The sequence below is a fragment of the Symsagittifera roscoffensis genome, chromosome 8 (assembly GCF_963678635.1).
Source record: "Symsagittifera roscoffensis chromosome 8, txSymRosc1.1, whole genome shotgun sequence".
Classification (NCBI taxonomy): domain Eukaryota; kingdom Metazoa; phylum Xenacoelomorpha; order Acoela; family Convolutidae; genus Symsagittifera; species Symsagittifera roscoffensis.
In genome coordinates, this window is record NC_087069.1 from 28,273,212 (window position 1) to 28,345,300 (window position 72,089).

The window sequence follows — 72,089 nt, forward strand, 5'->3', positions numbered from 1 at the left end:
TCAGAATTTAGATATTTAGGACTTAACTAGTGGACATTTCAGGATTGGGATGTTTAATGGATATTAGACTTAGATTTTTAGTGGATAGTGGATATTTCAGGATTTAGATAGTATATAATTCAGGATTGGATTATTTAGAACTGGGATAGTGGTTGTTTCAAGTTTGAGGTGTTTAGGACTAGGAAAGTTGATATTCCAGGATTGAGATATTTAGGACTAGGACAGTGGATATTTCAGAATTGAGTTATTTAAAACTGTGATATTGGATATTTCGGGATTGATTTATTTAGGACTGTGATACTGGATATTTCAGGATTGATTTTTTTAAGACTGTGATAGTGGATATTTCAGGACTGAGGTATTTGGGACTAAAATAGTGGATTTATCAGGATTTAGATATTTAGGCCTTAGATAGTGGATATTTCAGAATTTAGATATGTAGGACTTAACTAGTGGATATTTCAGGATTTAGAAGTTTAATTGATATTAGACTTAGATGTTTAGTGGATAGTGGATATTTCAGGATTTAGAAAGTATATATTTCAGGATTGAATTCTTTAGGACTGGGATGGTTGATATTTCAGGATTGAGGTATTTAGGACTGTGATAGTGGATATTTCAGGATTGAGGTATTTAGGACTGGGATGTGGATGTTTCAAGACTGAGGTATTTAGGACTGAAATAGTGGATTTTTCAGGACATAGATATTTAGGCCTTAGATAGTGGATATTTCAGAATTTAGATATGTAGGACTTAACTAGTGGATATTTCAGGATTTAGAAGTTTAATTGATATTAGACTTAGATGTTTAGTGGATAGTGGATATTTCAGGATTGAATTCTTTAGGACTGGGATGGTGGATGTTTCAGGTTTGAGGTTTTTAGGACTAACATAGTTGATACTCCAGGATTGAGATATTTATGACTGGGACAGTGTAGATTTCAGGATTTAGATATTTAGGACTTAGATAGTGGGTATTTCAGGATTTAGATATTTAGGACTGTGATAGTGGATATTTCAGAATTGAGTTATTTAGGACTGTGATAGTGGATGTTTCAGGATTGAGGCATTTAGGACTGGGATTTGGATGTTTCAGGACTGAGGTATTTAGGACTGAAATAGTGGTATTTTCAGGATTTAGATATTTAGGCCTTAGATAGTGGATATTTCAGAATTTAGATATGTAGGACTTAACTAGTGGATATTTCAGGATTTAGAAGTTTAATTGATATTAGACTTAGATTTTTAGTGGATAGTGGATATTTCAGGATTTAAAAAGTATATATTTCAGGATTGAATTCTTTAGGACTGGGATGGTGGATGTTTCAGGTTTGAGTTATTTAGGACTAGGATAGTTGATATTCCAGGATTGAGATATTTAGGACTGGGACAGTCGATATTTCAGAATTTAGTTATTTAGGACTTAGATAGTGGGTATTTCAGGATTTAGATATTTGGGACTTAGATAGTGGATATTTCAGGATTTAGATATTTAGGACTTAGATAGTGGATATTTCAGAATTTAGATATTTAGGACTTAACTAGTGGAGATTTCAGGATTTATATGTTTAATGGATATTAGACTTAGATTTTTAGTGGATAGTGGATATTTCAGGATTTAGATAGTATATAACTCAGGATTGAATTATTTAGAACTGGGATAGTGGTTGTTTCAAGTTTGAGGTGTTTAGGACTAGGAAAGTTGATATTCCAGGATTGAGTTATTTAGAACTGTGATAGTGGATATTTCAGGATTGATTTATTTAGGACTGTGATAGTGGATATTTCAGGATTGATTTTTTCTAGGACTGTGATAGTGGATATTTCAGGATTGAGGTATTTAGGACTGTGATAGTGGATATTTCAGAATTGATTTATTTAGGACTGAGATAGTGGATATTTTAGGATTGAGTTATTTAGGACTGGGATGTGGATATTTCAGGATTGAGGTATTTAGGAATGAAATAGTGGATTTTTCAGGATTGCTTTTTTTAGAATTCGGATAGTGGACATTTCAGGATTGAGAAGTTTAGGGATGAGATAGTCGATATTTCAGGATTGAGATGTTTAGTATTGGTATAGTGAATATTTCAGAATTGAGTTATTTAGGACTGTGATAGTGGATATTTCAGGATTGAATTGAGGTATTTAGGACTGAGATAGTGGATATTTCAGGATTGAGGTATTTAGGACTGGGATGTGGATGTTTCAGGACTGAGGTATTTAGTATTGGTATAGTGGATATTTCAGAATTGAGTTATTTAGGACTGTGATAGTGGATATTTCAGGATTGAATTGAGTTATTTAGGACTGTGATAGTCGATATTTCAAGATTGAGTTATTTAGGACTGTGATAGTGGATATTTCAGGATTGAGGTATTTAGGACTGGGATGTGGATGTTTCAGGACTGAGGTATTTAGTATTGGTATAGTGGATATTTCAGAATTGAGTTATTTAGGACTGTGATAGTGGATATTTCAGGATTGAGGTATTTAGGACTGGGATGTGGATGTTTCAGGATTGAGATATTTAGTATTGGTATAGTGGATATTTCAGAATTGAGTTATTTAGGACTGTGATAGTGGATATTTCAGGATTGAGGTATTTAGGACTGGGATGTGGATGTTTCAGGATTGAGATATTTAGTAATGGTATAGTGGATATTTCAGAATTGAGTTATTTAGGACTGTGATAGTCGATATTTCAGGATTGAGTTATTTAGGACTGTGATAGTGGATATTTCAGGATTGAGGTATTTAGGACTGGGATGTGGATGTTTCAGGACTGAGGTATTTAGGACTGAAATAGTAGATTTTTCAGGATTGAGATATTCAGGACTGGGATAGTAGATTTTTCAGGTAAATTTCCCATGAACCCGCTTAAGGGCAACCATGAACCCGCTTATCCGAATCAGATAACACAACCAAAACGTCGACTGGGGCGATCTATCAAAAAGCGATATAGGCAAAAACAAGTCTAAAAACCGCGTAAAAAAGAAAAAAAGTGTTTTAAAAGGATGAATTGACATCTTTGAACACTACATTGCTTCACCATGGAATATATAAATTTTTTGGATTATCGCAAGACTCAATTGAAAACTTTAACCCGGAAGCGTTGAAGTGCACCAAATTACAACTGCTAAAACTCCAAATTGCAGGACAAGCAACGGTTATCTCTGAACCACCGGCTTGTACCACCGGCGAGGTTATTCGTTTGTCATCTATGTATATGGAAAAAAATTGATTTTTTGCTGGTTGAATTGTAATATAAACTCACTAAGAACTGGTGGCATTGAAAAAATATTTACGACTAATTAAAGTTTATGTAAAATTTATGAATTTTATTAAAAATTGATCATATGGTTATCGAAAAAACTACCATGAGGCTTTAAGTTAACTAAATTGGTTTTTCCTTGGCTTAATTTTTGTGCAGCTGCAACCAATATTTTTTCCTTGATTAAATTTGCCAACAAAACTCTGAAACAATTTAGAGCAGCCCAGAAAAGCTCAGCTGACAATATTTAGACTTCTCATCAATAAAAAAAGGTAAATAACCTTTGGCTCTTTTTTGTAATTTTTTGGACATGCATTTTTCCCGGAAGCGTTTTTTTTTCAGGTTTGCAGATTTTTAGGTTTTCATTTTTCCAGTTTTTCTTTGGCGTGTTTGAAAATGAGGAAACCGTCAGAAATCAAAATCGAAGATCAATTATTATTCCCGGAAGCTCCGGTAAAGCACCGCCGCACGTTTATCCGTTTATTGCGTACCGCATCTGCTAAACCAAAGCAAAATATCGTAAAAAGTAAGCAGCGTAACATTTGGTATCACAAATATCACGAGAACCATAACAAAAACCATGTTTTATTGTTAATTCTCGTTTTGTATATTTGTTAAATTAATATATTCCTAAACTGAATAATTTATTCTCTAAGTTTTTCCTAAAATAACTTTTCCGAAATAAACATTAGTTGACAATGCGTTTAATGGTTTCGTTTGTTTGCAACGTCTTAACTATGAGCAGGCTACTGAAAGCAGCCTCAAAACGATTAATAATTTAAAATATTTAAGGGATCAAGAAATTTGTTAAGATCAACATCCTCTAGCTTTGTTTTCTATTTATTAAAGCAGAATGCCTATCAAAGTATCCCACACAAAACCAAGGTATGCCTAAAGTTTCTTTGATAAAATTTAGAGACCATTTGTTTATTTCCGCTATCCGCTGCCAAGATAACCTTTTAACTGAAACAAACTTACTCTGATTACTGTTGATAATTACTGTTCTTAAAAAACGCGTTTTTCTTATTGTTTTTCTTATTTTGCCGTATACCCAAAATAAAGTCAGCAAAAAAACGGCAAATTGTTTATATTTTTCTCGGAAAAATATCTTAACTGCTTGCACCTCTAATTCCTTGTCAGAGAAAGTCGTTTTTGATCAATTAAACACTTTCGAGAAAGTAAGCGGGTGCACTTAAACTTAAAGCTACCCAAAAAAAAATCTTTTTTCCTTTCTTTTTTTACACTTTAGTGCACAGTTTTTTTCAGCACTCGATCGGCCGAGAGAGAAGTCGACGAAATCATCAGACGCTTGGAATATTCCCGAAACAGCGGAACTCTCAAAGACAGTGAGAACATCTCATTACGTAACTCATCATTACGTAACACACGGCAAACGTCAAAAGGTCTAACACCCTTCGACTTTTCTACACAAGTGGGCAGTAGAAGGAGGTCAAGGTCAAACGAAAGAGACATAATGACCTCTACTGGAGTTGGATCGGAAGTTCCGCCTCTTGGAAGAACGATGGCCATGCATAAACCAGTTCCGACATTCGAAGATTCAGTCTATCAGTAAAAATATGCTCACAAAAATTGCTTATAGGAAAAAGGAACAAATAATGAAGTTTTCGAAAAAAAATTGAGTATGTTGTGATGCCTTTGATGGCTTCTTCACGCTGGTAATATTGCCAATTTTGCCCCAAAAATATTAGCTAAAAATTTTAGCTTTTTAAACGAAATTATATATTTTCTGTATTTAAATTATTTAATAATCTAATAATCTTCATTTAAAAAGCACAGTGTATTTTTCAGTAACGATTTCAAGAACATCGATGCTCAAGTTCTCAAAGACATCGCACTTAAGAACTCCAGATACATGTCAAACTACGGTGGATGTTTCAACGTCACCGACCGTCGAAATCACCCGGGAGGTGGTCTCGTCAAAAACGTGACGAACGTTCACGGGAAACAAACGAGTTACATCACGACTTACCCGCCGGCGCCTGTACCTCGTGAACGAATCCGAGAAGAACTCGTTCGCTACTCGGCTCCAACGTTCACCAGTGACGTTCTAGGTCAACAGGGGGCGACTTTCATGCAGCCTGGCGAGTCAAGTTACATGACTCAGTTTCGAAATTACTCCCAAATCAAAAACTTGGACAGAGCCAAGCCCCTGTCGATTAACAAGTCAATGACTAGAAACTGCCCCGCGCCGGGTGGAACGTGTAATATATTGACTCACGACGGACAGGTGATGAGAATATTCGAGAACAAATCGCAGTCGGCTCCGTCGCACCCGTTTGACACGGTTAGTAGAATCCGTTTCATGGACTGTTTTAATATAATTTTCAGCGATCTTGTTGATTTTCAATTTTTGCGGATTTTTTTGTTTGCAGATTTAGGCTCGGCATTAACCACAATTCAGTCTCTAGGATATTAAAATAGTCAGTACTTTTTTAACTAACCAAAAGTCTACGCAGACCATCAGTTTTTGTTAATAAGCAACTTATTCCTACGTCTCACAATCAAAAGGAGGGGGCTGTTCATGTTTTTGGTTGAAAATACTGAAGGATCCAAAGCACAAAAACATAAACAAAAGCTGCATGCAGCTATAAAGAATGAGTTCATCGTCATAATTAGCTGAAGAGCAGGCAGACATTTGTTTACTGAAAAAAGTCATCTCCGTGTGAAAAACTCTGTTTTTTTTTCGCAGAGAAAATCAAATCTGGACGTACGTTGGTCTGTTCTGAACAACAGCAAAGAGGATGTGTCATCCGTGTCCAGGAAGGAAATCGAGAGATTGAACGAACTATGGCCAGTCAACAAGGTAGTATGCAAATAGTGTTTTTGGTTTATTGAGTTTTTGGTGTACCTGCACAAGTATTTCTTCAATCGTTCGTACTTCGAAGTTAGGTTTAGGGAAAGAGCCGAAAGAAAAAGGATGAATCTAAAAGTGAACAAGTAGCACAGAATGTTCCGACCTTATTCATTAGGACTACGAAGGAAAGTTCTTCAAATTAGCGTCATTTTAGGCAGTAAATTAGGCATAATGGACAACAGTTGTTTTCAAAATAAAATTGACAAACAAAAAAAACAACAAAAAAACTAACTTTTTATTCTGTTTTCTCTGTAGAATTTTTTGTAACTATTTTTTAAATTTTCTTACCAGGAAAGTGCCAAATATAGCTTTCAAATTTAATTACCGTTTGGAAAAGTCAAGCCCAGTCCAATGATTATTTGTGGTACCTGATTTTGCGTGGAAAAAATTACAACGTAGCAAATTACAAAGGTAAGGTTCCTAAAACCTGTTGCGTTGATCATTTGTCTGATAACAGATTTGGTATGACAGTGATCGAGGGAAGTCCAAAAAACGGTCAACAAATCAGATAATTGTCTTTTCCGAGATTCATAGCTTTTTTGCCGAAATTTGCGCGTAGCCGCTTATGCAGAGAGATTTATACAATTTGTAGTTTCAATTGAACCCAAGAACCCAGGTTTGGCAAGGTAGTTCTTGAAAAAAATCAAAATGTTTCAAAAACAATAAAAAACAAAACAAAAAAAAACTTTTTCAAGGGCCATAAGTGTTTGTTCCAAAAAAAAGTGTACGTAGTCGCATATGCAAAACGAAGTTTTTCACAAACCGTTCTTTGGATTGAACTCAACATCTCAGATGTGGGGTAGTATTACAAATTATATTTAAAAAAATTAACGAATTGACGTTTCTGGGGATCATAACTTGTTGTGTAGAAAAGTGTGAGTAGCCGCTAATGCAGTGGAGCTTCCAACTACCCGTTATCTCCATACTTGTGAACCCACAACATCAGGAAAAAACGCTAAAAATGCTCAAAAAAGTGACTATTCCGAGGGCCATAAATTTATCTGTAAAAAAATTTAGCCGCATATGGAGGGGAGCTTTCCAAATCCGCTGTATTCCTTGAAACAAAATTTTCAGATTGGGTCGGTCGGTTTTTGAGAAAAAAAAACAAATCAAAAATATCGGTCAAATAGTCCCACGACAAGGGTGATGGCGGTCTTCTTTTTTGAAAATCGGTAAAAGCCCTTTTGAGAAATTTGTTTTTTTTTGCAAAAGTGATAAGATTTTCCAAAGCGTGTACAAAAACAAAGAATAAGCCAATCCTGAATATTTTTTATATCTATTTTTATGGAACAAAATATCTAGGCAAAATACCAAGCAAGACACTGAAATTCAATTTAGAAACTGAAAAATTTTAAAAAGCGGAAACACGGTCGACAATCTTTTAGCAGTCACCAGTTCGAGAAGAAGCGTGTCGAAAAAATATGTATTATTTGAGGTCACAAAATATATATTTCACCAGCGGTAATTTGGCGAAAAAACTAAGATTTGAAAACTGTTTGTTTGACCAATTTGGGATAAAAAACAGCACAATTTCATTAGTTATATAGCGCATCGGTAGCAATTTAAGCCATTTTAAAAACCGTTCTAAACTAAACTGAGGCAAGCTGTTTTGCTTAAATGATCCGTTATCAGAACCGAAACGTATCATTTTGTACTTTAATGAGCGTTAAACATTCTAGGTTTCCCCGATATGAGTTGTCTTGTTGACTGAATGTTTGAACTGCAGTTATTTTTTAAAATTGGTTGTGACAGCTTCTTCTAATACGTGATGTTTATCTAAACTTAAGTAAGCTTGCATTTAAATGTTTTGTATAATGATGTTGCTAGTGATTCGACCATGTTTCTTTAAAAAATCGTTCCAAAATTTGCTAAAAACACTCTGTAACTACCACCTTGTATTTCGTAATGCCGTCAACGTTTCAAAATTTTTTGTCAAAGCGCAGCCACATTGATACAAAACTTCAGAAAATGAATTGAACTAGGTACTATATTTTGCTAATACCACAATTTGCTGATTAAATTATTTGAAATTTAGTTGGTTATAGTAGTTGAAAAAAAATCTAAAAATGAGGAGACAAAAATTATGACAAAAAATAGGTGTCAAGTACCCCAAAATATCATCGGAACGGATCAAATATTGCGTTTTAATGACACCCTTACAGTTGTAATTTGAAGGACAATTCAGTGTTGAGAAAATTTTGTTCAAATTTTTTTTATGTGAGTTCAAGTCCGGGTGGCTCACTCGTAGAGTAGTTTCAGACAAGGTACACCGTCTGTTCGCCACGCTGTCTTATATTTGGCCGGAAAGATTCATGCCACTTTTTGGTCTAATGCCAATCTTAATTTTACTCTTACATCACCTAGTCTCAATAGATTTGGTGTATACTGGCATTTGCGAGACTTGATATCAAGAAATGTTCTGAGGAAGAGCAACTGTGTGCTAAGTTAAATTCATTCTGTTCTGGCTGAAACTATAAATATTTTCAACCTTCTTGTAAATGCTAATTATTTTTTTGTAAGTGCTAATGGATCACGATTGGCTAGATATAAGTGTTTTCTGGAGATGGTTTATCAAGAATTTAATAGGATAAAATAAATACTTGTTTTGAACTGGTTCAACCCATCCGGGGCTTAGAGAGTTTTTTTTCAAGTTTTAATTTTGTTCTTGTGGAGGATGGATGAAGAAGTTTCTTGATTTTTTGGAGTAGATTCTTTCGAAGTTTCTTGATTCTTTCGAAGCAGTGAAGGAAAAGAATGAAACAGTTGCTCGTAGTTGTGGACTAGTTGTCTTCATAGAGTGAGAAGAAGTACAGTTGCTCGTAATCCAGAAATGGATTTCGTGTATCGTGATTAAGTTGAGGAATTATGTCAAGGTTGAAGATTTATACAGTGATGTGTCGATTTCGTTAAGTAGAGTGAGACTACGTGGATTGTCAACTATTCAGCGAATATTGAGATGGTGTTTAATTTCTCTGTGTGAGGAGCCAAGTGTGTAAGAGTCGTATTGAGTTGAACATCGAGTTGGCCATTGTTCTTGTTTAATGGATAATTTTGCTGCGATGTTGCTTCCATAATTTAAATCCTGTTGTGACTACGGCAACAAACCAATAAAATTGCTAATCCAGAGTCGGAATGTCATCAGGCTTCATCTCCTTTTGTTGCTCGTTCCTTTTTATCTAATAAAATGTTTTACTTTATAGATTTATATCTGCAAATTGTTAGTGGAATCAGTTGTAGTTGTGATTGTTTTAATTTTTTTGCGAAAGCGTCTTATCAGTTTCGGTAATTTTCAAGAGTGGCTCACCCTATAGCTACTATCGTCAAAAACAAGGAGCGTGTCGTAGGCGTGGTGTTTAGCGTGGTGAAGGAGACCAGCTATAGAGAAAGCTGAAGACTTCCTTTACTGGTGGATTAGGCCAGTTGTGGAAGTATATTTTTACCGTCTCTTTGACTAGAGTCTTTTTTTTTGTGTTCAACCTTATGTTCTTTTTTATCAGGTGTTTTTCTCGTTTGTTTTGGTAGTTGTGTCTTTTTTTCAAAAACAGATAATTGTAGTTTGCGTGGTTCTCTTGGTGTTTTTGCGAAAAGAATAGTTTATCCAGTTTTAATCTGGTTTTAATCTGGTTTGGGTAACATGAGAATTTCTCATACATGCGGTTGGTTTTGTCGTTTTAGTAAGCTGTGTTGGTTAAGTTAAGCTTAGTTATGATTCCTTCCAACCCGGGTTAAAGGATTTTTGAAAACGCATGAAAGTAAGGTAAAAATTATTATCAGTTAGTTTAGTTTGTAAAACTAAAAACTCATTTGCCAAACAATTCTACGTTGGCGAGATACTCATTTTGGGTAGAAAAGTTTAGTGAAAAGTGAGCAAATGAAAAAAATCAAAATTTGTAAATACGAGCAGACAAAAAGGTAATTATCTTTAATTTTTTGTGCATTATCATTTTACTACTTCGCATTGTGAACTTACAACATTGTTATTATTTTAATGCTAGGTGTTTAATTAACTTCGCTTATATAATTTATGGCATATTGTTAGAAAGTTAAATTGAAAGTTAAAATAGAGTTTGAAATTTATTTTTATCTTTAAATTATTCTTTTAGAGGAATGACTGGTAAAATCTAACAAGAAAAGGTGAAACACACATGTGAAAATGGTGAATGTTTTATTTATTAGTATCAAAATTATTATAAGTTCATACTTACGAGGGTTCCAGTTCCGAGAAAAAATCCAGGGGTGGGGAGTTAGTTTTGAAAATGAATGAGGTTATTAAAACCTTAGCAAGCATGCGGATTACGTCTTTAGTGCGCAAAAATGGGCCGAAAAAGTTCCAGTGCGCGAAAGGTATTGACTTCTTTGGTGACATCGAGGTGAAAGATGTATTCAGATTTTATGAAAAACTTCTTGGGTAGTTGTGCATTCACATTAGGGTCAATTTCGTATGGTGAGTCCTCCATATATTGGACATCTGTATGATCGTAGTGATTATAAGAATATCGGTTAGCTTTCGGTGCAATGAATCGGTTAAAGGATTGATTTAGGCCAATGTAAGCCTATGTTTCATTAAGGTGGAGTGCGATGTTTAACTGGTTAATAATGAAAACACAAAGCTCTTAATTAGGGTAGTTTTAAAGTTTTTCAAAAAACTATAAGATGAGATCAACAAAAAGGTTGGTAGCAGGGAATCTGCATCAACATATTAGGCTCCTTGGGCTCCTTGTGCTGGACTTTCTCCGTTTTAATAGGTGTTATGGGGGAAAGGTAAAATTTTCTACTAAAAATGCGGGCGAATTAGTATGGCGTGGATGATGGTGTAGGAGTTGGGATGATGAAGGGTAGTTATTTACAAATAGTGGTTTTCTTTTGGGATGTTTTCGTTTCATAGAAAGTCTTCGTGCAAGTGTTCAGGCAATATCGACAGAGGGGATGGCTGATTCGGAGATTGAGGCGGAATGGATTTGGCAAATAGTTAGTTAGTTATTGGTTTTATGAGATTGTTGCTGGTGAGTAATAACATCGTCTAGTTCATTCTCAAGCTGGTCATCTGGTTCTCAAGCTGGTCATCGTTTCATAAAAAGTCTTCGTGCAAGTGTTCGGGCAAAATGGACAGAGGGGATGGATGATTCGGAGGTTGAGGCGGAATGGATTTGGTGAATAGTTAATTAGTTATTGGTTTTATGAGTTTGTTGCTGGTGAGTAATCATATCGTCTAGTTCATTCTCAAGCTGGTCATCTGTATTGAGACTAGGTACATCGGGTGCAATATTTGAAAAGAGAGAAAAGATAGGGGTAGCGTAAGTGTGCGAGGAGGCGGAGGTAAAGTTTTCAACATGTATATAAGAGTTATAGATTGGAAGGTGTAAAGGAAAAAATAGTGGGACTGGGCTCGAAATCTAGGAATTAATCGGGTGTATCTACTGTGGAGTTATTGAAATAAGAGTTAATATTAAAAACGGTTAAAGGGAACAGTGACGTTAGAGATTAGATGGGTAGGAAAGAGAACGGTTGACGGATCCAGCTTGGCGGCTCATCGTGGGCTAAAAAGATGATAGTTTCGAGAACAAAAATTTACAGTGTTCGGTTGCTCACAATTTGTTCGTATATTTCATCGTTGGTGAGTTGTTGAATTGCTAATGAGATATAGGGCTACGTTGAAGGTTATTATTTTGTAACATACGTTCGGCAGTAGAAATTTTACATCTAAAATTTTGTGGGATTTTTGATAGAGGGTGATTATTTTGTAAACTATCTAAATGTGATGTGATGGGGCTGTAGGTGTTTTTATTCTTATTGTCCTGTGGAGTATCGTATGCGTTTGTTTTTGGGGCTAACTTTCTATTGTATTTGCTAATTTGTGCATCAAGAAGAAGTTCGTTAACAGAGGTGGAAAAAAATTCTAAAAAGTCCTGCGAAGAGAAATCTTGCTACGCTTATTTGTCTGTTGACTTGTGTGCGTATTGCGCACCTGTTTTAGTTTCCTTTAAGTAGTGAGAAGAGATAACCATAAAGTTAAACTTTGCGTATAATATAGTCAATCATTCTAAGATATAAAACAGCCATCCTAAAAACGGAAGGATTCATTTTTGATAATTAAGAAACTAAAAACATTTGTTGGTGGAATATCTTGTGGGCAATTTTTTTCTCCTTTTTGATATATAAAATCTTTATTATCCCTATAAATTCTACTGGGATTTTTTCTATAGATATCCGGAAAATGTGCCATTTCAGCTAGTTTGCGAAGGTTTTGATCAATTGATTGTCATTGAATTGCATCCGTTTTAGTGAGGAATTTTCGAAAGGTTTGGGTACGATCTGATTTCGAGTACCTGCCTATGGATTGTAAACCTATATTTGGGTCGCGAGCGATTGTGCGTATGCTATGAGCGGAGACTTTCTTTAAAAGTGGCAATAAAGTGGGTATGGAGTGAGACGATGGGATAAACGTTTGGGTTAAATTGTACTACATTATAGCTGTTTTCAGATCCAAATGAGAGAGCTGTATCCCAAAAAGTCTGCGGCGGGATAATATGACTATAAAATGTATTTTGTTTTTAACGACGACTTTCTGCTTTGTTTTTGCTTGTTTTTTTTGTTTCTTCTGAAGGACTTACATTTTCGGTTAAGAGGTCAAAAATATTTGGCGAGTAAAATTTCTTTATTAACTTAATAGGATAAACTAAATACTTGTTTTGAACTGGTTCAACCCATCCGGGGCTTAGAGAGTTTTTTTTCAAGTTTTAGATTTGTTCTTGTGGAGGATGGATGAAGAAGTTTCTTGATTTTTTGGAGTAGATTCTTTCGAAGTTTCTTGATTCTTTTGAAGCAGTGAAGGAAGAGAATGAAACAGTTGCTCGTAGTTGTGGAGTAGTTGTCTTCATAGAGTGAGAAGAAGTACAGTTGCTCGTAATCCAGAAATGGATTCCGTGTATCGTGATTAAGTTGAGGAATTATGTCAAGGTTGAAGAGTTATAGAGTGATGTGTCGATTTCGTTAAGTAGAGCGAGACTACGTGGATTGTCAACTATTCATCGAATATTGAGATGGGGTTTAATTTCTCTGTGTGAGGAGCCAAGTGTGTAAGATACGTATTGAGTTCAACATCGAGTTGGCCATTGATCTTGTTTAATGGGTAATTTTGCTGCGATTTTGCTTCCATATTTTAAATCCTTTGAGTGTTGTGACTTCGGCAACGAACCAAAAAAATTGCTAATTCAGAGTCGGAATGTCATCAGGCTTCATCTCCCTCTGTTGCTCGTTCCTTTTTATCTAATAAAATGTTTTTCTTTATAGATTTATATCTGCAAATTGTTAGTGAAATCAGTTTTAGTTGTGATTGTTTTAATTATTTTTGCGAAAACATCTTATCACTTTCGGTAATTTTCAAGAGTGGCTCACCCTATAGCTACTCTCGTAAAAAACAAGGAGCGTGTCGTAGGCGTGGTGTTTAGCGTGGTGAAGGAGAGCAGCTATAGAGAAAGCTGAAGACTTCCTTTACTGGTGGATTAGGCCAGTTGGGGAAGTATATTTTTACCGTCTCTTTGACTAGAGTCTTTTTTTGTTCGTGTTCAACCTTATGTTCTTTTTTATCAGGTGTTTTTCTCTTTGGTTTTGTAGTTGTGTCTTTTTTTCAAAAACAGATAATTGTAGTTTGCGTGGTTCTCTTGGTGTTTTTGCGTTTTATATGGTTTAAACAAAACTTTAAAGCGACTTTGAAAAGAATAGTTTATCCAGTTTTAATCTGGTTTTAATCTGGTTTGGGTAACATGAGACTTTCTCGTACATGCGGTTGGTTTTGCGGTTTTATAAAGCTGTGTTGGTTAAGTTAAGCTTAGTTATGATTCCTTCCAACCCGGGTTAAAGGAATTTTGAAAACGCATGAAAGTAAGGTAAAAATTATTATCAGTTAGTTTAGTTTGTAAAACTGAAAACTCATTTGCTAAACAATTCTACGTTGGCGAGATACTCAATTTGGGTAGAAGGGTTTAGTAAAAAGTGAGCAAATGAAAAAATCAAAATTTGTAAATACGAGCAGACAAAAAGTTAATTATCTTTAATTTTTTGTGCATTATCATTTTACTACTTCGCATTGTGAACTTACAACATTGTTATCATTTTGTTGCTACGTGTTTAATTAACTTCGCTTATATAATTTATGGCATATTGTTAGAAATTTAAATTGAAAGTTAAAATAGAGTTTGATATTTATTTTTATCTTTAAATTATTCTTTTAGAGGAATGACTAGTAAAATCTAACAAGAAAAGGTGAAACACACATGTGAAAATGGTGAAAGTTTTATTTATTAGTATCAAAATTATTATAAGTTCATACTTACGAGGGTTCCAGTTCCGAGAAAAAATCCAGGGGTGGGGAGTTAGTTTTCAAAATGAATGAGGTTATTAAAACCTTAGCAAGCATGCGGATTACGTTTTTAGTGCGCAAAAATAAGCCGAAAAAGTTCCAGTGCGCGAAAGGTATTGACTTCTTCGGTGACCGCGGAAAATTCGTGGCTAGCTAGAGTTTTGAGTGAGGTTGTATAAAATTTTGTTGAATTTAAAAATATGAATCTTCTCTAAAAGGGCAATTTCAACGGGTTTGCATATATTTTTGCATTAAAATAATGGGGCGGGAGTCTTCAAGCGGGAAGTGGTTAGTGAGGGTGCAAAAGATCTACATTTGTCTCACAGGGATCGTAGTAACGGTCGATATTTTGCAATTTGTGAAATTTAGAAAATAAAATGACGTATATTCAGAGTTAATAGACATGAAGCGCTGCTGGTGGGGATTGCGGGATGGTGACATGTGAAAATAGTGTCGCTAGATAAGTTCATAATAAGTGAAAGTGTTTTTAGGTTTAGTTTTCACCATAACTTATTGAGAACAGTTAATAACTCGTTTTTTGGGTGTTAAAAATCAAATGTTATTGCAAAGTGATCAAATTTATTGGAAATTGACTCGTAAGCGTTTGTATTCATGAGTGCGTGGTTCGATGATGTGATCAAATTTTTTATTAGTGCTATCGAGGTGAAAGATGTATTCAGGTTTTATGAAAAACTTCTTGGGTAGTTGTGCATTCACATTAGGGTCATTTTCATATGGTGAGTCCTCCATATATTGGACATCTGTATGATCGTAGTGATTATTCGAATATCGGTTAGCTTTTGGTGCAATGAATCGGTTAAAGGATTGATTTAGGCCTATGTAAGCCTATGTTTCATTTAGGTGGAGTGCGATGTTTAACTGGTTAATAATTAAAACACAAAACTCTTAATTAGGGGTAATTTTAGTGTTTTTCAAAAAACTATAAGATGAGATCAACAAAAAGGTTGGTAGCAGGGAATCTGCATCAACATATTAGGCTCCTTGGGATCCTTGGGCTGGACTTTCTCCGTTGTAATAAGTGTAATGGGGGAAAGTTAAAGTTTTCTACTTAAATTGTGGGCGAATTAGTATGTCGTGGATGATGGTGTAGGAGTTGGGATGATGAAGGGTAGTTAATTACAAATAGTGGTTTTCTCTTGGGATGTTTTCGTTTCATAAAAAGTCTTCGTGCAAGTGTTCAGGCGGTTGGGACAGAGGGGATGGATGATTCGGAGGTTGAGGCGGAATGGATTTGGTGAATAGTTAATTAATTATTGGTTTTATGAGTTTATTGCTGGTGAGTAACAACATCGTCTAGTTCATTCTCAAGCTGGTCATCTGTATTAAGACTAGGTACATCGGCGGGTGCAATTTTTGAAAGAAGAAAAAAGATATGGGTAGTGTCAGTGTGCGAGAAGGCGGAGGTAAAGTTTTCAAAATGAGTAGAAGAGTTATAAATTGGAAGGTGGCAGGGAAAAATTAGTGGGACTGGTTTCGAAATCTAGGAAATAATCGGGTGTATCTACTGTGGAGTTATTGAAATTGAAGTTAATATTAAAAACGGTTTGAGTTGAGTAGTCAAAATCCATGTGTTTTAAGTAAGAAAAAAACTGGATAGGGAATAAAAGGTGAGGTAAGAAATTGTAAAAAGGGAACCGTGACGTTGGAGATTAGATGGGTAGGAAAGAGAACGGTTGACGGATTCAGCTTGGCGGCTCATCGTGGGCTAAAAAAAAATGATTGTTTTGAGAACAAAATTTTAAAGTGTTCGGTTGCTCACAATTTGTTCGTATATTGTGCATTTACATTAGGGTCAATATCATATGGTGAGTCTTCCATATATTGGACAACTGAATGATCGTAGTGGTTATTAGAGTATCGGTTAGCTTTTGGTGCATTGAAGCGGTTAAAGGTTTGATTTAAGCCTATGTTTCATTTAGGTGGAGTGCGATGTTTAACTGGTTAATAATTAAAACACAAAGCTCTTAATTAGGGGTAATTTAGTGTTTTTCAAGGAACTATAAGATGAGATCAACAAAAAGGTCGGTAGCAGGGAATCTGCATCAACATATTAGGCTCCTTGGGCTGGACTTTCTCCGTGGTAATAGGTGTAATGGGGGAAAAGGTAAAGTTTTTCTACTAAAATTGCTGGCGAATTAGTATGGTGTGGATGATGGTGTAGAAGTTGGGATGATGAAGGGTGGTTAAATACAAATAGTGGTTTTCTCTTGGGATGTTTTCGTTTCATAAAAAGTCTTCGTGCAAGGTTTCAGGCAATATGGACAGAGGGGATGGATGATTCGGAGGTTAATGCGGAATGGATTTGGTGAATTGTTAATTAGTTATTGGTTTTATGAGTTCGTTGCTGGTGAGTAATAACATCGTCTAGTTCATTCTCAAGCTGGTCATCTGGTTCTCAAGCTGGTCATCGTTTCATAAAAAGTCTTCGTGCAAGTGTTCGGGCAAAATGGACAGAGGGGATGGATGATTCGGAGGTTGAGGCGGAATGGATTTGGTGAATAGTTAATTAGTTATTGGTTTTATGAGTTTGTTGCTGGTGAGTAATCATATCATCTAGTTCCTTCTCAAGCTGGTCTTCTGTATTGAGACTAGGCACATCGGGTGCAATATTTGAAAGAAGAGAAAGGATAGGGGTAGCGTAAGTGTGCGAGGAGGCGGTGGTAAAGTTTTCAACATGTATAGAAGAGTCATAGATTGGAAAGTGGCAGGGAAAAAATAGTGGGACTGGGCTCGAAATCTAGGAATTAATCTAGTGTATCTACTGTGGAGTTATTGAAATTAGAGTTAAAATTAAAAACGGTTTTGAGTTGAGTAGTCAAAATCTATGTGTTTTGAGTAAGAAAAAATCTGGATAGGGAAGAACAAGTGAGATCAGAAATTGTAAAAAGGGAACCGTGACATTGGAGATTAGATGGGTATGAAAGAGAACGGTTGACGGATCCAGCTTGGCGGCTCATCGTTGTCTAAAAAGATGATAGTTTTGAGAACAAAAATTTAAAGTGTTCGGTTGCTCACAAGTTGTTCGTATATTTCGTCGTTGGTGAGTTGTTGAAGTGCTAATGAATTATCGGGCTACGTTGTAGGTTATTATTTTGTAACATACATTCGGCAGTAGAAATTTTATTTGTGGGACTATTGATAGAGGGTGGTTTTTTGTAAACTATTTAAATGTAATGAGATGGTGCGGTGGGTGTTTTTATTCGTATTGTCCTGTGGAGTATCGTATGCGTTTGTTTTTGTGGCTAACTTTCTATTGTATTTGCTAATTTGTGCATCAAGAAGAATTTCGTTAACAGAGGTGGAAAAAAATTCTAAAAAGTCCTGCGAATAGAAATCTTGCTACGCTTATTTGTCTGTTGACTTGTGTGCGTATTGTGCACGTATTTTAGTTTCCTTTAAGTAGTGAGAAGAGATAACCTATAAAATTAAACTTAGCGTATAATATAGTCAATCTTTCTAAGATATAAAATAGCCATCCTAAAAATGGAAGGATTCATCTCATTTTTGATATTTAAGAATCTAAAAATATTAATTGGTGGAATATCTTGTGGGCAATTTTTTTCTCCTTTTTGATATATATAATCTTTATTATCCCTATAATTTCTACTGTGGTCTTGTCTATAGACATCTGGAAAACCTGCCATTTCAGCTAGTTTTCGAAGGTTTTGATCAATTGATTGTCTTTATTTTGTATCCGTTTTAGTGAGGAATTTTTGAAAAGTTTGTGTACGATCTGATTTCGAGTACCTGCCTATGGGTTGTAAACCTATATTTGGGTCGCGAGCGATTGTGCGTATGCTTTGAGCTGAGACTTTCTTTAAAAGTGGCATTAAAGTGGGTATGGAGTGAGACGATGAAATTTATCTTCGTTTGGGTTAAACTGTACTACATTATGGCTGTTTTCAGATCCAAATGAGAGAGCTGTATCCCAAAAAAGTCTGCGGCGGGATAATGTGACTTTAAAATGTACTTTGTTTTTATAAAAAATAGGTATGCAATGGTAGCATCTCTTATCGTCAAATACATATAGTGGTGAGAATTTTTTATTACAAGTATAATACCAGAGAATATTTGAACTGGTTCCAGATTTTCAGTCTATTCTTGAGCAAAATTAGCAAGTGAGCAGGCTTGTTACAGAAAGCTTCAGGTTAAAACTTTTTTCAAAGCCCTGGTAATTCAATTTTACTCCAATAAAAATAGTTTCCGAAGTTTCATGAGCCATTTCAGGAAAAAAAAACATCAAAAGATTTCAAAAAACTGCAAAAAAATGAAAAAAAAAAATTAGAAAAATAAAGTTGAATTTATTTTCTGTTTTTAGAAGAAAAAATTGTTGGCCATTTTAAATGCCTATTATACTGTGATTATCAATTATGCTTAGGCTTTAATCTTTTTAGTACGTTTTCAAATATACTTATACAATTTAAACCCACCAATGTTTTAATTTACAGGCACTTGCTCATGTAATGTGCTATATTTCTTAAATTTTAATTTTTTACTTTGAAAATTTTCTTTTCCCAACATTTTCAGTAATTTTTGTAATCCCTTCTAGTATTTAATTTTTCGATCTGTTGCTTAACGACGACTTTCTGCTTCGTTTTTGCTTTTTTTTTGTTTCTTCTGAAGGACTTGCATTTTCGGTTAAGAGGTCAAAAATATTTGGCGAGTAAAATTTCTTTATGAATAAATTTACAGAAAGTATATGGTTTTTGCAAAAGCAGATCACGACATCTTTCACCTTTTTTCCCATAAAGCAAACTTCTTTTATGAGCCAACTTTTATATTTTGGACTAGGCGGAATGTATAAGCTGCTTGTTATGTTAATGCCTTATTCAATCTGTCATAATAGTAACACTGGACGGCAAAAACTGGTAATTGTGAAAAAATTCCACTGCCTACCTAATTCGGTTTTTCATTTTTTAAAGCTCAAAATATGTTTTTAAAACATCTTTCAGCCGTAACTTGAATCTCCATGAACGCTTCATAGGATGGTCAAGTTTTGTGAACAAATAATATTGCCATTTTTAATTTTCTGCTTTAATCAATGCTTTAATGCTGGCGTTTTTCCAGACATTTGTAAAACTGCAAAAGTACTACCATTTTATAAAACGGGAAAACAAACAGAGCCAAACAGTTTTCGACCCATACGTTTGCTAAGTACTTTCAGCAAAAATTTTTTAAAAATAATACACATTCGCATGATTAAGTTTATATCAAAATGCAAGCTTTTGGTGCCTGAATAGTTTGGGTTCCGGCACAGATGTTCTTGTGTGCATGCAATAACTTCTGCATTCGAAATAATGCGTCACTGTATAGATGATAAAAAATCTGGATTAGCGGGTTTTGTAGATCTTAAAAAGGCTTTTGACACAATTGATCACTCCATTTTACTAACCAAATTAGATCTCTATGGGTTACGAGGTACAACAAACACTTTTCTGCAGTCTTATTTAACCAATCGTAAACAGTATCTATCTTTTTGTGGAAAAACTCTCAACTGAAAAATATTACGTTCGGAGTTCCCCAAGGATCTGTCTTAGGTCCACTGCTGTTCTTACTCTATATTAATGACATGCCTACGAAAGCAACGAAAAGCTCAATTTGTCTGTTTGCTGATGATACAACGATTCTTACTACGTGCAAAAACAATTCGATTGATAAAAATTTTATCCAGGACCTTAAATCGATAGAAAATCGGTGCACAAATAATAGACTAACCATCAATATTGATAAAACGCAAGTATCCAATTTCGGAAGGAGTTCAAAAGAATCTGAAATGTTTTTGGGGAATCAGAAACTTAATGTTGTGAACTCCTTCAAGTATCTTGGGGTTGTGGTAGGTAATAAGCTCTGATTTAAGCCACACATAGATCAAGTTTGTAAAAAGTTAGCTAAATTTAATGGAATTCTTGATAAAGCAAGAAATGTTTTTTTCTAGAACGTTTCTTCTTAAGTTCATTCAAGTTTATGCAAAACCTTTAATATCATACGGCATCTTAGTTTATGGATGTGCGTCCAAGACAAATTTAAACAAAATCCTTTTAATGCAAAAGCGAATTTTTAGAACTATTTTCTTTAGGCGAAAATTTGATCACATTACGGAAAATTTTTCAGAATATACTATTGATTCCGTTTTGAATTGTTTCTAGATACTGTTTTTGAAGAAGTTACTTATCAAATACTTGGTAAACCGCCATTAAAGTTTTTGTATTTTAATCAACTAAATAACTGTAGGCAAACATGTGCTCGTATCTTGAGAATGCTACGTTCAAAATCTGTAAGATCTAACTGCATATTACAATCGGTTAGCGTTAAAGTGCTCAAGTTTTACAAATTTTCTTCGGCTAATAATCTTTTTCCAGATAATTTTTAAGATATGTCAAAATCTCAATTGAACTCGTATGTACAAAACACTGAACGTAATTTTGTCTCAGATAATTTTGAACTCCTTCACCTGATATTTGACGAGTGATCTAATTCCTGCCTTTTCTTTCTCCTCAACTTATTCTGTAAAAGTCTACCTTATGGGACGTCTCCTTGAGGGGCCTTAGGGCCCGTGAGTCGATCCCTGTGAGTATCTTATGACTGATGCTTGTTAGTTATATGTGCTCACTAAATAATTCAAGTAAGCTTCAGTTTTTTTACCCTTCCTTAAAATACTGAGGGTTTGAGAATACTGGAATTAAATCTTATTTTTTATGCAGCGATTACTATGTTTGGATATTTCTGTGCTAAAACGCACAGACAGCAACTGGCTGTCCGTTCTCTTTCAAGACTCAGCTTAAAAGTGACGTAACTGAAAATTTCTGTTGTTCAGACTTCGTCTAAGGAGTGTTCGTACCAGGAGACAGTGACTGAGGCTGCCACTGACAAGTACAGGAGACTGCAACACAACAGTGTCAGAGACTATCAGTCCAATCGCAGTTCAGGATGGAGGTGGGCATCTGACGACAAACTGGAAAAATGAAATGGGAAGAGGAGGCGTGAAAGAAAAGGGATACTTGTGAAGAACTCTTAGTCAATGAGATCTAAAGCTTCTTTTCTTTTCCATTCCTTCCTACAGGTTTATAACTTTTTTTAAAAGATTCGCGGCTAAAAGCCCGGTTTCTTAAAAAGAAATAAAAAAAATGTGATCAGGTTGTTCTAATTGACCACCATGCCAAGTGCCTTACATTCTAAGAATTTGTCTTATATCTTTTGAAATTGTGGAGTAAACTTGCAGGGGGGACTGGAAAAGAGGTCTGCCTTCGAATCTCAAAGTGCACTAAGTGTTCATTTGCTTAAAAGACTGCATAGTCGGTTTGGTTGAAAGATGTTCTTTTTGAGCGCAAATAGAGAATATATGTTGCCGAATGACTTCTTTAAATTTGCAGAGAAACCAGGACTGTAATCATTTGGCTCAGGCACAGACTTAAAAATTTATATTGGGTAAAATAGTCTCAAGCTAGAAAAATTGATATTTTTGTTTATTGCAAAACCACTCGATGGAATTGGATGAAATTATCTTCAAAAAAAACGTTCAAAGAGTCTGTAAGAAAAACAACTACAGTTTGCTCGTTTCAAAATTTATATGCAGTAATTTTAGAGAAGTCAGTTTCTATAAGTTTCAAAAGCGAACATGTATTTTTTTCTTAATGGCACAAATTTGCTTTTTGGCGCTGCAAAAATTCACTAGGATTAATGAGGCTTCACAAGGCATAATTTAAGCAAAACATATATTCATTTTTTGCTTAATATCAAACAAAACCCAACTGCAAATCTTATTATGAATTTTTGATGAGAGCCGCACGGACATTGCAGTGGTTTTATTTTTAACCGCAGTTAAATACTCTAAGAAACGATCAGTTACAATTTTAATTAAACATGGTTAAAGTAGCACAACTCTGAGAGGTCTTATTTTTTTCAAAACAGTTCGCATAGTTAAATATTTTTTAACCATCAACGGAAAAAACTAGTCTGGTTTGCGATAGAATTTTATACTTTTTGCATGCAAATTCGGGTTGCACAAAATCAGGTTTCACGTCAGATTAGGTTGAATAGTGTTCAGTACCATTTTTGGATTTTTTGTTGGATATTCAAAGTTTCTAAGAAAAATTGTCGAAAAAAAACGATTTTGAAAATATTTCTTTTTCGTTTTATTTAGAGACAGCAAAAAAGCGAGTGCAACTAAAATATCTTAGTTTTACTCGTAGTTTTTTCACACCACGCATAAAAACAGACTTTTTTGAAAAATTGGTTTTCAGAAAGCTACCAGGGAGTACGGTGCGTTTTTTTGCGACCAAAATTTAAAGGCCCAAAGTAAAGCTCACTATAGTTCAAGCTCACTGTATCATAAGCACTACTACTTGTTATTCGAAATTTAAAAAGAAATCACTTGTCTCAGTAACAGGAAATTATGTGCTCAAAATATGTTCACTCAGCTCAGATTAGCAAGCAGATTACTGTTGTCGTTTAGCAATTACTTCAACATAGAAATAGAAATTACCCTTCAATTTTTGGTTGACCTGTCATTAATTATTTCTTGGAAAAATTAAGTATTTGCTCCCCTATTCACCACGAAAGCCAAGTGTTTGACCCTACCCTAGCCGTTATTTTTGCGGAACATTCTATGCAGACCTTTCGCACAAGCAAAGGCAGTGGGTCGGAGACTTCTGTGATACTACAACAGCAACGCATTATTCTTGTTTTTACTTTCGTTCAGCCCAACCGCCTCCAAATGCAAGTATATATACTTTCGCAGCAACTCAATTGTTAACGCATTGACATTCGACATTGAAAACCTTTTACCGAAATGATCCCCAAATCAAATCTATTTGTCAGGAAATTATTATTTGAATTTTTCGACATGGACATGATTTCACTTCGCTATTTTACGTCATTTAAATCGTGTAGCGACAAAAATGCAGCATTATTTAAACCTCTAAGTTTCAAACTTCGAGTTTTCAAGCATAGACAACAAAGATGAAAAAGAGGCAATGAATTCAACGAAACAAAAAATGCAACTGATAGTTGGGAGTCAATGAATGCAATGAAGCAGAACAAAAATTGACTTGTTTTTTGACATATCCTCAATTTTGTTTTTTTTTTTGAAAAAAAATTTGAAAGCCTTGAAGGCCTTTGAATGCTGAGTGCTCCATTTTGATAAAAATTAATTCGTTTTGAAAAAATGGGATCAATAGGCAACTTTTTAATTCGCTGAAAACTCTGAACTTTAATTCAAAAAATCGAAATCCAAGCAGCATAAATCAAATCGATGCGTGACTACTTCTTGAAAAAAAACTTACAAATATCGCTATAAGAGGATTCATTACGATCATTACTTTTGAAACCTTCCGAAAATCGAATTTCAAAGTAAAAAATATGACTTTCGAACTCAAATTTAATTGAAGAGTTTATATTTACTTTCTTGATAAAAAGAATTTTGTTAGAGAAAACTGGATGAATAGGCAATTTTTTTTCCGATGGTAACTCTGAGACTTGAAATAGACGTTCAAAACTGGTAGTCGATCACGTTTTTCGAGATTTTTACACGTTTGCAGTTGGTTAATGCGGTTTGCCTTCATTTTACAGGAAATTAACTGACCTTAAAAAAATCATCAATCAAACTGCATCAGGCTTCCTGAAAAAAATCATCTGGAACTATCTAAGAGTCTTACCACGTTCATGACTTTAAAACATACTTTAAAATTAATTAATTATTTTAATTTTGAGGCCTGGGAAACGATATCTTCAAAATGTATTATATGGCGCTCAGAAAAAATTATTCCGATAACTTTGGGCTAAAAAGTGCTGCTCCGTTTAGGAAAAATAGAAGACACAGATCAGCTCTATAAAGCTCAATGAGAAAAAGTAGAGTTCAGCCTCGCTTTAGTAAAAATTCGGCTGAGGCTCGGATTCGATCTGCGACCTACAATGAGTCTCACTAACTAACCACGGACGTTTAATTTATCTAAATAATAGCCTCAAACAAAGCAGAAAATAGATTCCATGAAATTTCGAATGCTACAGATCGTGATTACAGCAAAAGTTCCACCGAATAATGAACACTTTTTTGAGAGATAATTTAGAAAAAAAGAAGGATCGCACTAATACACTTGCTCGCAATTTAAAAGATTTTACAATTTTGCCGGTACGATTTAAGGTAAATACAAGATCAAAGAGAGCGGTCTTGTTGCGAAATCCACTTACAATTCGCAAAATAGAGTTTGGCCTCCGTAATGTTTCCACTATTAACTCAAGTTAAAACAGGAATTCAAATTTCAATTCAAGCATCGACGAAACACCGACAAAGTTCATCAACATTATGTCGACACTTCGCAATCAATCGAAAAATATTGCAGCAACATAGAAGACGTTTAAATTAATGCAATTAACGAGTTACGCTTCCGCTTGTTTTCCACAATGGTTCCAATGTCATGGGCCGCTTGAACAAAAAGAACCCCTCGGCTTTTTTTAAAAGAGACAACCAAAATGAAATGAGCTTACATGATGCTCGTTTAATCCTTGCGTGCTGTAGGAAACTTTTCCTCTTAAAATGAACAGAGCCGTAACTCAAACACAATTGAAAGAGATTTACTTTTAATAACAGTCTAGCACATCAAGGGTAGTTATAACATAACAGGGTATTTGAGTAGAGTATGATTACTAATCAATGTTTTTGAGTAACTTGAGTTATAATAAACTTATTGTTGTGATTTGTGTTCGCGATCTGATAAATTGAGGAGCTCATTCAAATTTATGCCAACAAATCTCTCTAAAGAGTCTCGGACTGATTTTCAGGAAAACTAAATTAATCTTAATGCATCTAATTGCATCAATTTAGCCAATTTGTAGTAGTTATTACGAATCGAAAACTCGGCGACCAACACGAAGATAACAGTCTGCGAGTCGAACAACAATCTAGCAGAAATTCAACAAAACCGAAAATTTCCTCGGGAAATGCCAATCGCATAAGTATTAACATAAAATAAAATTCACATAATTTACTTAGTTTTCAGTTTATAATAGCGTATCAATTTAGAGGACAACAAAGATTAAAGTCTAATTTATATAAACGTCAGTTTCAGCACAACTCAATTCACTCAAGTCTGGATTCGAATTGACTGGATTGATTGGGGTTCTTCGTTTAGAACGACTGGAACCCCGTGTATCCACTTTGGTTGCCCAGTACACTCATTTGCACCTGGGCAAAGTAGGGGTCGTATCCTGCCTGTTGCTGACCATTGCTCATTCCACGCGACATCTAAATTAAGCGACCTCCGGTTTTAGAAATGTGGAGAAGTTAACTAACCACTAACCAATGTGAACATTCATAACCGAATTGGTTCAACCAACTTCGCTAGTCCTCAACAATGGAACCAATATATATTACCTTCCTATATAATCTTCAAGGCGCGTGTTTAATAAAGCGGAAAACTTCGATATAAAAAAACGGAAAATGTACTACTTCAAAGACCTTCTGTCATTAAAACATTCAATTAATTCCAGGGATTTAGGCGAACTGGAAAATTACGCGCCAATAAAAATTTGTAATTTTTGTAAATTGGACAAAATTTGCACATTTAAACCTGTTTTTAGCGTTTTTGTTTTCGTCTACCAGGCATTCCTCAACACAACGAAGCAAAATTACATTATCGTCAATCGAACATCATCATCATTTAAGCATGTACCATTCTAGTCTTGGTGAAGGTGCCAGCCCGCCTGGGAATACCTCGTCCAGATCCGCCCCGTCCCATGCCCCCGCCTGAATTGTAACTGCCTGGTCCCCCATTGTTGAACCCCATCACTGCCGCCTGAGATACATTCTGCGAACTGTTATTGTACATCTGCTGGTTCCTATATCCACCTTGGAAGTTTCCTTGATTACCTAAAACGTAAATAGATACGAATATAGCCAGCAGACGTCTCAATGCACTCGGGGAAACTGAAAAAACTACTGGCTATTTTGAAAAAAATATATGGCCTTTTATTTCTTGGGTAATTGTTAAAATTAAAGTTCCCAATTTTCGAAAGCTGGGCAAAAATTAGTTTAAGCATAGTTGCAATTAACGATTTAATTAATGAACTGTACTACTTCAAGAACTCATGAAAACTCCTAAAAAAATTTCATTAGTTCTTTGAAGTATTGAATTAATAAACTAATTAATGAAGTAATGAAATTTGCTAAAAAAAAAAGAACTGATTGAAACGTTTTCTCGATAGGGAAAAATGAAACCCATTCATTTGTACCTCCCGGAGTGCCTTTGATAGTTTGCACCATCCTCTTCGCCACACCCGTCAGTGGGACATGGATCTGCACGTCTATCTGGGCATCCTTCAGGATCTGCTGATTCTCGGCCGCCTCCGCTGCTTCGGCCGCAGATCGGTCGTTGTAGGTGATGAAAGCGTAGTGGTTCTTCTTGTTCACTTTCTTGATGTGTCCGTACTTCTGGAATCGGGCAACCAAGTCGTCATTCGAGATTGCCTCTGTCAAGTTGTTCACGAGGATAGCGGTGCTGTTCGCTACTACTTCCTCATCAGGGTTCTCTGCATGGTAAATGGGAATTTTACAACAAACAGATACAAAACTTTAATCTATACTTTCGTATCGCTTTCTGTCTCAAACGGCAAAAAAAACCTTGAATCAACACAGCGACTAAAATTCATCAAAAGGTTAACAAAATTATACAATTATTTGAACATAAGCTTGCAATTATATTTTAGCTGTAAAAACTTAATTAAATTTGCAGAAAGTCCTTCTTAAAACTGTATGGCTATGAAGCTAATCCATTCTTGGATCCTCCCAATTTTTAATTCTTCAATCTAAGGACGTGCTCGAGAACGCTTACCAAACATACCAAAGTAACATACATGCACTGCCTATTTCTCATCCACGAGCACAGCTTAGTAAACCAGTGGTTTCTAGTTTTCACCATTCTGCTGGCAAATTTAATTACGGGAAAAGAAACGAAAGGGTAACAAGCGGGGGTTTCTCGAAAAATTCTGTTGACCTTCTTTTAAAGTCAGCCATTTCAAATGCCACGGGAAACTTTAAAATGGTCATACTTTTTCGAAAATGAGCAAATTCTCCGATCAAATAGCATGTCACAGCAACTAGATTTCTTGAGTTTAATTTCTAGCTAGCAAACGACTTACCCAAAGGAATAGCCCAGTCAACGATGAATCTGGAGAAGTTGTCCCATGAAGAAATCTTCTGTCGTCCATTCATCAGTCGCTTCCTAGCAGCAGCTGCCTCGAAGTAGGAGTCGAATTCTAAGAAGCAGAAGCCTCTGTTCTTTACATCACTGCTAGCACCAGATGGAGGATCCTGCAGAATCACACCTGCCAACCAACAAAATCATGAAGCGAAAAACGAACAGAAATTATTTATATTACAAGATTTCAACGTGTATTTAAACAGCAGAGGGACACCAAACAGAGGACAGCAAACGGACCTGGCAAGGTCTCAAAGTGCTGCCAAAAGAATTCGTCGATTGCCTTTTTAACGCTGTAAGATTTTTTTAACAACCTCTAAACATAACATGTGACCAAATTCTTGGCTATTTACCAATTTTCCAGTTCGCGTTTCTAATTTTGAGACGAGAAAAAATACCAAGCTATTCCGGTGATGATCACGGTATAATTAGCACTGATTTTGTTTAAATCATAAACGAAATGATAAACTTTTGGTGATTTTTGATTATTCGCATCAATTTTTCAAAGTAATTTCGGGAATTGCGAAAAGCAAGAGATAATATACCCATACTAGTCACCATACTTGTGTAAACTGCAACCCTATGGAAAAGTTACTGCCACTTGAAAACAGGAGTGGAAACCCTTGCGCCTTGTCCTAAAGTCTATGCTACTACTACGACTACTACTAGAATGCGACTTACATTTGAGATTCTCGACCTCCTTTGAGAATGCATTGTAGATATCGTCCTTCGATTTGCTCTTAGGCACTCCTCCGATGTAGAGTCTGTTGAACTGAACAGAGAGTTTCACTATGATCCTCCTGTTCGGCTTAATCTCGTGTCGGTTCAGTTTCTTCACAGCTTCTTTCGCTGTGTCCTTGTCACAGTAGGTCACAAAGCCATAGCCTCGATTGTACCCTTAGAAAGTCATAATTTTTACACAGAGGCAACGCGGAGCTTCGCACCACTTGCGATACAACACTAACATAACATAAAAACCAAAAGCCGAAAATGAAAATTTTTGAAAAAAAACAAGGTCATATAAACTTTCTTATGACTCGATTGAAGGTCATTCCAGGCAAACATATCATGCACTTGATCTTTAAATCAGCGACAACGGAATAAATTGTACCAAATCAAACAAAGCCGACAATCTTTGAGCAGACACAAGTTGCCCCGAAAAAAATGCTTAAAACCAAAATGTTTAAACTTAAACAACAAGGGACAACATTTGCACTTGCAACTACAAGGAAAATTGTCTACAGCACAAGCAAAATCCTTTGTGGCAATTTAGCCGACAAAACCTGAACGAATAAAGGAAAACCCAGCAATCCATTTTTCTCGGATTTATTTTTCAATTTCCTTGATACTGAAAAAAAAACAAGATCCTGCCACGACTTGAACCCCAGACTTTAGGGCACAAGGTCAATTGCTTTACCTCCAGGCCAAGTGGGAAGCAACCGACAACATGTTGAGAGAAGCTAAGAAGAGAAGAAAAGATAAGAAGAGAAGTGAAAAGCAGTGATTCAACTGATTTTGTTAAACTAGTTGTTAACCCGAAAAAAAGTCTATATTCCAGTTTGATAACGCGGCTCTTTTTCCTCCCTCCCCCCCCCCCCACCTGCAAAATTTTATCAATAAAAATTATTTTCACTTTTTTCAATTGTTATGAAAATTGAAAATTGACATACGGACTAATTAGGTTATGACAAACATATTTGGTCTTCATAATTAACCTTGTAAAACTACCCGTTACACCATAAAATTAATGTTCGTGTGAGGTGGGGGGAAGAAAAAAGAGCCGATAACGCTTGCTTATCGCAAGCTTAATGATGGTCAATGGTTGTAGACAAGTTAATAGGCTTCAACCAATCGAATAGCTGTACAATATTAAAGCGAATACAGATGTAACCGAATTTTGATATTGGCTAAAAGTATGTTTTTTTGGATGTCGAATCGAGAGATCTGCCTTTGTTTTGAGACAATAAAATCTATTGCAGTGTATGTGAATCGTAGGAGTGAGACGATAAACATTTCAAGACTGTTTGTACAAGACTAAGCAGTTAACTCAGAATAGATATTGTTATCCTTTCTGATATAATTATACATTTTTCTTACAAAAAGGAAACTAATTAAAGTGACCAAAAATAATCAAACCTTCATTATCAACAATGACTCTCAACTCGTATATCTTTCCCACAGTTTCAAACACAGGTATCAGATCGTCCTCAAAAACATCTTGAGGCACGCGTCCCAAGAATACTTCAGTTCCAGGTCCCGGCTTCGGTCCAGTCCAGTTGGGCGGAGGTCCTCCATACTTCCTCAAAGTTGTAGATACAGTATGGCTATATCCAGTTCGCGCCAGAATTTCCTTCAGCTTGGCAGCATCTGGTGCCTTTTTAGTTGGCGGCTGTCTTTTTAGAATTTGCACTTGTCCCGGCTGCATGTCTGGCGAAACTCCAGGCGCCACTACAACATCGCCGTTTTGTCCCCCAGGATAAGGATATGCGCCAATTACACCTTGCTGAGCGTCGCCACCCGCAATTTGAGCCGGTTGCGTCACACCGTGGGATCTAAATGATCTGATGACTCCGAGAAAGAAAGCGGATCGGTTTTTAACAGATGAGAGATCACTGACTCGTAACTTCTGCACAGCTTGCAATGCCACTCCTTCCGGAAGAGCTTTCAGATTGTCTATGACCTGGTCGGACAGTTGGGTATGGGCCAGAATGCCGTCTTGGCAAAGTCGGTCAACAGCCTCGGCCAGCCGAGCTGAGCATCCGAGTCCTTGAAGGAGATCGTACTGTTCTGATCGCTCAACCATTTTGTAAGATGTTTGTTAGAGAACACAAATCACTCTGAAAAAACATCAGAGATGTACTGAAGCGAAGGGGTTTGCTCTTTTCATAGTTTTGAATGCTGAGGTTTAATGGTTTAATATCTCACACTCGGTCGTATATACACCCTCCGAAGTATAAATCAGCTAAAATATAAACCAGCCGAAAACACTCAATTGTTATATAATAGTTACCTAAAATTTATGTAAGTTACGAAAGTCATGCAAATTTTTTCATATGGTATAACTTTTCGGCTGGTTTAAATGTGCGCATTTTCGGTTCATTTATACTTCGGCTAGTTTATTTACACTCCTCATACTCATAATCGACTTGTACTAAGGATTTTATATCAACATGGTAGTTTAATCAATAATTTGATTTAATAACTTCAACGGAGATTCCTCTGAGTTTCGTCATTTAAGCTGGTTAGATTTTTAAAAATCGGAATTTCTTTCTCAAAAAAGCATTGATTCAAATCTCAATTCAAGCAACCGAAGACGCGTTAGAAGAAATTTTAGGCCATAAATCAGCACACTCTTTTGCAACCGGTCCAGTTATGGCAGATCCCTTCATCTCTCCTTTGACATTGACAATAACACCAGCATTGTCTTCAAAGTAGATAAAAACTCCATCCTTCCGTCTGTATGGTTTTCGTTGGCGGATTACAACTGCAGGCATGACCTATCAATTACAAATATCTTTTTCAAATGAACTATTGTAAGTATAGATGATTGAATTTCAATTTTTTACACTATTATATTAAAAAGTTAGAACGACAAGTGTAAGCAAAAAAGAACAAAAAAATTTTTTTTTTTCGACGGCTAGCTTTTGAGGCTAAGGCGCAACCAACATCAACATTGAAATTTTTTTGAGCAAGCTTTGTTTTTTGGACATTGGCACATTCAGTCAACAATTGGATCTGAGTAACCTATAAAAAAAACTACAGCCTAGCCTACATTTGATTGAAAATGAATCATTAAGCGTATCTGAGATTAATTTAGCATTCCAAAAATTTATTCAAATATTGCGATAAATTACATATTCAACACAGAGGCCAAGCGGAGCTTCGCACTACTGGGGACATCATACACACAAAGCATTGCGAGCTAGCAGAAAAATAAAAACAAATCTAATATGTCACAAAATGTCCAAAATCAAATATTACAAAAACTTTTATCTCAAACGATTTCCAATTTGAGGAAAAAACGTGCAGCAATAAAACATGGCGTTAATTCTTCAACTTCAGTAAATTCCTCTTGAGTCGACAAAAAAAAATTAGTGTCATTTAAGCTCTAAGACTTATGAAGTATGTTTCGCATCAACGCATGAATAATTGGGTTTTTGCTCATTAAGCCGAACCCCCAATGCAAAAGAAGCCTAATCGTAAAAAAATTAAATATACAAAGTCTGGACAAGTAAATTATTAACAAACTACATGAGTAAAAATAACTTGCAACTACAATTAACATGCTTGTAGCACGTGACAATTTTGATGTGGCGACAAGCCGACAAAATAGATAGACTGAAAACAATCAGAAAAATGATAGACTCAACTTTTTCAAACTGTTTTAAAAAAATAAGTCCTACCTGGATCCGAGCCTAGGACCCTAGCCGTAGTCGTTACCTCTAAATCTTGTGGGTCGCATCTGCCAAAAATTATTTTTTCTTATGAATCAAGCAATCAATTGATTCGAAGATTCTGTTAAATTATTTGATAAACCGAAAAGTCTATACACGATTTGTTAACGCTTCCTAATCCCAAGCGTATTACTTCATTGCATAGCCCGGGTAACGATGAACCCAGAGCACAAATTTATTACTACAATTACTGAGGGAAAAAAAACGTTTTTTTTGGAAACTATTCATCGTGTACTTATTGGTTACTTCGTTATTTCAGGTGTTACGTATACTAAGACTGCTCTTTGTTCCAATCTTTAAGAGCCGAGAGAAATTTGTCTTCGAGTGTTTCTTAAACTTTTTTACGCAAAATCAAGTGCTACAAAAAATCATCGGAATGCGCTGAGTGATACATTATTTTAAAACTCTTTCAGTCGTGCAATGAATGACATTATTAAATTTCCGAAAAGTTTCCTTTATGTCCAGAAAAACCGGTTTTAGATTTTTAAGGTTTAGTTAAATTTCGAGCAAAAGCCGACCGAGCAGGCTTAGAATGAGCCGACAAGCTTACATTCATGGAGACAAAACTTAGTATTAGTTCAGTAAAAAGTTTGACGTATTTTGCGCTTTCTTGGAAATACATTTTTTCAACTGAAAAAACCTTTATTCTATGCATTTTTTGGATACAACTTTTTTCGAGTTTGTCAAAACTACCATGCCTAAACTTGAGGCCTTCGTACGGATCATATTTAAATCAATTGAAAAACAAGGAAGAGAAAGGTTAAATAAAATAAATTCGATTTGGAAAACTTTCAAAATATGGGCAATTCGAAAACACCAGATTCCGGTTTTAAAAAGAAATAGAAACACATTAACTCTACTATATTTAATATTTTTAATGAGTATCCAAGAAAGTGTCAATCAAAAAAAGAAGTATCAATCAAGCTCGTGAAAGGATAAACAAAGAAGAAAACACCTATTTTTATCAAGAGAAGGTAACCATTGCGGTTAATTACCGAGACTCTAAAGTAAATCGGAAACAGAGAGCAAATATCTAAAATTGTTATGACAACAAGATTTGGGGGCCCAAGAAATTCTGGACTGGTGCAACGCGTGAGAAATTCTTAGTCTAATTAGGATGATCGTATCAGGGCAAAGCTTCAAATAGTTCGACTGCGCATTCAGTTAACTTTAAGAAATTAAACAATAAAATTTTCAAAAGAAAATGAAAAATGTTTTCATTTTACTGAGAAAAGCCCCTGTGCAAGGCAAAGTAAAAAATTGAATATTTTGCGTTTTTTAACGCCGTTTTAATTATCATTTTTCAAATCGTCATTTTTCTTATCAAAGGTTAACGCAATTAATATACGTCTTCGATTTAAGATCAGACAAACGTAGTTTTCAGAGCAAAACTTGTCAAAAATAGCTAGTTGAACTATCAAATATTGTATAAAAAATATAGTATACCAATATAGCACAAATACTCCGTCACTTTCTTTGACGGTCGGTACAAAAACAAGAAATCGAAAAAGGGATAGGTTGGCGACCCTGGTCCTTACTTGGCCTTCAGGTGGTTCAAGGAGAATGTTATAAACATTGAGCACCATTGGATCTACAACCAACTAATTTGACATTGAATAGCTAAAGTTGTCTTAGCTTTTAATTTTCTCTCTGTTAACATTTGAATCTCAACGATCGAAAACTGAAGTTCAATTTAAAGCAAGTTTAGATTGAGTAGAGTGCTGGTTTTCGAGCGTCTCTTATTGATAAGTTTCTAAGAAGGATATTTTAGACAATCACAAAACTTTTACTCAAAATAATGAATCTTTTAGCTCAGCTGGAACAATTCCTATTAATGGAGATGCTGGAATTTGGGGGCAAACATCTGAGATTCTAAACAAAAAAATCATCTATAATAGCAAGCACATGTGAAACAATCTGACAATAAAAATGATCCAAAACCCGATTTGGATTCACAAACCGGCGATGTGATTCAAAATTTCCAAAAAAGTACGAATTTTCAGTCATCACCAATATCGTAATTGTCTAGTGTATATTTTTTTCTTTTCTTTCCAAAATTATAGTTGTTTTGTGCGGCAATTCTACTTTCATATATCGGATGGAAAACTTAGTTAAACGAAAACCCTTTTTAGGTAAAGTGAGCTCCCATCAAAAAAAATTCCCAGCTATACTGAAGTTTGAGCGGATATCAATTCGATTGATCAATTTTATCATATTTGTTCTATTACTCAGATGAAGTGTTCTATTACTCAGACAAAGTGGTGGCATAGAAACCATTCCAGGTCCCATTAAAAAAATTAAATCGTTCTATATATATATATATATATATATTGTTCAAAAATGCAAACTATCTGAAGTTTGTCCATTTAAAGTTTCAAAGTGTCAATTGAAATTGAAGAGAGTTTTGAGAAACTTCATGTTACGGGCAAAAAAATAATTTAAACGATTTCTCAAACTTAGCTTTAAAAAGAAGATGTCATATTATGGAATCTTGAACCGTATACCTAAATGATGTTTAGATATGACAGACAACCGTTGATGAAAAGGAAAGCTGGCGATACTTAATTATATATGTCATTAAAAAAACCCCTAGCGTGTAAGACGATTTATACTTGTAAATAGTTAAAAAAAGAGTCAAAATGGGTGGAAAGCACATCTAGTTTCAATGTTGCCACTAAGGAAAAAATTGAAATAATTCAGGTTTTAACTCAGACAGAATTTTTTTTGAGTTTCTCAAACAATTGACTTTAAATATCGACTCTGCCTTTTCTGCATCTAACCACAAAACTTTAATGCGTCATTATAACAAAAATTACTTGAACAAATCAAAGAAAGACCATTTAAAATCGATCATTACTACGTATCAATTGAAATTTTTAGCCCAAATGATGCAACACGAGTCAGTGCATTGGCGCGAACACTTAATGATGATCTGATGCATGAGTAAAATTGATTTGAAATGATACACTCTAAAAAAATAGACAAGTTTGAATCATTTATACCCAACAAACGTCTACTGTAAAAAAAACCGAAAATTATTTTAAAAAAGTTACCAGAAACTGAACTTTTTCAAAACTCTATTCGCTTTCTTGGTTTCAACTATATTGATGTAATAACTTAAAAAAACTAATTTCAGAACAGACAAAACTTGTGTCTGATGCTCTTCAGCAACAAGCCCCAAGCGAACAGAAAATTTTGTTCGTAGTTTTGCAGCGAAAAAGTGTATTGAAAACTGATTGTTTTGATTCAGAACAGATTGGAATGGAAACAAATATCACTTCTAGCTGATCAAAATCAAATCTAAAACGATAACTGGTAAAAACACCCACTTGGCCGCTGTCAAATTGGTTAGTGATAACGGATTTAAAAAAAAAAACAAAAGCATTCGCATTAAGGCGTTTAATTTCTCCGCACAAGCCAGCAAAAATGGATGTAATCAAACTCAAGTTTCCGGTTCCAGCAATTCCAGAATCACAGCTCTACTTTGTCAATGTGTAAATGTGTAATTGTTTCAGTATTTGTATGTGTAGTGATGGTGTGGTTTTGATTCATTCCTGTAGTTTATCCTCAGTTTTATTTTCATGGTAGCAGTGGGGAACATGTTTTCCTGCAAAATCCCACCCACGCTCGTGAGCGTTGCAAAGTCGTACACTCAGTGGACAATAGAAGTAAACGTTTGGAACGATGTTACCGATATCCCTCTTGCCAAAAGAGGCATGGTCGTGGCTTTATCCCTGCCGATATCCGACGGACTATTGACACTCAATATCCGTGAGAGAGTTTTCAACATTGAAATGGATAAATTGAAAAGCGAGGCTGGCGTTATTGAATTGATCAAGTTTTTAGACGATTTTTATAAGAAAGATGATTGGTCTGGCGCATATGACGCTTGGAGAAGTTTTGATCAATGTAAGAGGACAGGAAATCAGTCTATCGACGAATATACAACAATATGAAGAAATACAAAATTGAATTAGGGCAAGCAGTCTTAGCGTTCAAGCTGCTAGACTTTTCTGGACTGCAGAACCACGAAAAGACAATTGTCTTAACCGCCGTGGATTATAGCAAAAATGAAAAATTACTTGATCAGATGATGATATCACTGAAGAAGTTCTTTGGAACGCAGTCATTGTCGGATGACATCATATCAAGGCGCCTCAGTAAATTTGGAACCGAATTATCACACAGAAGATGCATTTTATGGAAGCTTCCGTGGTCGAGGAAAATATAGGGGACGATTCTACAATAACCAGGGAAACCAAACAGAATATCCAAAACCCAAGATAGTTGGCAAGAACCCCCTAGATTTTCATGGCAGGTATACAAAGTGCAATATCGGTCAGTCGATAAACCACTTTCAGCGTATGTGTCCGGATAAAGAGCGTAAAGATCAAAATTCCGCACTTGTCGCAGATAATGACGAAGAAGAGCGCGAAATTACTTTATTTACAATGAAATATGATATGAAAAAAGAGGCCAAACTGGAAGAGATTCTTTATTTTGGTCAAACAGAGGTGTCCGGACTGTTAGGCGCGACCCTGGGGTGTGCTGTTTTAGACAGTGCATGCTCGGTCACTGTTTGCGGAGAAGCATAGTTGACTTGCTATCTAGACGCCCTTTCGAAAGTTGAAAGATCCAAAGTTGTTGAAAAAGACACAGAAAGTACTCAAGTTTGGAAGCGGAAACAGATTGAAGTCTGCCAAACAAGTAATAATTCCTTATGAGATATCAGGAAAACGATGCAAAGTGGCTACTGAAGTCGTCGATTCAGACTTACCGCTTCTGCTGGGGAAACCCTCGCTAAAACGGGCTGGAGTGATCCTGGATCTTATAACTGATGAAGCCGTTATTTTTGGAGTTGTAACTCAATTACGGATCTCGAGGTCTGTGCATTATTTCATACCCTTGTTGCCGTCTGTATACGAAGCAGAAGTGTTAGAAGATGTGCTGATCAATATTTCAACGGAAACCTCAAAACAGACGGAAAAACTCGCTAACAAACTTCACAGACAATTTTGACACCCATCCGCTGCGAAACTGAAGGAATTATTGAAAAATGCTGGATTGAATGACGATATTTTGATGAAGACGATCGACAACGTATCTACACAATGTGACGTGTGTCAGCGTTTCAAGAGGACTCCATCCAAGCCATTTGTTTCAATGCCCATGGCGCAGGACTTCAACAACGCGGTAGCTATGGACCTAAAAATCTGGGATTTCAAAGGAGGAGTCTATATTTAATATCTCATAGATGTGGCGACAAGATATACTAAAGCTAGAATTATACACTCTAAATCGCAAGACACGATTATAGAGAACGTCGTCACAATGTGGATTGCAGAAGGACCAGGTGCTCCACGAAAGTTCCTTAGCGATAACGGAGGAGAGTTTGCCAATGAGTTTTATTAGAAATGTGCGAGAATTTCAACACTCGTGAGTGCAAAACCGCTGCCGAATCACCCTGGAGTAACGGCTTATGCAAAAGAAATCACGCGGTCGTAGATGAAATGGTCAGAAAAATGGTAGAGGATAACCCGGATAGCCCATTACAACTTGCTCTTGCATGGGCATGTCACGCCAAATATTGGCTACAGATGACAAGTGGGTACAGTCCGTTCCAACTGGTCTTTTGTAGAAACCCAGAATTCCTCAGATAATTGATGACCGCCCGCCGGCATTAAAGTGAATGACACAAAGCGAAATTCTTGCAAGACACGTTAATTTGCTGCATTGCAGCCGGAAAGCGTTTGTGGAAACCGAAGCATCCGCAAAAATCAGACTAGCATTAAAAAGAAGGATTCGTTGTAAGGGTGAAGATTGTGGAGCAGGGCATATAGTTTATTACAAAAGAAACAAGGATGGCCGTTGGAAAGGTCCCGCAAAAGTCTTAGCACGAAATGGGCAAATTTTACACCTTGGACATGGAAATACAACAATCAAAACCCATGAATCTCGTGTTGTTCGCAAAGACGAGGAGTTAATTGCTGATTCCAACAAAGAAAATGGGTAAGTTGAACACAGCAATAGCCCTGAGACGACTGAACAAGTAGCAGAGAGTAGCTCCGATGATGATTCGACTGTGGAGAATACACATTTGCCAACTACAGAACAAACCCATCGGCAGGACGATATTCCAAAAATCCGCAGTTACGTCAAATACAGACAATTAGGAGATACAGATTGGAAAGCCGCGAAAATTGTGAGTCAAGCAGGTAAATCGAGTGTCAAACACAAGTCCTGGTTGAATGTCCAGAATTTGAACTCAGAGACGGTTGCAGTAGACTGGAAAGAGACCGTTGATGAGTGGAAATATGCTGATTCAAATGAACGGCAGGACATAGAAACGAGTAATGTGACCTCTTACACATTAACAGAACCAAGTTTCACAGCCAAATTGAAAGAGCTTGAAAACTGGAAGAATTTCGATGCTTATGAAGCGGTTCGCGACTCAGGACAGGAGTTAATTACAGTTCACTGGGTCGTTAACGAAAAATCAAAGGATTCAGGACCGGTTTGGAAAGCCATGTTGGTTGAACGCGGTTTCCAAGAAAAAGAAAAATGCAGATCCGATTCCCCAACCACTGGAAAAGACGCCATTCGTGTGCTTATAGGACTCAGTGTGGCTAACAATTGGAAATGTCATTGTCTGGATGTGAAATCTGCCTTTCAACAAGGTCAAACCATCAACCGGGACGTAAATTTGTTACCTACAGAAGAAGCGAACCAAGACGGTTTCTTGTGGAAATTGAAGAAAGTGGCATACGGACTTCAAGAAACTGGTATCTTACCATAAAATCGCTACTTTGTAACTTGGGTTGCGCCATGACCACTTGTGATCCGGCAGTGTTCTTCCTGCGTGAAGAAAGCAAACTATTGGGTTTGTTGGTTGTTCACGTGGACAATGCCATTTGGTGTGGGAGCGAAGAGTTTGAAAGGAAAATTATTCAATCAGTGAGATCCACATATAAAATTGGCAAGGACAGCTTCAAATATCTGGGTATTGACCTTTGTTGTTCAGAGGAACTCATTAAATTGAGCCAGGAAATCTATATGGGCGATTTGAAAACCATACCGGTTCAGCCTGACAGTGCACGACAGAAGACCGAACCTCTTAACAAGCACGAAACGAAGCAGTTAAGATGCATAACTGGACAATTCAACTGGTTGAGTTCCACAACTAGACCGAACGTTGCTTACTCGGTCCTAGAACTGAGTGCTTCGCTGAAATCGCCACGGGTACAGACACTGCTGTTGGCCAACAAGACGGTAAAAATGACAAAAGCCGATTTTTTCAAGCTGAAAATACCACAACTGGCAGGGGAATAGAGAATTGTGGTCTACAGCGACGTGTCTCATGGAAATCTGCCAGATGGGTATTCAAGTTCACTTGGTTTTATTATAGTCCTTGCTGAGTTATCCGGAAATCCGTTCCGATTGCATGGCAATCTGGAAAAATTCACCGTGTTAGTTGAGGCCGTGGACCTAGGAAATCAAAAAAGCTTCGTCTTTGAAAGCAAGTTATTCAGATCCAAACTAAAGTCATCCGCCTCACTACATAAAAACAATTCATTTGTCGAAACTTAATTGAATTGAAATATGTTCCCTATCTACATCTATATCTTACTAATGAAAGGGAAGCTTTCCCAAAAGCATTCAAGTTACCGACAACTAATTAAAGAAACATCGTACCGAAAAAAAATCATTCTTGATAAACACTGTTCAACTGCTTTGGATAGATCATTTTTCAACCTCACGTCAAGGAACAATTTACGGATATTTAACACCAACTTGCAAAGCTCAACAGAAGCGCAGCGGAATTTTGCACCATAGAAGCGGAGCGGAGCTTCTTTATGCAGATAAAGAAGCCGACAAAATTTTTTAAAGGGATTATTTCCCGTTTGAAAACAAAATATAGCCTGTCCGACATATTTGAACCCAAGACAATTGCCGTCCCATGCTGGTTGTTATCTCCAATTGTGCCAGAGGCACAAAAAAATCATTATGAACTGAACCTTCATGAACCTATGAACTGAAATTCACTATTTCTATTTTTGACTTTTCTCTAGTACCCGATTGCAATACCCTTGCTCGTCGCAGAAGTAAGAGCAAATCAAACACAGGCAAAGCTGAGCTTCACATCACTTGCAATACAGCAAGTTTAGGTTTAAAATGCATGAAGCTCAAGAACTAGGAAATAGGACTTCGAAAGATGTTACCCTTGAAAAAAATACTATGTAACAAGAAAAGCGAGAAAGAAAAACGAAAAATAAGTTGATTTTATGTTAAGTTCCCCTCGCCCTCAAAATACACACACGCACACAGAAAACGTTTTGCTCAACAAACGGAGCAAAATGATGCCACTAAGACAATATTAGGCCAAAACCTTCAAGCCCATAAAAATAAAATGCACCAAATGGTTGACTGAATTAGAATTTATAATCACCAAGCGGTAGCAAAGCCGAAAAATACCTGAACAGAAAACCTTCATGCCGAAACAAATTCTAAACTAAATCAAAAAATTTATCTTCACCTCAGAACACACACGCTCACTGAATCTTTTTGGTCATCATACAACGCAATAACAGGCTATTAAGTCGATATGAAATATGAAACAATCCGAAACCTATTAAGCCGAGGGAAAAAATAAAATTTTAACACAGAGGTGAAGCGGAGCTTTGCATCAAACACGATACAATACAAATTTGAAACAGAAATCGAAAAAAATGAAAAATAATTAGGTCTTCCAAAAATTAATTTTTCGTTAGTCTGGATAGTAGTTCGTTTTAGGGCAATGATGTCAGACATTTGAATATTAAATTAGCAAAACAACAAAACGTACGAAGAGGAAACAAAGCCGACAATCTATAAGCAGGCAAGTGTGGAGCCGAAAAAAAAATGAAATAATACAACAAAAAAATTGATAAAAATAATCAACATAGAGGCGAAGCTGAGCTTCGCACCACTTGCGATACAAAATAAAGCTCCATATCAAAAAATAATGTGGCTCAAACTTGAAATAATTTTATTGAAAAAATCGTAGGCTAAAAATCAAGAAAAATTTTATTGCAAATAGTAAAAAAATCAATTACCTTCATAACAAAGGATTTGGGCCTAACCCTTCTCAATTTCTTGGGCTTATCCATTCTGCGCTAATCCGTTTCTTTCTGATAATCAATACATGAAAACAATAAGAAAGCATTTCAATCAAAAAAAATTGAGATAAAAAAGCCCAGATGTACTCGAAAACGGTTCTTTAAATCTTGCAATCAAACAATCTGCATATCAAACAAGAACAGTCGAGGGGTGAAAGGCCGTATCCGCTAATTGCTATAGTATAAAACCAGAAATAAAAAAAACGGAAAACAAAATTTCAAAAACATGAAAGTAAAATTAAAAACATGAAGCAAAAATTACAAACATTTGCCTCAGAAAAAGAACCCAATTACCTCAAGAATTATCAAACATAGCCAACTGACAATTGAAAATGAGTAATGAACGCAAGGAAAAATACTTGTATTTCGAAGAAAAAAATAGATGGCCTTGAAGCTCTTTGAATTTGTAAATCAATTTATGATGGACACTTTTTTGTTAAAATTAACCCAATTTGAGAAAACTGGATCAGAATGCAAAACTTTAATTTCGCGGGGAAATCTGATAATTAATTTCCTTTTTCGAAATTAGAAGTCCATCATGTTTTTCGTGACCTTTAGACTTTTGCTTTTCGATAGTGGAGTTTACCTTCCTTTAAAAAATGGAAAGTCGTTAGACTTAAAAGGAAATCACAATACAAACCGCGAAAAATCAAAACTGAGCGTGAACAAGTTTTAAGACTTTGTCCTGGTAAAAATCAGCAAGACCTATTGAAAAACTCACTACGTTCATTACTCATGCTTATGTAAATTATTCGCAACGGTAAAGGAAGTAGATCACAACAAACAAAAAAAAACGCCAACGAAGGAAATAAAAAAGCCACCAACAAAAAAAATTTCAGAAACAAACTCCTGGATCTCGTGCAGAACTAGCCACCACATTCCTTTGCAGACAAAACAGTCGAGTCAATCTTGTGGAAAAAATCAGGAAATTTATCATTTTTTCTTGATTTATTGAAACAATACGTCATCAACAACCATCAACTGTAATCGATTTCAAGCACTTTTAGAAAAAAAATCAGAAAACATGCATCCTAAAATACTGAAATTTTTTGCAAAGAAATTCAAGAAAAATTCAAATAAAAAATTATTTATAACAGAAAAATTTGGCGCCTATAAAAACAAGAAAACCATAAAAAATAGGTTTGCAACAGATTTGCAACAGAGAGGACAAAGAGGTGAATGCGTTCAGGAGTAAGTCATGTTAACAAAGTTATTTACGGAAAAATAAAGTCTAGTACCTGATTGTTACTCCTGCTAAAAATCTAGTACCTGATTGCGTTCAGGAGTAAGTTATGTGAACAAAGTTATTTACGGAGAATTAAAGTCTAGTACCTGATTGCATTACCCCTGCCAATTCTACACTAGTGAAAACAAACTAATCAAAAGTGTACCTATAGAACTACATGGCGTGAGTTCCATTTTCAAAAGGTTTGTATAAATTACCGATTTATTTTACCGATATTTTTAAGGTTATATTAATTTTAACTTAGGAACATAATTATTTTTATTTGTGCTGATTTAAGTTCAGTAGTTATCTGTAGTTTATTTTAACTGTAGTTCTTGCAGAACAAAATTGATTTCTTCAACGACCAAAACGTAAAGTAAAGAAATAATGGACTTGATGAGGATCATTTTTGAAGCCAACTTGACAGACAACAAACCATGTACTTGGAAATACTTGTGCTTGTGTGAAAACTATCATGCCATCCCAACGTCAGAAACTGGGATCTTATCCCTGTGACAAGATCACAAAATCTTTATAATAATAATAAAAAATCAAAATCTATCAAACAATTACAGAATTAATTACTCGTCAAGTAGGCCGACAAAAATTGGGTCGAAATCAAGAAAACCGACCAAAAAACCAACCCAAATCTAAAAACTTTCCAGTTGTAAAACAATTATCAATTCAGTCGTTGAATTCAGCTGTTTAATTACAGCAGTTAGACGTGCAAGTTGGGTAGCAAAGTTGGGTAGAAATCATTTGGAGATGACCACAAATTTCAGTCATCCTGTGGACAAAGTTGTTTACGGGAAAAGTCTAGTACCCGATTGTAACACCCTTGCTTATCGCAAAGGTAATAAAAATGGAAAATTAAATTTAATAAAACCTTAAAAAAACAAAATATTTAGACCAAGTAGGAACGATACTGGAAATTCTAAAGCTTTAAAAATAAAGTAAGTAAGAAAAGCAAGTAAGATTTGTAACAAAAGTTGTTTACGGGAAAGGAGTCTAGTTCCCGATTGATTCAAGTGTTACAAATAGAGTTGGCTAAATTACAACCAGCAAAAAAATCAGCAAGACCTATATTTTCTATACGTTCATTGAAAACAAATTTCCAAAAGGCAGGGAAGCAAAATACTACCAAAGTTAAAAACATGCTCAATATTTGCAACAGACGACTAGGATTTGCAACAGAGAGGACAAAGAGTTGAATGCGTTCAGGAGTAAGTCATGGGAACAAAGTTATTTACGGAAAAATAAAGTCTAGTACCTGATTGTTACTCCTGCTAAAAATCTAGTACCTGATTGCGTTCAGGAGTAAGTTATGTGAGCAAAGTTATTTACGGAGAATTAAAGTCTAGTACCTGATTGCATTACCCCTGCCAATTCTACACTAGTGAAAACAAACTAATCAAAAGTGTACCTATAGAACTACATGGCGTGAGTTCCATTTTCAAAAGGTTTGTATAAATTACCGATTTATTTTACCGATATTTTTAAGGTTATATTAATTTTAACTTAGTAACATAATTATTTTTATTTGTGCTGATTTAAGTTCAGTAGTTGTCTGTAGTTTATTTCAACTGTAGTTCTTGCAGAACAAAATTGATTTCTTCAACGACCAAAACGTAAAGTAAAGAAATAATGGACTTGATGAGGATCATTTTTGAAGCCAACTTGACAGAAAACAAACCATGTACTTGAAAACACTTGTGCTTGTGTGAAAACTATCATGCCATCCCAACGTCAGAAACTGGGATCTTATCCCTGTGACAAGATCACAAAATCTTTATAATAATAATAAAAATAATCAAAATCTATCAAACAATTACAGAATTAATTACTCGTCAAGTAGGCCGACAAAAATTGGGTCGAAATCAAGAAAACCGACCAAAAAACCAACCCAAATCTAAAAAACTTTTCAGTTGTAAAACAATTATCAATTCAGTCGTTGAATTCAGCTGTTTAATTACAGCAGTTAGACGTGCAAGTTGGGTAGCAAAGTTGGGTAGAAATCATTTGGAGATGACCACAAATTTCAGTCATCCTGTGGACAAAGTTGTTTACGGGAAAAGTCTAGTACCCGATTGTAACACCCTTGCTTATCGCAAAGGTAATAAAAATGAAAAATTAAATTTAATAATACCTTAAAAAACAAAATATTTAGACCAAGTAGGAACGATACTGGAAATTCTTAAGCTTTAAAAATAAAGTAAGTAAGAAAAGCAAGTAAAATTTGTAACAAAAGTTGTTAACGGGAAAAAAGTCTAGTTCCCGATTGACTCAAGTGTTACAAATAGTTGGCTAAATTACAACCAGCAAAAAAAAATCAGCAAGACCTATAATTTCTATACGTTCATTGAAAACAAATTGACAAAAGGCAGGGAAGCAAATTACTACCATGGTTCAAAACATGCACAATATTTGCAACAGAGGACTAGGATTTGCAACAGAGAGGACAAAGAGGTGAATGCGTTCACGAGTAAGTCATGTGAACAAAGTTATTTACGGAAAAATAAAGTCTAGTACCTGATTGTTACTCCTGCTAAAAATCTAGTACCTGATTGCGTTCAGGAGTAAGTTATGTGAACAAAGTTATTTACGGAGAATTAAAGTCTAGTACCTGATTGCATTACCCCTGCCAATTCTACACTAGTGAAAACAAACTAATCAAAAGTGTACCTATAGAACTACATGGCGTGAGTTCCATTTTCAAAAGGTTTGTATAAATTACCGATTTATTTTACCGATATTTTTAAGGTTATATTAATTTTAACTTAGGAACATAATTATTTTTATTTGTGCTGATTTAAGTTCAGTAGTTGTCTGTAGTTTATTTCAACTGTAGTTCTTGCAGAACAAAATTGATTTCTTCAACGACCAAAACGTAAAGTAAAGAAATAATGGACTTGATGAGGATCATTTTTGAAGCCAACTTGACAGAAAACAAACCATGTACTTGAAAATACTTGTGCTTGTGTGAAAACTATCATGCCATCCCAACGTCAGAAACTGGGATCTTATCCCTGTGACAAGATCACAAAATCTTTATAATAATAATAAAAATAATCAAAATCTATCAAACAATTACAGAATTAATTACTCGTCAAGTAGGCCGACAAAAATTGGGTCGAAATCAAGAAAACCGACCAAAAAACCAACCCAAATCTAAAAAACTTTTCAGTTGTAAAACAATTATCAATTCAGTCGTTGAATTCAGCTGTTTAATTACAGCAGTTAGACGTGCAAGTTGGGTAGCAAAGTTGGGTAGAAATCATTTGGAGATGACCACAAATTTCAGTCATCCTGTGGACAAAGTTGTTTACGGGAAAAGTCTAGTACCCGATTGTAACACCCTTGCTTAACGCAAAGGTAATAAAAATGAAAAATTAATTTTAATAATACCTTAAAAAACAAAATATTTAGACCAAGTAGGAACGATACTGGAAATTCTTAAGCTTTAAAAATAAAGTAAGTAAGAAAAACAAGAAAAATTTGTAACAAAAGCTGTTTACGGGAAAGGAGTCTAGTTCCCGATTGATTCAAGTGTTACAAATAGAGTTGGCTAAATTACAACCAGCAAAAAAATCAGCAAGACCTATATTTTCTATACGTTCATTGAAAACAAATTTCCAAAAGGCAGGGAAGCAAATTACTACCAAAGTTAAAAACATGCACAATATTTGCAACAGAGGACTAGGATTTGCAACAGAGGACTAGGATTTGCAACAGAGAGGACAAAGAGGTGAATGCGTTCAGGAGTAAGTCATGTGAACAAAGTTATTTACGGAAAAATAAAGTCTAGTACCTGATTGTTACTCCTGCTAAAAATCTAGTACCTGATTGCGTTCAGGAGTAAGTTATGTGAACAAAGTTATTTACGGAGAATTAAAGTCTAGTACCTGATTGCATTACCCCTGCCAATTCTACACTAGTGAAAACAAACTAATCAAAAGTGTACCTATAGAACTACATGGCGTGAGTTCCATTTTCAAAAGGTTTGTATAAATTACCGATTTATTTTACCGATATTTTTAAGGTTATATTAATTTTAACTTAGGAACATAATTATTTTCATTTGTGCTGATTTAAGTTCAGTAGTTATCTGTAGTTTATTTTAACTGTAGTTCTTGCAGAACAAAATTGATTTCTTCAACGACCAAAACGTAAAGTAAAGAAATAATGGACTTGATGAGGATCATTTTTGAAGCCAACTTGACAGAAAACAAACCATGTACTTGGAATTACTTGTGCTTGTGTGAAAACTATCATGCCATCCCAACGTCAGAAACTGGGATCTTATCCCTGTGACAAGATCACAAAATCTTTATAATAATAAAAATAATCAAAATCTATCAAACAACTACAGAATTAATTACTCGTCAAGTAGGCCGACAAATATTGGGTCGAAATCAAGAAAACCGACCAAAAAACCAAAACAAATCTAAAAAACTTTTCAGTTGTAAAACATTTATCAATTCAGTCGTTGAATTCAGCTGTTTAATTACAGCAGTTAGACGTGCAAGTTGGGTAGCAAAGTTGGGTAGAAATCATTTGGAGATGACCACAAATTTCAGTCATCCTGTGGACAAAGTTGTTTACGGGAAAAGTCTAGTACCCGATTGTAACACCCTTGCTTATCGCAAAGGTAATAAAAATGAAAAATTAAATTTAATAATACCTTAAAAAACAAAATATTTAGACCAAGTAGGAACGATACTGGAAATTCTTAAGCTTTAAAAAAAAAAGTAAGTAAGAAAAGCAAGTAAAATTTGTAAAAAAGTTGTTTACGGGAAAAGAGTCTAGTTCCCGATTGATTCAAGTGTTACAAACAGAGTTGGCTAAATTACAACCAGCAAAAAAAAATCAGCAAGACCTATAATTTCTATACGTTCATTGAAAACAAATTGACAAAAGGCAGGGAAGCAAATTACTACCAAAGTTAAAAACATGCACAATATTTGCAACAGAGGACTAGGATTTGCAACAGAGAGGACAAAGAGGTGAATGCGTTCAGGAGTAAGTCATGTGAACAAAGTTATTTACGGAAAAATAAAGTCTAGTACCTGATTGTTACTCCTGCTAAAAATCTAGTACCTGATTGCGTTCAGGAGTAAGTTATGTGAACAAAGTTATTTACGGAGAATTAAAGTCTAGTACCTGATTGCATTACCCCTGCCAATTCTACACTAGTGAAAACAAACTAATCAAAAGTGTACCTATAGAACTACATGGCGTGAGTTCCATTTTCAAAAGGTTTGTATAAATTACCGATTTATTTTACCGATATTTTTAAGGTTATATTAATTTTAACTTAGGAACATAATTATTTTTATTTGTGCTGATTTAAGTTCAGTAGTTGTCTGTAGTTTATTTCAACTGTAGTTCTTGCAGAACAAAATTGATTTCTTCAACGACCAAAACGTAAAGTAAAGAAATAATGGACTTGATGAGGATCATTTTTGAAGCCAACTTGACAGAAAACAAACCATGTACTTGAAAATACTTGTGCTTGTGTGAAAACTATCATGCCATCCCAACGTCAGAAACTGGGATCTTATCCCTGTGACAAGATCACTAAATCTTTATAATAATAATAAAAATAATCAAAATCTATCAAATAATTACAGAATTAATTACTCGTCAAGTAGGCCGACAAAAATTGGGTCGAAATCAAGAAAACCGACCAAAAAACCAACCCAAATCTAAAAAACTTTTCAGTTGTAAAACAATTATCAATTCAGTCGTTGAATTCAGCTGTTTAATTACAGCAGTTAGACGTGCAAGTTGGGTAGAAATCATTTGGAGATGACCACAAGTTTCAGTCATCCTGTGGACAAAGTTGTTTACGGGAAAAGTCTAGTACCCGATTGTAACACCCTTGCTTATCGCAAAGGTAATAAAAATGAAAAATTAAATTTAATAATACCTTAAAAAACAAAATATTTAGACCAAGTAGGAACGATACTGGAAATTCTTAAGCTTTAAAAATAAAGTAAGTAAGAAAAGCAAGTAGAATTTGTAACAAAAGTTGATTACGGGAAAGGAGTCTAGTTCCCGATTGATTCAAGTGTTAAAAATAGAGTTGGCTAAACTACAACCAGCAAAAAAAATCAGCAAGACCTATATTTTCTATACGTTCATTGAAAACAAATTTCCAAAAGGCAGGGAAGCAAAATACTACCAAAGTTAAAAACATGCTCAATATTTGCAACAGAGGACTAGGATTTGCAACAGAGAGGACAAAGAGGTGAATGCGTTCAGGAGTAAGTCATGTCAACAAAGTTATTTACGGAAAAATAAAGTCTAGTACCTGATTGTTACTCCTGCTAAAAATCTAGTACCTGATTGCGTTCAGGAGTAAGTTATGTGAACAAAGTTATTTACGGAGAATTAAAGTCTAGTACCTGATTGCATTACCCCTGCCAATTCTACACTAGTGAAAACAAACTAATCAAAAGTGTACCTATAGAACTACATGGCGTGAGTTCCATTTTCAAAAGGTTTGTATAAATTACCGATTTATTTTACCGATATTTTTAAGGTTATATTAATTTCAACTTAGGAACATAATTATTTTTATTTGTGCTGATTTAAGTTCAGTAGTTATCTGTAGTTTATTTTAACTGTAGTTCCTGCAGAACAAACTTGATTTCTTCAACGACCAAAACGTAAAATGAACAAATAATGGACTTGATGAGGATCATTTTTTGAAGCCAACTTGACAGAAAACAAACCATTTACTTGGAAATACTTGAGCTTGTGTGAAAACTATCGTGCCAACCCAACGTCAGAATCTGGGATCTTATCCCTGTGGCAAGATCACAAAATCTTTTTAATAATAATTAAAAAAAAACATAATAATTATAATGATAATCATAATAATAATCACATTAATAACAACCTTTTGCTTTTTTCACTTTACTAAATATAGTTTCTTAGCAACTAATCTGACACTTTGAACTAACTTTTAATACAATTTACTGTATTGATGCAGAAACTTTTTATAAAGTTATAGAAAAAGAAGTAAATCATAAAAGGGGCCATTCTGTTTAGGTACGGTCGTGCACAAGCTGGAAAGGGCCCATATCAGCATTATATAAATACATCAATGAACAATATTGCAGGAATTAAGTCAAGTCAGCATTAAATGCATTGTCATTAAAGGTATTTACTTCAACCGTCCCTCCTCTAGAATAGCACTAATTGAATTGTCTATGAATTGCGTCTTACGCAGTGATCTGCACCCCCGTATACAAAGGATAGCGCTCCTGAGCAGCGCAAAGCTTATCTTAGTTCTTATATAGTTTATTGTTTCTGAGTAGCTTTCATGCCTTTTTTCATTAAGTTTTTCAGCTATGCGCTGCATCGTCCGTGTAGCTGCTGGTGCGGCACTACCAGTGCAGCCAAAAATGAGCGGGCAGAAGCTGTTCTGTTCGACTTGTAGAACTCTGTTGGTATTTTGAGTTTTTTAGTGATTCGTTTTACTTATAGGCGTCTTTCAGTAGTCTTCGTGAAGTTTTTGCGTGCGGGTTGAAGACTTTGACATCAAAGAAGGTTCGGCTAAACCTTGAGCCCCATAATCCATTTGCTTTAACATCTAGTCGAGCGTCTACCTCAGTTGTGGTTGAATTGTTGACAAAGCTCTCGCTTTGCAACGACTGAAGTTTCGGGTCGATTTCAACATCATAGCAACCTTCGCTCATGAGGTTGGCAAAGGTATCTCTGATTTCGTAATGCCTCATGTGGATGTATCCACTCTTTGCACAGTGATGAACGTGGGTATGGTCGAAATATTGACTATATGCACCTGTGGTTCCCACCCATATCTGAGATAAATTCCATCCCCGAATTCGGTTTTATTTAGGTTGGAACTATATCTGCTGCGTGGCAGTGCGTTTAACCAGTTTCAGGCTCCTTTTTCGGAGGCTAGCTCAAGTGCGCATTTTTCACTGTCACTCATTTTGTTCAAAAGGTTAGTTCTCTCTTGGTTTGTTCTTTCAATGTTTTAATTTTTGTATAGATTTTTTCTTGCTCAGATATAGCTGTTAATGGGTCGTATGTTTCTAGGACTGACGATGCTTTAATTGACCATTTTTAAAAAGTTCTCATAATCAGAAGGTAGCTTGATATTTAGACCACCAATTTTCAGTGGCAAAGAAGCGATGTCTCTAAGTTGATGGCTATTATTATCTTTAACAATTAAATTTGGAATGAGGTTTTCCTGCAGTATCTTCTCGCAGGCCTGCATGTTTTCTGTGGTATTGGGAGTTATTTCTAGCTTAAAACGATAAATTTTCTTGTAACCCTTTAGTGTAACAGGAGTACACGTTTTGTGGTGATGTTTTCGCGATCTTGCCAAGTTTTTTTTAAGTAATTTTTTGTTCTTGTCTGAATTTCTAAGAAAATTTTTCATTCAGTCTCGGATTCTATGACAGAACCAAGTACGCTGGCCGCTTTTTTCATTTCAATTTCCGTGTTTTTGAATACTTTTATCGCCTCATTGTATTTTTCATCTTTTACAATGAGCTGGCATTTGGATGCCTTCACATGATATCCTAAATATTTTCCGTGTTTGATAATGTTGTCAAGAACTCTCGCAGGCTTTTCAAATTTCCGACTGCGTTCCCATCGTCTGCATACCAACTTTTTTTTAAGAAGAGTTTGGATGGCTTAGAGTATGAGTTCTGTATAGCGGGTAGTATAGAAGGGCATATATTTGCAATGTTTTTCAAAGCCAGGTTCCGGTTTAGATGGTTAAATGCATTTTCCGCGTCTATCAGTAATATTGCATCGGAATCTGTTTTCTCGTATTGCTTCCTAAGCGTATGAATTGCATATTCGATGCCACATTTTTGGCCAAGGCATAGTTGCTGATTCGATCAGTGTACCATAAGTTCGCTTTTAAGAATTTTGATCGTTCTACCTATTATTCTGCGGATGACTTCGCCCACATGCCAATTGGCCTATCTCCTGGGTTTTTATCAAATGGAATAAGTCCACAGGCATTATATGGTTCAAGCAGCTCAGGACTTAGTAATTCTGTCGATAATTTCTGAGCCATTTTGGCTAATGTCTTTGATATTTCAACTGAATGTTGACCAAAGTGCCTTAGAATGCGTCTCCACTTATTTGCATTCAGGCCTGAGGGTCCATGAGAACCATGTGTTGTCATGACAGCCTTCCCAATTTTCTGGGCATTTATTTGGTCGCATGTGGAGTGGAAAGGGATTGTATCTTCGGAGCATGATGTTATATAGTTGTTGTTTAATGGCTCCGCGGGAGGGTGTTTCTCAATGAGGATTCGCTCAACAATTTGACTTTTGACGGTTTCCTCGAGTGAGAGAACTCTCTTGGAGGTATCAGTTAATTTAACAATAGCACTCGATATCTTTAAGGTGTTCATTTTTTTATTAAATTGCTGTGCTTCAGTTTCTACTTTTTTCTTACTCTTTACCAAGCGCATTTGCAGCGTTTCTTCCTCGTTAAGAAGTAAAAAGTTCGTCCAGTTCGCCCTCATGCCATTGCTTAAGCTTTCTTGCTATAGTTTTGGAGTTCGAACCATCACTCTCCGATTTGGTTTTGCAGAGCATGATGTGAGGGAATACCATTGTTGCGTGCATTGCGTATGTGTTTTCTTGTGATTGAATTACCGAGTTTGGGGTTCTATTTAGAGTTTCTAAGTTATACGCAAAAAGAAATTTACCAACAAACATGCCTCAATTTATGGAGCGGACGCATTTTACACGGACGCATTATACACGGACGCTAGCATACGAAAAAGTCATTGAAAAAACATCCGACCCCGCCCAGGTTCGAACTCTTATTTTCTTGCGGGTCTTCCTCCCTACCTCTACGCTACAGATCCAAGATACCTTGAAGCTACAGAGCTGTATGTAATATAATACTGTGTGTTAATATCCTTAGCATTGGCTGTACTTGTACTTCATAGCTAGTTATAATCAAAGCTCTTTTCTTTTTTATTTTTTTCTTATTTTTTAAAGTAATCAGAAGGTCAAAAGTATCGTAGTAACCGAGGTTACAGTCAGGAGTCCCTTCATCACGTATTCCAGTCAAAATCCTTGGAGTTTTCTAGATATGGGTGTGATAATGATAGAAGAAGATGACAAGTGTTGAAGTCCTTTTCAATTAAAATCGATACGGGTTAGGTTTCTTCAATAAGAACACGCAACTCGACACGCGAAAATATAATATACAAGTGTTACAAATAAAAAAAATTTCGTCGAAAGTTATTTTGTCATTTATTGTTCCGAGTACGCAAGCGGCGTTCGCAATATGTATTGCCAGGGAGATTCTCTGTTTTAAAAAGCTGCCTGCTGTGGGTTCCTCAGTGCATATGCTTAGATTCTTACGAAGCTTGCTCAAAAAAATTTCTGTGCTGGGGCCGGCCGCGCCCTGAATCTCAAAACTAGCGGTTGAAAAGATATCCATCATCTACAAGATCTTTATACTTGTCATTTTTTGGCCCTTCCGCTTCAGCGGCAGCGGTACCAGGGTTACAAACAGACCCGGCATTAATCCTACACGGAGCTAAGGAGTCTACTACCGTTACATCCCACAAGAGCTGCTTACCAACAGCCAATGGAACGAGCGTCAAACCGTCTGGTCGCTTCTGATCGGTCCTGTAGAGGTGTCGTGGTTCTAAAACAGACTGAATGTGAGTAGAAGGTTTGAATGCCTAGAGAATCTCCCTGCACTTTTGAAGCAAGAAAGACCATGCCAACCATCCTCGGTATTGTCTTTTCCGCACGCATTTATGCCGTTCGCCTATTTTTGAGCCTAATCGAAGTCCTATCGCAATTCTTAGTTGTTGGTTCGACAGTTTTAACCTTAAAAATTTGCACGGGATGACGTTCAACCATTGGGAGCCAAATCTATCTTGGAACATGTTGAATCTTTTTATGTCCGTTGGTTCGAGTCGTAAAACCAAGTCTGCAATTTCGCTGTCAAAAATTGGCTCTGCCAATTTTTTTTGGATTTCATTTTCCAAGTTCAAACCACCGTTTAAGCGCATTATCATAGGTTCCATCCACATGCTCCAAACCAAAGCTTTCGCTCAAGGCATTTTTTGTTCCTTCTGCTGAGGCTAAGAAAGCGGGTAAAGCGAGTAGACGAGCGGAAGAAACGCCCAAGCCACCTTTGGCTGCCGAGAGAACAGCTTGTAAAAACTGGTTATCATCCATTTTCCCATTAGTGACCTTGCCTAACCAATTTCTTAGTAATTTGTCGTAGCGTTCCAAAAAATCATTTTGCAAAAAACAAGGGCTCGTACGCAAAAAATATAGGAGTTTTGGCATGCTAAAGGAATTTTTCAGGCGTTAAAAACCATAATGGGCGTCTAGTTTGTCAATGACATCCGAGATTTTTTCAAGCTCCTTATTTTTTTTTCAAGCTCCTAAGTTCTTCTTTTGTTTTTATTGGGGCATAATTTTCGAGATTGTAATAAAATTGAATTATACTGTGTACTCGTAGTCGGTCCCAAAAAACAAAGTTCGCACTTCTCAGTGTTCAAGCTCAGGCCCTAAATTTACTCCGATTTCAGAATGTTTTTAATTTCCCGGAAAACTATCTTATAGTCGTCGGCTAAATTTCCATCATCTAAATATCAGATGTTAATTTTCGACTCCAACTGTTTGACTAGTGTGTGAACTGTTTCCGCAAAAAGAGGTGGGGCTTCAGGATCACCTTGCTGAGTTCCGTCTTCTGACATTATGACAGAGCTTCCGTAAAAAAGGTAACTAGGTTTACTATAAGCGCAATGGGTGTTATTATACAATTTGGGGCGATTTGATTAAACATGATTCAGCATTGTTTTTCTATTTAGAGAGTTAAAGGCATTCTTAAAATCTAGTTTTAAAAGAACAGTGCATTTTGGATTGTCGTCGCGTTCAATTAGGTTTCAAAACGAGTGTGCAGCTATTTCTGCTCCTTGTTTGGTACCGCATCCTACCTGTTTGTTTCCGAAAAAGTTTTGTCGCTCGGAGAGGGCCTTGCTACCAGCGCATTTAGACACGATACGTCTCAGCCTGTTGCCTATGGCAATCGGTCTCAACCCTCCGTCTATCTTTATGAGGGCGATAAGCTTTGCGCCAAAAGTATTTTATCAGGACCTGCTGCTGATCCGTTCGGAAAAGACATTATCGCTTTGTATTGGTCGCAATCGGTTACGAAAAAACTATCTGAATTTTCTGGATTGGGAGCTGCAAATTTAGGTCCAGCTCAGTAGGTCAGTAGGTCCAGCGATGCATCACCAGACTCTTCAAGCCAGTTCCAGTTTCCCACCTCCCCACAGAAAGCCACTTGAGAGACCTGTCTCTAAAATCCCTCAGAGGGCGCTCCACAAACAGGCAATAACATCAAACATAACAAATCTATTTAATAAGTTTATTACAACAATTAGGCTAAAAGATCATAGCTGGCACATGGAGCAATGAAAGATCAGTTGCAAAATGAACACTAATATTTGCGACTTAGGTTGGAAAAAAAAGAGTTCATACTATCACACAAGCTCTGCATGTGTAATTGTTGGATCAAAATTTTCCGGCTATCATTGTTGTTAGGTTATTGTTATATGCTCTGAACTTAATGCTATATGATTGATGTATCAAATTTTAAAATTATCAAATTCGCATCATCAATGAAGAACAAGATTACCTTTTTACGAAGCTCTGGTTTTCCTTTTTTAACAGTTGCCATTACCATATCACCTGCTGCTGCAGCAGGCAACCTATTCAATCGACCATGGATTCTTTTCACGGATATTATATACAAATTTTTTGCTCCTGTATTGTCTGCGCAATTTATAACGGCTCCGACTGGCAAGGCCAACGAAATTCGGAATTTGCTTCCTCCACCTCCTTTTCCTCTTCTCGACATGAAAAACTGAAAAATTTGATATTCGAAAAAACGTCACATGGCCTAATAAACTATCGATTTAACCATCATACTGAAGGGTTGAATATATGTCGATCGACTTCAGAAAAACTAGTCAGGAGCAAAATCGCAACCCAGAAAAAAATGCTGTTAACAAAAAAAGCCAATTTGAAAAAAGTCCTTGAATCACAAGCTAGATATTAAAAAGTCGTTCACTCTAGTCTCATTTGAGGTTAATAGTCACAGAAAGTGCTGAATGCGAAAATTGTCTAAACTGTTTCCATCAAAAATGTGTTAAGCTTCAAGAAATGGAATATAGAAATATAAAAAAAATTATTAAAATGAGATTTCGAACGTTTTCGGAACTATGTCCATTGTCAGGTTAATAATAGAAAAACAAACTCATTTGGAAAATAGTCCGTGATTATGCGTCCATATTTCTTAAATTTATCAACATATGGAGTTGCAACTGTCACCAACGTGTTAAATTTTTGAGAGTTCGTCTAGAAAACGACATTATACCTGATTTGTTGCGGTTCAGGGTACCGGAAAATAGGGTGTTTTCGAGCGGTACACAGTTTTCAGACAAAACTTCTAAGAACGGAGATAAACAAGGCAAGGTCAGATGAGAAAAACGTTGAAGTCAAACTAGAAAGGGCGATAGGCGCAGTACAGAGGGGTGTAGATGAGAAATTCTGTGACATTCGACCAGAACTGACAAAAAGACAGTTCCGGAGGGCTAGCAGCTAACCTTCCGAATTGGCAGTTTTAGAGGATTAACAGTGATATTGAGACGATTAGACGAATCGTGAAGGCTACAATAATCCGGTAATTTAAAATTTCAAAATTTCGAATGATGACGTCATATTTCCGAGAAACGTGAAAAACGACCATTTTGGAAGAAATCCAAAAAAGAGAACAACGACAGAAGTTGCGAAAACAACAACGATAATTGCGAGAAAAACGAAAATACGACAGAGTATTAGCAGAGACCGCTCCGAGTTGCAACGATTGGGTCGCTACAATCGTTGCAAGGCCATTCACAACAACAGTGAAGGGTGGAAACCAGCCTTCCGGAGAGGAGATAAGGGTGTTATTTCCCCGGATTCAGGAATCCGGAGGGGTCTCGGGACTTGAACTTAAACCATTTTATATTAAATTTCAGCTTCCCGATTATGTTCTGAATTGAATTTACTTAACATCCGAATTCATTTTCTGACGATGAGAAGCTAGGAGTTGGGGGAAGGGGTTGATCCATCTTCGATGAAGATGATGATTTTTATCTACTGAACAAAAACAATAGTAATATAATAAATAGTAGTAGCCCGGTTTTTAGGAGTGACCTCGTGGTCTGGGGATACTGAGACCCAGCCATGAGCTCACTATTCTTGCATATATTTAATTTAATTTGAGTGTTTTAACCGAAGCCGAGAGCAGTAACGTTTTTGTCGACCCGATGTTAGAAAGACCACCAAAAGAACTGGCTTTGGTAGAGACGGTGAAAAGCATGAAGAGATCTGTGTAGAGGTCGGCCAGTCGTCTTGGAACCTAGTTTTATTTTCCGTCAATATGTACTTCCGGGCGAATGTTACATAGATGTTTTTATGGCGCTCCTGGGTGTTATTATTTTTTAACATCATGACCGGCAAAATCGTTAACTAGCACTCAGCGCCGAGCTCAGCGCCGAGATGGGGGGAGTCCCGTCGTTTCCTGAGTGGTCAGTGACCAAAAACACTTAAAGATATATAGGAAACCAAACAAAAAGTAGTATAATACCCAAGAAAAACAAAAACCATAAAAAAAATAACCGATAAAACTAAAAACAGAAAAAAAAGTAGAAAATCAGTAGAAATCAACCCCCCAGACAACAAGATGTGATCCGACCCTCCAGTTTGTTGTTGATAGATATATTGTTGTTACAGGCATTTATATCTATCAGGATCGTTACGATCATTTTTACGGCCCGCTTGTGAGGCTTGTACTGTAGGGTTATTTGAGTATTTAAGCACGTTAATGCTAATTTGCGCTCAATCCGGAAGGGTCTGCTGATTTGCGCTCAATCCGGAAGGGTCTCGGGATTAGTCAAGAAGACTGATCCGGCAAGCAGTACAAGGAGTGACAAGAGGGGGCTTAACGACAACAACAGTCGACTATTGGGTATCGTTAACAAGTTTTGTATCCTTTTTGGTACAAAAAGTAAGATAGTAATCTGTGGGGGGCTCGTCAGTGCTGCACTTTAGTGACCCTTCACCGAACTGCGAAAATCCGAGTTAAGCACCTTAATTCGGATATTTAACAAGCCCGGAAGGGCATAGTATTACTAATATTATTACTTATATAGCCTATATTAATACTCCTATATCGTTTTTCAGTGAAAAACACAATAAGCGGACCGGTTTTTAGGGTCAAAATAGCGATATTTTGATCCCACCACAAATCGCGATTTTTGAGATATCGATATTTTTTTAAAGGGAAAGAAGCGCTAAATTAGTGTGTTACATCGTAATTGTACTAGTATAAGAGGTAGAACCGGTTGATTTTAGTTCAGAAGTGGTTGGAACTATTTGGGTACCATAAACCGAATTTTCGTGATTTTTGAATAAACGAAACACTATAAAATCAGAAAATTTTTAGAAATTTTTGAGTTAGGACAGTAAAAACTGTTATTCGGACAACTTCCACTAATGAATCGACAGGTTTTAAAACCTGTTTGCCGATAACCTTTCGGGTTACAGAGAAATGGAACTTAACGTGTTTGATTTAGTGGATTCATCAATCCGGAGGGGTCCAAATAGCATAGTTTTTCGCAGATTTTGTCAACTAGAGTGCTTTAGATCGGGTTTTTTTTGCATTGAACTAGAAAAATATAGGCCTTTTGAGCTCGGATCAACAATTTTTAGGTCGAATAGAACGGAATTGCGAAAAGAGTTAGGCGGAACCTATAAGAGAGAAAATATTTGAATTTAGAAAAAAGACGTTTGGGTTAATAACTTTGGAACTACTGGACAGATATGGTTGATCTTTGTACCATTAGATCAGAAATTAGCTGAGCTTACTAGTAAAAACATCAATTTTTCAAAAAATGAGCGTGAAAAATTTTTAGGATTGTTTTTAGCAAATTCACCAATTCGGGAAGGTAGACCCTTCACGTTTTATAAAAAAATTTCTGAAGGCCCTTACACCCCACCAAAAGGTAGTAACGGTCAAATAAGGCAATTTTAAGCTGTTCTAGAAGAAAAGTGAAGGCTAAATGCACCAGAAAACCTTAGTCGCGCCGAAATTAGGCTAGCGATAAGACCCTTCACCTTAGAGTGAATTTTCAAATAAGAGGCTTAATTTCAATCCGGAAGGGTCTTAGGAAAAAAATACACCCTTCCTAGCTAGTTCAAATAGCATAATAGCATCGGAGGACATATCCGGGAGGGTATCGGTTGAAAATTTAGGGAGTCGCCGAGAAGTTACTTTTACAAATCCGGAGAGGTCCCAATCCGGAGGGGTCTCAATTTTGCAAACCCGGAGGGGTCCCAATCCGGAGGGGTCTTATTTTTGGAAACCCGGAGGGGTCCGAATCCGGAGGGGTCTTACTTTTGCTAACCCGGAGGGGTCCCAATCCGGAGGGGTCTCAATTTTGCCATTCCGGAGGGGTCCTATTTTTGCCAATCCGGAGGGGTACTGTTTTTGTCAACCCGGAGGGGTATTATTTTTGTTAAGGTCTTAGGTAAGCAGAAGAAAAGATAATAGTAAGAGGTATTAGGTTATTAGGAGACAGGCTAGTAACCAGTGACTAAAAGACCAGACCAAAACAAAACAGGTCCAAACTCGGATATTCGCGACACTAAGTCTAACTTAAAAAAGAGCGTGTAACTCATTGGTGTGGATTGAAATCCAAAACGTTTTTGAGAAAAGTGACTGCACTGAGGATTTTAGTAGTTCTAGCTCGGGCAGTCCGAAGGCAGATAGGTAACATAGTACTCAGTGGGTGCAAAAGACGCCCACTTGAGAAAATTACTGCCTTCAAGTTTTGTCTGTTTGGTGCAGCACCAAGCAGGGAAAACTCTTTCTTTAGAAACAAGTTCGACTATTGTACTGCGACCGACTAAAAGTGCAAAACACATACGTTTTTCATAGAAATATTCTAATTTTGTTATTTCTGGTTTTGAATCAATAATATTTGTGCTTGATTGGGTAGTGAACACAATATCTTTTAAATAGATTGATATCATCATACTGTGCTAGGTCTCGCATCTTACGACTAACAATCAATTATTGTGAATAAAATGTATACACGCTGTACTGTGATAACATACAAGGATTCGTGGTCACTATTTAATAGTAACGTTTGGAATTTATTGTGTCGTGTTATTATTATCAGTAGTCAAACTAAAAGGACACTAGCAATCGAATTGAGTGTATAGGCAGTAAGAAGTGATAAATTGAAAATGAGTGTTGACAAGTCAAGGATACCTGAACTAAGTGATAGCTCTAGGAAATTCATACCAGAGAAACAGAGAAAACCAATGAATGATTCTTTTGTGGAAAGGATCACACGAACCCGGATCGACAAAGGGGAGACGGTTTCAGGCAGAATGGTTGAGACCAGGAGTCAAAAGTCCTCAGAAGAGCAAAAGACAATGCTAGAAGTGGAGGTCTATCCGGACCAGGTCATGGACGAGAACCAGGAGAGACATGGACCGGAGGCTGGCGAGTGAGTCTACTCTGGTAGAGCAAGGCCAAGATTTTGCCACTTACACCGGGACACTGGACCGAGAAGAGATGTCGGAACTGTCCGACATCTCTACTGAAATTGTGACAACTAGAAGATCACCCACAGACAACACCATGATGGCAGGCGTCACGGAGAAACAAGCGACGTCCTCATCGTTTTCAGAAAGAGTGAAGAACATTTTCAAAAACATCTTTCCATTTACTATGGGAGCGGGTACAGGCGATGAAGGAGAATCCCAGGAAGAAGAAGAGGACGATGACGAGCAAGTTGACTTTGGATCTCGAGTCAGCCTCAATAGTTCGACTCAAGAGAATGAGGCATACACCGACAGAGAGACTGGAACCATGGACAATTTGGTGTAGTGAGGATGATAAGCAAAGACACAAACACATCAGGCCAGTCAGGGGACTTTGTGAGTATGACAATTTCGGAAATGCGAACTGGCAGAATAGAATTACTGGGCTAAGCAACGCACCAGCGGATCCAGAGGTGGATAATGAAAAGACGTCGAGGCAGAGACTCAAAGCCCGAATCTCGACCAGCACCAAGCTACCTGGGATCAACAGGGTGACACCGCCACTTGTGACGCCACTAGTAGATAACGGAGCATCAATAGAAGAAGCCCTGAACAACATAGTGGGCAGTATAGGAGAACAAAATGAACAGATGTCCATAAGAAAGAGTGAACTAGAGAGAGCAATCCACGTTGAAAGAGAAAGTCTGCGGGAAGAAATCAAAAAGTTGGTAGAAGCGAAAAACGCTTGAAGGAAAGAACAGATGAACACTTGGCAAAGAACTTGTCGCGGATGACAAGGGAAGCGGAACAAAGAGAGTTACGGCTAAGAGACGACATGGATTTGTTAAGAACTCAACAAGAGCAGACTCTTGGGACTCTTGACACAAAGATAGATGCGATGATGGAGAGCCGAACTCAGGCTATCATGGACAGGTTGAACGGGCTACTAGGATGCAGGAGTGGACCAACAGCAGGGGAACCAAACTCGGGAGGTCCCAGCAGGGAGCCGAAGGTGAACTCGATGACCAACAAAATAGGAGGACATATGGATCCACTAGAGGTAGAGGTAGTTCATCAGGCTATGCCACAACGGATAATAGGACATGGGGCCCAAACAGCAGAGCAATTTCAACAGGCAACAGACAGACCTCAAACGAACGACCGACGCAAGGCACATATGCAACTGGGAGAGGTGATTCCAGTAGCAGGAGACATGCGAGCCCAGGGAACAGTCATGCGAGCCAAGGAAGAAACAATCCCGGCAATTCGGACAGAAGGGATGCACCAAATACAGAAACCTTAACAGGGGGCGATGGTACTCAGGCAGGGCATACGAGAGATGCAACATCAATGGCCACAGCCTTTAAACCCCTAAACAGGTCTTTGGAGACATTCCTTACGAGGTTATCTAGAACCAATGAACGCAGTGAAAAGTCCAGAAGAGTCTTTAAGAAACCAAGATGCTATAATGACGAATCTGATGGCTGTATTGATACCTGGATACAGTTGATGAAACTGCATTTTGAAGAAGAAGACCCGTCAGAAAGGCAAGAGTGCAGTGCGCTCACCAGTAACTTGGAGGGACAGTCCTAAACTGTGTGATGGCAAAAAAGCAATACCAGCAGGACGCAGCTGAGATCTTTGAAATCTTGTTAAATCGTTTTCGATCAGGGGTGCAGGGACACCAGGCAATGATGCGCTTCGAGAAGCGGAGACAACGAGAAGATGAGACGATAAAAAAGTTTCTGGACAATTTGGAGATGCTGAGAAGGCGTAGCCAACCGAATGAGTCGAATAGGAGGATGAACCTGGCAGTAGCCTCAAAATTCATCGATGGTGTGAAGAATGATGAACTTCGAACAATGCTGGCAACGCCTTACACGCCACTCTCAACCAATGCGCCATTACCAGAGGAGTTGAGACTCAAGTCAAAAGAGTATCTTTTATTGAAGCCTACTTCGAGATCTGGATATTACAAGAAAAAAACTATGGCAATTTTAACAACGGACCAGCAAACCAATGGAACAACTGGTACAAACCAAGGACGACATGGACAAGAGGCGCTCTTGTGCAAATTGCAGTTCGACGGACCATTATGTGTCAGCGTGCCCAACTTATAAACAGGGCATGAAAACTATAGGCTTTAGCCTCGAGGACAAAGATGCGTCAGAAGTCGACCATGAGGATTTCATGAGAGGAGTAATTGCGAAATTCGTCCCGAGGTGTTTCTTTTGTAACTTGGAAGGTCATTTTAAATCAGATTGTCCGCAATTTTGGGATGCTGTAGCAAATATCAAGCATCGAAGGCATGAGGAAGCTTTATCGGGAGTGAAAGCCAGCAAGGCTCGCCTATTGAGTGAAGCGGAAGCGCACAGAAAAGAAAAACCGAAAGAGCTGGCAACGAAGAAAATGCAAGCGGTAACGGAAGAGACATGTGAATCGGAACTGGTGACTGCGGCTGACGACTTCAAGATTGATTATAGGGCAGCCGCGAGGGATGCTCTAAATAGAGTCCAGCAGGAGCTGGTAACGAAGGAGATCAAACAAAAAGTGAAGCTCGAATTGGAAAATGGGAAAATACAGGAGAAGCTGAATACCTTCGAGGCATCAAAAGTCGAAGAAACAAAGCAGCAAGTAGCTTGAGCATGAAAAATAATGTGATCTCCGGGCAGAGGTTCGGTATGGTGCCACAAGGAAGCAAAATACAATCAATAAACTCGGTAGCGGGACACCAGGTAATCAGAAATCTGAGAGAACCATCAGAGTTCACTTTGATGCATTTGGACACATATGCAGATTATCTGAGGCAGGTGGAGCCACGCACTGAGTCAAGAGCTGTGCGAGCACTACTAACAATGGGTGGTCCTCGCGTAGAGAAGCTTCATGGGCGCTACGTGGAAGTCTATGGGCCGTATCAAGTGATGCTGAACGTAGATGGAATCAGTATCTACACTAGGACATATGTGACAACAGACAGTGACCAAATAGGGCAGATCTATTTGGGTGAGGAGGAATTAAAAGTCCGCAGGATAGGCCATGACGCCATGATGGAGCAAGACGCAGTTCACATTGGATACGAAGCAGATGTGACTGCACATCTGCTCGACACCAATGGTAAGAAAATCGGCGTCACAGGGCTTCTGGACACAGGAGCAGTGGTGAGCGTGATGCCGATAAAAACTTGGGAAAGGATGGGCTTTACGAAGGAAGATCTAATTCCGACGAATCTCCGACTGGCCGCAGCCAATCGAGGAGCGATTTATATAGCCGGAAGAACACCAATAACGGTTCTCCACATGGGAGGACGGGACCTTTGGATGAGCTTCCTGGTGGTAGAGAATTTGGACAACGCCGACAAATTCATCTTGGGCAGAGATTTTGTCAGGAATTTTGACGTGATGATAGACTTGAACAACGGTTTAATAAGGATTAGAAACCCGGATCGGAAGGATGTTAAGAAACCAATTAATAGAATAATAACAGATGAAAATAAGGTACCAATCTTTTTAGATAGAAAAGTAAAACTACAGCCGGGACAGGCTGTGTTGGCAATTTTTGAATTGAGGAAAATGAATTCGTTAAGTGATAGTAAACAGGTTAGTTTGGTACTGAATCCAAATAGTCAAAGTTCGGTGATTTTAGGCCGGAGCTTCTCGGAAACTCGAAACGGACTGTGTGTCAGTGTGATTGAACACACTTGGACACCAGGGTTTCAATCCAGCGTGATAAGAAACTTGGTTACGCTTTGCCGATGAGGAACGACTATAAAGAGACACAAAATTTAAAGAAAAATAGTGTGAAAGACTGTCCTTATCATGCCAATTAAGATAAAATTTTAAAAATGATTAATGAATTAAAATCTATTCATAAATTGTTTTCAATGAAGTCCGAAACGGACGACGGCTTATCGAGCTGCTCGAATTTTCCGGAACGCCCCTCGTTATATAAACTAGATTCTGACAAACCGGTTTTGCCAGAGATAGAACACTTAAAAGGTAAAATAGGCAAGGGAGATTTTGAATTACTGCGGGAGGTTTTATATCGGAACGCGGATGTATTTTCGAAACAGAAGGCGGATATCGCTTGCTGTAACTTCGTCGAACACGAAATGGAAGTTGAAGAAGGCGCCTTTCCCCACAGAGAAGGCGCAAGATGAATGACGCCACATAAGTCGGAAGCGTGCCGAGCGGAGATTGAAATGTTGCTCAAATACGACATGATAGAACCCTCGAAATTGCCATGGGCATGCTGGGTGGTAATGGCGAAAAAGAAAGGGGGCAGCTTAGGTTTTGTTGCGACTTTCGCAACTTGAACGCGGTAACAATAAAAGATGCGTACCCGATACCGCGAATGCGAATAGACGAGAGCCTCTCTAAACTTGGTGATACCAAGTTCTTCACCACACTGGACTTGGGTTCTGCCTTCTGGCAGGTCCCTATGCGGAAGAAGGATAGAGAAAAGAACGGATTCGCGTGTGAATTGGGGTTGTACCACTGGAAGAGGATGCCCTTCGGCTTGTGCGACGCAACGGCCACGTTTCAAAGACTGATGGCTCAGGCTTTGACCAGACTGACGAAAAAGTACGGGAATCTCGTGATGTGGATGACGTGGTCATAACAACACCAACCCTGGAAGACCACATTGATTGGCTCGACGAGGTCTTTGGATGCATGAAAAGAGCAGGCTTGAAATGCAAACCATCGAAATGTGAAGTCCTCAGGGATTCGATCAAGTACCTAGGAAGAATGGTGGACAGGCATGGCGTGAGGCCGGACCCGGAAGCAGAAGAGGCTGTGTTGACATGGAAGGCTCCCAGAACGGACACCCAACTCATGAGCTTCCTAGGGTTTGCCAATTATTACCGTGAGTTCATAAAAGGATATGCAGACAAGGTGTATCCAATTCAGAGGCTGATGCGTAACAAAGGAAAGAAGTTCGAATGGAACGAAGAAGCACAAGTTGCCTTCGAGAACACAAAGCGGAAACTGTGCGAAGCGCCAGTGCTAGGCATGCCTACAGAAAAGGGAATGCATGTTCTTGACACGCAGCCAATCGAGGAGCGATTTATATAGCCGGAAGAACACCAATAACGGTTCTCCACATGGGAGGACGGGACCTTTGGATGAGCTTCCTGGTGGTAGAGAATTTGGTCAACGCCGACCAATTCATCTTGGGCAGAGATTCTGTCAGGAATTTTGACGTGATGATAGACTTGAACAACGGTATAATAAGGATTAGAAACCCGGATCGGAAGGATGTTAAGAAACCAATTAATAGAGTAATAACAGATGAAAATAAAGTACCAATCTTTTTAGATAGAAAGGTAAAACTACAGCCGGGACAGGCTGTGGTAGCAATTTTTAGATTGAGGAATATGAATTCGTTACGTGATAGTAAACAGGTTAGTTTGGTACCGAACCCAAATAGTCAAAGTTCGGTGATTTTAGGCCGGAGCTTCTCGGTAACTCGAAACGGACTGTGTGTCAGTGTGTTATTGAGCACACTGGACACCACGGTTTCAATCCAGCGTGGAAAGAAACTTGGTTACGCTTTGCCGATGAGGAACGACTATGAAGAGACAAAATTTGAAGAAAAATAGTGTGAAAGACTGTCCTTATCATGCCAATAAAGATAAAAATTTAAAAAGGATTAATGAATTAAAATCTATTCATAAATTGTTTTCAATGAAGTCCGAAACGGACGACGGCTTATCGAGCTGCTCGAATTTTCCGGAACGCCCCTTGTCATATAAACTAGAATGTGACAAACCGGTTTTGCCAGAGATAGAACACTTAAAAGGTAAAATAGGCAAGAGAGATTTTGAATTACCGCGGGAGGTTTTAAATCGGAACGTGGATGTATTTTCGAAACATAAGGCGGATATCGGTTGCTGTAACTTCGTCGAACACGAAATGGAAGTTGAAGAAGGCGCCTTTCCCCACAGAGAAGGCGCAAGACGAATGACGCCACATAAGTCGGAAGCGTGCCGAGCGGAGATTGAAATGTTGCTCGAATACGACATGATAGAACCCTCGAAATTGCCATGGGCATGCTGGGTGGTGATGGCGAAAAAAAAGGGGGGCAGCTTAGGTTTTGTTGCGACTTTCGCTACTTGAACGCGGTAACAATAAAAGATGCGTACCCGATACCGCGAATAGACGAGAGCCTCTCTAAACTTGGTGATGCCAAGTTCTTCACCACACTGGACTTGGGTTTTGCCTTCTGGGAGGTCCCTCTGCGGAAGAAGGATAGAGAAAAGACCGGATTCGCGTGAGAATTGGGGTTGTACCACTGGAAGAGGACGCCCTTCGGCTTGTGCGACGCAACGGCCACGTTTCAAAGACTGATGGCTCAGGCTTTGACCAGAGTGACGAAAAAGTACGGGAATCTCATGATGTGGATGACGTGGTCATAACAACACCAACCCTGGAAGACCACATTGATTGGCTCGACGAGGTCTTTGGATGCATGAAAAGAGCAGGCTTGAAATGCAAACCATCGAAATGTGAAATCCTCAGGGATTCGATCAAGTACCTAGGAAGAATGGTGGACAGGCATGGCGTGAGGCCGGACACGGAAGCAGAAGAGGCTGTGTTGACATGGAAAGCTCCCAGAACGGACACCCAACTCATGAGCTTCCTAGGGTTTGCCAATTATTACCGTGAGTTCATAAAAGGATATGCAGACAAGGTGTATCCAATGCAGAGGCCGATGCGTAACAAAGGAAAGAAGTTCGAATGGAACGAAGAAGCACAAGTTGCCTTCGAGAACATAAAGCGGGAACTGTGCGAAGCGCCAGTGCTAGGCATGCCTACAGAAAAGGGCATGCAGGTTCTTGACACAGACGCATCAGTAGTAGCCATCTCAGGAATACTGCATCAGGAGCAGGAATGGAATGGAAGAACGGTTCTCCGTCCCATTGCATATGGCAGCAAGGTGTTGAGTGACACTGAGATGAAGTTTGGTGCACCGAAAGCAGAAATATTTGCAGTAGTCACAATCGTGGAAAAGTACCGCGCCTACTTGGGGAAAGCTCCCTTTAAGTAACGCGTGGACAACAGAGCGTTATCCTGGTTGAAAACATACTCGATGGATCAGAGTTATATTGGTAGATGGATAGTAAGAATAGATGGCTACTACATGATAATCGAGCACAGGATGCGTGACAAACACCAGAATGCTGACAGCCTCAGCAGGAAAACCGAGTTCTATGAAAGATTGGGTCAGAAGCAAGCCAATCAGGCAGAAATAGAGGAAGGGTTCTCGTTTCTGGACAAGGAAACTTACGAAGCGCTTTTCTTGACGAGATGGTTGGACAAGTCTGGACATCCGATTCCAGGACATCCTGAGTTACCTGTAGAAAAAGCAGCCGAAATAAAGATTCTATCCAAGAAGGACCCGGTGCCCTTGGATCTGTTGCTGCGCTCAAACCTGGTCCAGCAGGAACTCTTTCGCATGAACATAAACAGCCTCTCATTATTGGATAAAACGGCGCAGGTCACACCGCAAGTGATGCGGATGCTGGGTGGATTGTTAGAGAGAGACGTGACCAGAGATGTCCCCGAGTGGCCAGCAGCTATGGCATCACTGACAGTCAGTGAGAAGGAGAAGGCCATGCCGTCAATACGACAACACAAAGGTACTGAGAGGGATTGTAGGACATTAGTTCAGCAACTAGTATCCTCAACACCCCCAGAACTTTTAACAAAAACTTCATACAAACGAAAAGAACAGGGGAACGACATACAAAGGAAAACCATTACCTTTGATGGCCACCAGAAGGAAGGTGGGGAAGTTAGGCGAAGCCTGGAGCAAGGAAATTTGTCCGGGGAGACGGGCGGTGAAGAGAGAGGGCGAGTTCAGGATCAGAACCCGGGACAAGAAAGTTTGTCCGGGGAGTCTGATGTGGAGAAAGTTGCTGATGAGGAACAGGACCTGCGGGACAAAATTTTGTCCGGGGAGTTCAGGTGGATGAGTAGAACGCACAGAACTGACCCAGGAGAGGGAACAGGCTCCATCACAGACTCTTCAATAGATGATAATTCCCGGAAATCAGGAATTGACACCTACTCGGACAAGAATTCGAGCTCAGGATCGGAACTGTCAGAACTAGCGATCCACACACTACTAGTGGCGGCTCGAGCGAGGGATCTAGACAGGGATGTATATCAAGACCCTGACAGTGATCATACCTCATACCAGGTGACAGAGTTTTTGACAACGCAGCTGATGATCTGGAAACAATAGCAGTATCGAAACGTTCGATAAGCTTGCTGCCGCATAAAGAGGTAGTCAGGACTGATCTCCAGCCGTCCAAACAAGAAACACAGCCGTTGGCAAAGATTTGGTGCGTTAAGATGGAAGAAGACACGCACCAGCCCAATGAGCTAAATAGTCAGATGAGGGTCATGGAGACGTACTTGAAGGCGAGATACAGACTCTCGGACCTACTAAGAGCGCAGAGAAATGATCGTATGACAAGCAACCTGAAAAAGTGGATAGAAAAGGGTGCTCCGGACAAAGGTGATCTGGAGGAAGACAGTTACCGCATTCTGAGACAGTACTTCATGCAGAAAGAGGGAAAGTTATACCTGAACAAGGACGGGATCTTGGCTTGCAAGAGAAGAGAAGAAGACAAAGTCTTATAAAAGTATAACGCGATAGTGTTGCCGCAAATCTATCAGACAGAACTTTTATTCAGGTCGCATGATCAGATGGGCCATCAGGGGATTGAAAAAGTATATCAGAGGATCCTGAAACGCTTTGAGTGGCCTGGAAGGAAAAAGGCATGTGAGAAGTGGGTAACAGCATGTCTGTCATGCCAACAGGTCAAGGATCCACGGAAATTGGGATTTCCTTTACAATTGATCGAGTCGCCTGAATTCAACGAGGTGGTGCAGATAGATCACCAAAAGATATGCATGACAGACAGTGGTTATAATCAAGTCTTGGTCATGATAGATCACTTCACGAAGTATGCAGAGGGCGTGCCCTGCATACCTGCCTCAGCAGAAGAGACATGCGACCACCTGATTAATTCGTGGATAGCGAGACATGGTTGTCCGATGACGTTCCAATCGGATAATGGAACAGCTTTCGTAGGAGAACTAACGAAAGAGCTTATGAGACGCTCACAGGTTGTTCAAGCTCACTCCACGACATACCATTCCCAGACGAATGGCTAATTGGAAAGGCAGAATCGAACGTTAGTGTCGATGCTGAGGGTATATTGTTCCAGGTACATGACCGATTGGGACAGATACCTTCCACAGGTGATGGGAGCTTATAATAGCACGCAACACTCCGCCACCGGAGTTAGTCCACACATGATGCTAACCGGACACGAGACGTCTTTGCCCTTGACTTTCTTTTACCCAGAGTACAAGGGAAAGAAAACATCTCCACAGGTCTACGTAAGGGGTGTGATTAGACGTCAGCAAGAGTTGAACGACTTGTGTAGACGAAACAATCAGCAAGCACAGGCAAGGCAGAGGAAAAGATTCGACAAGAGAGCAGCTGGTGCCAAAACTTACTCGGTAATAGACTACGTATGGGTATTTCAAAACGTTATACAACCGAAAGGAACAAAAAAAAACTCCTAAAAAAGTGGAGGGGACCCTTCATGATTACGGAAGTGCACAAGGAGGGACGCTTTTATAGACTGAGTACTGGCCGAGCCGCCCACTACGAGAACATTAAGCCACACAACCCATCGACAGAAGACTGGTGTATACATGCATACATGGAAGAAGGGGATTACCCAATGATGGACCCTGCTTGTGAGGTCAATGAGAAGGGCACCAGGGAAAAGAACGATGGAAACGAAGTCGTAGAGGAAAGAATAAGGCCACCACTGGACCTGGATCCAAATGAGGTGATTGAAGCAGACGATGAAACCTTACCCTACGCAGAAGAGGACTGGCAAGACCCCGAACAAATGGAGGTCCCCAAGAATTTGGAACCAGATCTTCCGTTCACGATACAGACTCGACAGAACGACAGGACAAGATCCAAGAAGAAATATAATCCTTACGGTGACGACTTTGTAGTGGACAGGATAGATCTAAAGAAGATAGTGGAAGAAGTGGTGGGTCTAGAAGGAATAACCGTGTCGCATGACATCGACATAGTAGATGACCACGACCAGGAGTGGATCGAGGGCCGGTCGAAACCCCAAGAAGAATTCGATGACGAACTACGGCAATCCTACGAACAAGATTTAACGAATCTGCGTGTCTTGGAGTGGCTGAACGAAATGACGTCGGACCCCACGGAGAACAGTGTCACGATTCAAGATGTAGATCGTGGAAGCATGAAATATATAAAAACCGAACGAGAGGATCCTTCCTGGGCTGCCCAGGAAGGGCGACTACTCATTCCGGCTTCCACATTGACTTGATATCCGGTATGCGATCGACGGGGACGTCGATGGATGTTTTTGTCCGGGGAGTGGGGCTGGGACTTACCCACACTGAAAAATGAGACTGAGAGACTTCCTTGTGGAAAGAGAACTGAAGGAGTTTTCGCTTCCAGTGTACGATCCGAACAGAGGACGACTGCATCCACGGGAACTGTACGCGCTGATACACGTAATCTTCCCTGATACTACTATACAAGTATACTTACATAAGAAATATTACTAAAGTATAGGCTGAGTTAAGGTGGCATACAAGAGGGTGTCAGACTAAAGAATGTGTAGTGTGTGATATGTGTGTTATGTTATGTTATGTGTTATGTTATTAAGACCCTGGGTAAGAAGGAGTTAGTGACCATGAACAACTGATTGACGATCTTAGGAAAAGATCCAAAGTTTGGAGTGTCCAATTTTAGGTCGAATTCCAAAATTTTAGAAACTGACTAATTTTAATAAATTTTAGGATCAAAATCTTTTTATCTGACTGTTTTAAATAAATTTTAAGTTTTAACAAGAAACTGGTGTAAAACTGACAAATGTGATATACGTGACCTATTTTCCAGATCCTGATTGATAATTTAATTACTATTTTCGAATCAAACCTGAAAGAGAATGGATAACTTCAACCTGGATGAATTGATGGACCTGGCAGAGGCATATGTAGGACCGATGGTAGATGCGATCTATCGTCGGCTAATGGATGGAGACTTCGCTCTGGAGGACCCAGAGGTAGTCATGTTGCTGACCGCCTTGATAAACATCTTGAGGCATGACAACCGTGGGGTCCGCCCCACGGAAGTCCTATTGATGGCAGCATACGGAGAAAGAGGAGTACTAGACCGCCCGAACATGAGAGTGATGAGGTGGAGAAACGGGGCCCTCTCAGGGAGTGACTTGGCGAACGAGCCTGGATACGGAAGTTCTAGGACCTACCAACCAGGTGAGATGCCTTTGCCCTCCAAGCCCAAGCCTGGTCTGAGGAGAATGCATCAAGAAATGAACAGCGAGGCTGCCTCGTCTAGTTCACTACTGAGAATAGCTGTGCCACCAAAGAGGGTGAGAGTAGAAGAGGAGGTTCAAACGAACGAAACCATGCAAGATCTAGATGGGACGAAGGACGAGCTGGAGAGGACCAGAAAAGAGCTGGACGAAATGACTTAGACCATGCTCAGAACGGAGGAAGATAGAGACATGTGGAAGAGACTGTTTGAAAATTGCAACAGGAAGAAGAGTGAAGAAATAGAGCGATTGAGGCGGGACTTGACAACAGCCGTGGAATAGGTGATACCTGCAAGGAGTATCCCTCGTGGACAGTCCCCGATGGAGCTCTTGACGCCTCGAGAAATGAGTCAGACGAAAGAAACGCGACTCCCGGATACAACTGGTCGAGTGACAATCCCGGACCCGAGTGATACCTTGGGTGACCCAGTCGTGGAGCAAACGGTGAAGAAGCTGATAGAGACAGCTGGACGACTAGTTGCCAACA

The 72,089-nt window shown here is 37.8% G+C and overlaps 2 protein-coding genes across 2 annotated transcripts; one reads left to right on the forward strand and one right to left on the reverse strand.

Annotated features, from left to right (window-relative positions):
• Positions 1–3,836: 3,836 nt before the first annotated feature.
• LOC134853721 (uncharacterized) lies at positions 3,837–21,623 on the forward strand. The gene is made up of 5 exons (XM_063869722.1): positions 3,837–4,159; positions 4,541–4,843; positions 5,084–5,579; positions 5,985–6,098; positions 21,344–21,623. The coding sequence occupies exons 1-5, from the start codon at positions 4,128–4,130 to the stop codon at positions 21,491–21,493; spliced, it is 1,095 nt and encodes a 364-aa protein (XP_063725792.1). The 5' UTR covers positions 3,837–4,127; the 3' UTR covers positions 21,494–21,623.
• Positions 21,624–24,771: 3,148 nt separating this feature from the next.
• LOC134853161 (heterogeneous nuclear ribonucleoprotein R-like) lies at positions 24,772–30,552 on the reverse strand. The gene is made up of 6 exons (XM_063869119.1): positions 29,856–30,552; positions 28,401–28,616; positions 27,661–27,846; positions 26,755–27,051; positions 26,196–26,392; positions 24,772–25,768 (listed from the first exon to the last, which is right to left on the reverse strand). The coding sequence occupies exons 1-6, from the start codon at positions 30,520–30,522 to the stop codon at positions 25,652–25,654; spliced, it is 1,680 nt and encodes a 559-aa protein (XP_063725189.1). The 5' UTR covers positions 30,523–30,552; the 3' UTR covers positions 24,772–25,651.
• Between the last annotated feature and the right edge of the window lie 41,537 nt (positions 30,553–72,089).

Coding starts and splice junctions, on each gene's coding strand:
- LOC134853721 (XM_063869722.1), top strand. CDS start 4,128: ATGCCTATCAAAGTATCCCACACAAAACCAAG. Junction 4,844..5,083: donor TTCGAAGATTCAGTCTATCA/GTAAAAATATGC, acceptor TGTATTTTTCAG/TAACGATTTCAAGAACATCG. Junction 6,099..21,343: donor AACTATGGCCAGTCAACAAG/GTAGTATGCAAA, acceptor TCTGTTGTTCAG/ACTTCGTCTAAGGAGTGTTC.
- LOC134853161 (XM_063869119.1), bottom strand. CDS start 30,522: ATGGTTGAGCGATCAGAACAGTACGATCTCCTTCAAGGACTCGGATGC. Junction 28,617..29,855: donor AGTCATTGTTGATAATGAAG/GTTTGATTATTT, acceptor TGACTTTCTAAG/GGTACAATCGAGGCTATGGC. Junction 27,052..27,660: donor TGACTGGGCTATTCCTTTGG/GTAAGTCGTTTG, acceptor TTTACCATGCAG/AGAACCCTGATGAGGAAGTA.